The sequence below is a fragment of the Pyxicephalus adspersus genome, chromosome 2, assembly GCF_032062135.1.
Source record: "Pyxicephalus adspersus chromosome 2, UCB_Pads_2.0, whole genome shotgun sequence".
Lineage (NCBI taxonomy): Eukaryota > Metazoa > Chordata > Amphibia > Anura > Pyxicephalidae > Pyxicephalus > Pyxicephalus adspersus.
Window position 1 is genome coordinate 25,430,224 of NC_092859.1, and position 54,870 is coordinate 25,485,093.

The following is a 54,870-nucleotide window of genomic DNA, read 5'->3' on the forward strand; positions in this document are numbered from 1 at the left end:
TGTGTGTGTAGTGTGCGGTGTATATATACAACTGACACCCCGGGGTGTGCTGTGTAGTGTGCAGGTATATATACATCTGACACCCCAGGGTGTGTTGTGTGTGTGTAGTGTGCAGTAAATGTATACATCGGACACCCCAGGATGTGCTATGTATGTGTGTAGTGTGCGGTGTATATATACATCTGGCACATGGGGCACATGGGGCATGGGGAGACTTGTCTAATTCACCTCTAGTGCTGAATGGCTGAGAAAAAGGAAACCCTGATGACGCTTGAGCTGTCCAATCCCGGAACGGAGCAATCAGCGGAGCTCTGCTCTTCTCTCCTGACAGCTCCTCTCTCCTGATTGCTCCCGCAGCCTTAGCGGAGATGTGGTACATGTTCCTGGATGCAGAACACACAGCTCCGCTAGGGCTGCAGGAGCAATCAAGAAAGCGCAACTGATGTGTGCCGGTTATCTGGATTTTCCGGTTATCTGAGTTCCAGATAACCGGGGTTCTACTGTATATAGATTTGTTTATAGTTGGGTCTTTTTTTTTGCAAAGAATGACATATGTATTTGTATTCAGTATTAGAATGTTGGCAGAACTTATGCATCAGTTGCTGATCCTCACAAATCTCTTTTCTCTCTTGCAGGATTCAGCCTTCCCCCTTCCCCCAGTGCCGGCTGACCCCCTGCCCGCTCAGCCCCTGGACTCTGTCACTGGCGGAAGTGTCCTGCAGAGCACTGATACAGAGTAACACTACAGAGGATGGGCATCGCATGTAGCATTGTACAACTTGGCACCTTCCACTTCTCTTACCGCCCTGCCAGGCCTGGCCGCTCTACCACCCCCCTCCCCTTATGTAGCACATAAAAGGTTTTAGAGAGGGGTGGTTGGGGGGGAAAGGGTGCCCAGGCGAGGCGGGTGTTGCGCAGTTCGAAGAGAAACATTGGAGCTTGAGTACGAGGTTATCTGACTTTTAAATTCCACGGGACGAGGCCTGGTATACATTGAAGAGAGGGGGACATTTCTGGTTCCTGGTGCAAAGGATGGAAAAGTTGTATTGGTTGATTGAGTGGGAAAGCTGATCATTCTGCTCCTTTAGGTTAAAAGTAAAAATGATAATTTAGACAAACTGCTCCTAATCACAGCCGATCATGACACTTATAATAGAATGTTTTTTCTTGTTAAAGAGGACCTGTCAGAACTCCTGCTTTTTGTCACAAACTTTTACTCCTTGTTCTGTAGGCTCAATATAACATTGGGATGGATGGCGGCAATGCGCTTGCTAGTCAACAACTGTTCTGACAGGTTCGCTTTGAAAGAAATTGTTCACAGAGCAAGAAACCAGCTATTTTACATCTCATGGACTGCATGCTGGCTTCAGTACAGTATTAGACTAAGCCCGTATGTAGTCCAAGTTTCAAGTGTGGCTGCTTCTATGAGAGGTATGTCACCCATGTATTGCTTGTTGATAAATTCCATTTAAGGCCATGATATATTAAGCTCAACTGGGTCATATCGGCTTCACCCAGTAGGTACCCAACAAAGATCAACTTAACAAATAGATTTTTGCACCCTTCACCTGCAGCTTCAGGTAAGACTTCGGAAGCTGATGTCAGAGTTGTTTCGTTACCCGTGGAGGTTTTGAACTGCACGATTTGTTTCTATAATTAGGTGGAGTTAGGGGGCTGTCATAGAGGATTGCAGAAAAGGCCAGTAAGGGTAAGAAATTACTTTCATAGAAGGGCAGTTTGTTCAGCCAATTCCATGAAGTCTGGCAATGACTTGACCTGTGCACAGCACCACCAGTGGTCATGCAGGTTACTGCACTCTGAATTATAGCAAATTATTAAACAGGATTTATATAGCGCCAACATATTACACAGCGCTGTTCATTAAATAGGGATTGTTAATTCTTCTAAAAATTCCAGGTAGGCGATGAGGTACTCCCCCTATTCTACACATTGTCTTCTGGCCTCTATCCGTGTCGAATAATAGCTCCACAGTATTTTTTACTTTTTTTTTATTTGCCTTCTTTCTATGTGTGTACATATAAATATATCTATTTTTTAATTTGTGATAGGATTGAAATTCGATTCTGGTCTTTTGTACACTGGCACAGCTGTGTGACAGGAGTCTGGTTCTAAGCTTTATGTCCTCATGCAAACAAACTATTTCCGTTATCAGAATATTCGGGGGTCGATCACGTTCCCTATTACCAGTACAATGCACCCCCTGGACAACAACAGGGGGTTTATCATGTTCTATCCGGTTGTCACAACACACGTTCTAGGTCAGTTTTCCTGATGCACAGTCCACCCATCCCATCACACGTTGGGGCGGCTTTTTTATTTACAGGCCTTACGATATGATAGTACTGCACTTCCTGGGTGCCACAGCCGCTGGCCCCAGATATAGTACTCTCTCGTATTCCCCCTTTACCCCCTTTATTTTCTCCCTTTGTGATGCCTGTGCATTGTCTTTGTATGTAGCATATCATGACCAAGTTTGAGGTGTGTGTGTATCTCTGTGTAAAAACACTGAAACATTGTACTAACTTATTTATGTTTAAAAGGAAAAAAAAATTGTTTAACCTAGAAAATATTTTTTTTTGTTTTCCAAAAGCCAAAGTGGCAAATTTTGTGCAACTGTAAATGCTGTTTATATATACATATAATTTCCTTTTTTTCTGACATTTAGCAGGGTTTTTTTTGTACTTTGTACGTTTTTTGTAATAATTTGGCTGTAGGAAAAAAAACAAAAACAGATTGCAGACTGAGCCAGGTGACTTGTAAGAAAAAAAAATACTTTTTATACCTTGGAAAAAAAAATTCTGTTCCAATGTCATGCAATCATTTAAAAATAATAAATCCATGCACAAAAACTGTATTTGTGTCCTTTGTATAAGGGGAAGGTGGGAGGGTGTAATCAGAACCCTATATAGGTGAGGGATTTAGAGGTGGGGGGATGGAAAAGATCCAGAATCTGCCATAGGGTATTAGAATTTCGGGATCAGATTCCTGACAATGATGATTGCTTGATGGTTGTGCAAAGACTGTTTTTGCCACCATTGAAAGTTTGGAATTCTGATCACTATTATTAAACAGTTTTTATATAGCGCCAACATATTACGCAGCGCTGTACATTTAATAGGGGTTGCAAATGACAGACAGATACAGACAGTGACACAGGAGGAGGAGAGGACCCTGCCCAGAAGAGCTTACAGTCTAATATCATGAAACATGGGTTTGAGCTGCACCTCTTGCAGCATTCGAGCGGTATAGCAGTGGGATGTTTAGAGTGACATTTATTTGGGAAGCATCACAAAGCTGAGGTTTTGAGGCCCAAGAGGCTCCATTCTTTAAAGTGACATAAAAGGAAGGGACCCCACAAGGTTTTTTGTAATGCTTCACAAATCAATGCCTGAAAATTTCATTGGGGTGCTTGTGACTTCCTGTCTGTATCTGGAGAGAGATCGGAGCCTTGAAACAAGGAAAGTCTAGTACAGAGCTCTGACAATGCAATGGGCTGATAAAAACTAAGATGAGTAACGGAATGGGCAACCTAAAGGTTAATCTCTGGGCACTGAGACAGTTCAACAAAGGAACGATTGTAAGCTCTTCTGGGCAGGGTCCTCCCCACCTCCTGTGTCACTGTCTGTTATTTGCAACCCCTATTTAATGTACAGCGCTGCGTAATATGTTGGTGCTATTATTATTTTTAATATTAAACAAGATTTATATAGCATTAACATATTGCACAGTGCTGTACATTAAATAGAGGTTGCCAATGACAGACAGTGACACAGGAGGAGGAGAGGACACTGCCCTAAAGTATCACATAATAGGAGGGCGATATGTAGTGGTGGAAAGTAGTGAAGGTTTCAAAAGACAGAAGAAGATGGGTAGGCAAGTTTCAATAAATGGGTTTTGAGTTCTCTTTGAAATGAGCAGAAAAAAGAAGCAAGCCGAATAGGATGAGGAAGACCATTCCAGACAGTCGGGGCAGCTCTAGAGAAGTCTTGTATCCGTGCGTGTGATGAGGTTATGAGTGAGGAAGTCATTAGTAGGTCATTGGAGGAGCGGAGAGAGCGGCTGGGGAAGTATTTTTCTATCAGGTCAGAAAGGTAAGTGGGACAAGAGCTGTGGAGGGATTTGAAGGCAAAGCACAGGAGCTTAAATTTGATTCTAAGGTGAAATGGAAGCCAATGAAGAGAACTACAAAGAGATGCAGCGGAAGAGGAGCGGAGGGAAGGATGGATGAATCTGGCTGCAACATTCATAATAGATTGTAGAGGAGAGAGTCGGGTTTGGTGGTCTCAGGGTGAAAGTGACAGGACCTGGAAATGTTCTGAATATGGGGGGTAAATGAGAGGGCTGGATCAAAGGTGACATCAAGACAACGTGCCTGAAGGGAGGGCCGAATAACAGTGGTAATAACAGATATATATATGTCAGGGGGAGATTTGGAACTTGAGGGGGGGATGATGATGCGTTCTGTTTTATCTGGGTTGTTTCAGAAATCTGTCAGACATCCACATAAATACTGTTTATTATTTTATTCTCTTGTTTACTGTTTGTTTACATTGATAATTATAAAAAGAATTGCTTAAAGCAGCCAGTCCCAAGCAGGGGTTGCAAGGGGTTTCTTCAAGCTGCATCTCACTGACCTGTTTTATGATGCCTGAATATTTTTGGGACCGATAGCACTTGCTGCAGCCAACTGCATGACTCTAATGCTATTTTAGGGGTCTATAAAGGGGCTTTCTAGTCACTGATGTTCTTTTTATTTGAAAAAGGCTTTTTTTCCATTGGCCATTAAGTATTTTTTGCTGGGATTCCACAAGACCTGAAAATAGGGTTTATCGGGCCTGGGTTCAAATAAATTAAAAGCAGAAATAGTTTTTATTTTCCCTATCACATGGACACAGAAAGTGAGAATTCTCTCCATATTATTTCCCCTGGTAGACTGATGTCTAAGATCGCCCATATTTCTGCCTTTATAAATAGACACAAAATTCTGACTCCATCAGAAAAGAAAATGTTTGCACTTTGTGTCACAATGATTCCAGCTGTAAGAATTAAGCTGTGCGGAGTCTGGGCCATGATTATCTGACCCCAAGCAGCTTCATAACTACAGAAATGTGATTTTCTGGGTGAGAATTTCAGTTGTATGTTGTATGTTTAGATTGTAAGCTCTTCGGGGCAGGGTCCTCTCCTCCTCCTGTGTCACTCACTGTCTGTATCTGTCATTTGCAACCCCTATTGTACAGCGCTACATAGTATGTTGGCGCTATAAACTGTTTTTTTATTATTAATATAAATTTGTCATTTTAGGGGATGTTTTTAGTGTATAAATATAAATACCCCCAGCCTGTCCCCGTCGAACGTTCCAGTTTTGTGCAGCACTTTGTGAACCTTGCAGTCAGAATGTAACCTGACCCATTACCCATCATGCCCCGCGCCTGGGATTTGTGGGGTTTTTCATGTTTATTTTTACACTTCCATTACTACAAATGTCTAGAACAACAACCACGCCTAAAATATAAGAGCAGGGAAGTCAGGGACCCGCCCGCCTGGATATCCAGCCAGTACACTGTGTACGGTGAATGTTTGTTATTCGCCAGCTCTTCCTTCGGGTTCCGGTTGTTTTTTTAGCAGAACTTTTTTCAGCACTCGGTGATAGACAGGGCGAGCAGCCAATCAGGACAGGGATAGGGGGTGTGGCTTTATGGCATATACGTAGAGGAGGGGAGGCGGGCGATTTTTTTAAGGTGGAACGAAGTGTGTGGGATTGATCATTACTCATCTATGGAGATGTAATTACAATTGTCAGGAAATAACAATCGTCCTGAGGATGATTCATAGATTTTATGTTAATACTGAATACAAAAAGAATATTTCAGAGCAGAAATAAGGAAGATGACTTGTGCACATTATGGTTTTGATGCTGATCTGGAACCAGTATGCAGCCAGCGAAAGTCTTCATATGACAACTTTTTATAAAGGATATTCTCTTCTCGTTTAGACATCGATATATACATAATGTGTATTTTTAGTGCATGCATGCATTTCAAGTAATGCGTAATCCTTGTAAGATTATATTACCTCTTACAGAGATCCTAATGCTTATTCTCTAGAACAACAGCACCATATTTGTTCAGTCATCATCCAGGGTCATCATCAACCTAATCGGATCAGCCTCCACTGCACCCTCTCACTTTGTGACTTGCTGCAAAGACCTTGGTGCATTGCAATGATGATGTGGGTGAACAAGCTTATTCAGTGAGCACTGTGTTCAAATGAATGGGCTGCCAATACATCACAATGTCTATGAAAAAAGACTGGCATATAATGCTTTAATGTGTGCTGTGCTGCACTGCATTGCAATGAATGAATATTGCAACATACAGCAAAATGTTTCAGCTCTGATCACAGGGGGAGAAGAGACTAGGAAAAGGCTTGTTTGCCTGCAGCAGACTGATAAGGTTATCCCAGCCTAGGCAAAGTCACAGAACTGGAGTTCTAGGTTGGGTTTGCAATTCCAAAACTTGTAGGATGTTGAATTGTTTCTGTGTATTGTGACATGGCTGGAATTATTTGAAGTTACTATTAGTACAGAGCTGCCATTAGTAGAGGGACGGGGTCATTGTGTCCCTTGCCCCAATCAAAAAGAGCAATGCTGGAACTTTTAGACACAGCCCAGGAAGTTTACCTAGTATGTGGTTCAGAAATTTCTGATGGTGGTTCTGTGTCAGTATGTTCAAATCCAAGTAAATAAATATTTAGATTCTCCATCGCTTTCAGTCACCTTGATCAGAAGTGCTATCAGAGAGAGACCTCTGTACCGGGCCCTATTCTGATGGCGGTCCTGATCTTGATGGTCACCTGGACATAGAGGCGGTGAATCTCCAAGGAGGGTGACCCCACTTTCTCTGTTAGGTATCAGCTTGGTGTAATCAGAACTGAATGGCATTTGATTTGCTCTGTGCACGGAATGGTAAAATTGCTTTTTTTTTTTCAATCATTCGTTTGAAATGACAACACATTATATTATATTGGATTGTAATGATCGGGGTTACATTTGCTTTATATGCCCACCCTATCAGATCGGTTATATTGTGTCATTTTGTGTTGTCTCTTACTAATGAAGCTATGAAAGTTTTCTATGAATTTCCATGGAGAATAATTCTCAAGGTGAATCTCAAGCCTTTTCAAACCTCGAAATACATATAAGGTATTTCCGCACTCATGGAGGGAAAATATAAATCACTCACCGGCCACTTTATTAGGTACACCTGTTCGAATGCTGATCCAACCAGCCAATCACATGGCAGCAACTTAATACATTTACGCATGTGGACATTGACGATCTACTGAAATTCTAGCCAAGCTCCAGAATGGGGAAGAAAGGGGATTTGAATGACTTTCAACATGGTACTGTTGTTGGTGCCAGGTGAGCTGGTCTGCCGGGTTTTCTATGCACAACCAGAGTTTATAGAAAATGGTCAGAAAAAGGGAAAATATCTTTGTTGATGCCAGTGGAGAATGGACAGCAAGGCTTGTACAGATAGAAAGACTACAATATCCTAAATAACTATTAGTTGTAACTGAGGGATGCAGGAGAGAATCTCGGAATGTGCAAACTTTGAAGCAGATGGGCTACAGCAGCAGGAAACCACACTGGGTGCCACTCCTGTCAGCTAAGTAAGGGCACCTGAAGATACAATTCACATGAGCTCGCCAAAATTAAAGCAGATTGGAAAACATTGCCTGGCCCTGATTTCCATTGTCACATTGGGTTGGTAGTGCCAGAATTTGTCATCAACAACATGAAAGCATGGGTCCATCCCTCCTTGTATCAGCAGTACAGGATGCTGGTGGTGTAATGTGGTGGATTTTTTGCCTGGCACCCTTGGGGCACCTTAGTACCTAATGCGCATTGTTTAAATGGCACAGCCTACCTTAGTATTGTTGCTGAGCATGTTCATTCCTTTATGACCTCAGTGTACCCATCTTCTGATGATAACTTCCAGCAGGATAACACGGCATGCATAAAGATCAAATCATCTCACACTGGTTTCTTGAACATGACAATGAGTTCACTGCACCTCCACATTCACCAGACCTCAATCTAATGGAGAACCTTGGGATATGGTGGAACGAGAGATTCTCATCATGGATGTTCAGCCAACAAACCATTTATAATACAAAAATATTATAAAAATATTACAGCAATATTTTTAACCATTTAGGAGATTTTCTTTTACTTCCTGTAAAGTCACTTAGATAAAAAGCAAAATAAGGTGTAATATGGACCCATTTGCATTATACCATGATCATTGCTGTGTGCATTCACAAGTATTGAAATATGTGTAAACCTGTACTGCAATATTGAACAGCATGCCTAATTTCTAAAGGGATCCCAACATATAAATATACCTGGCACACCATAATGTAGGCAATAGAAATCATCAGGAAATCATTTACCTTGCACTTGGAAAAGTAAAACCAGTATGATATTTTAGGGATCTGCATTGAGGGCCCATGCACCAAAATAAACACATGTACAGAATAATATGAATGGTCCCCATTTAAAAAGGGTTACAACTCATATCAGGTTTTAATCTGTGTCGTTAATGAGGAAAGATTTGTTCTCACTTCCTGTTTGCTCCTCAGGACAAGAAGTGAGGAGAAATCTACCAATGGCTGTAAATATTCTGCTTACTTTCTGCTTACTTAATTCACTTTCATATTTCAATGCATAAAGACAGAGACCATGTCACTAGTATTTGTTACATTTTTATTAGTAATAAGGGTTCGGGGGTCACACGCAAAACTGTCATCACATGCAGGGTGAGTCAGGCATTACGGACCTATGTTCTGGTGGGGTAACCAGCACGGGACAAAACGTACATTGGGGTGACATCTCCTGAGGTGTGCGTAAGGCAACTGTGTTCAAGATTCTGGTAAAGAAGTGAGATCTCAGGGCACTGCACGTACTTCACCTCTTTATAAGTTGCGTGTTTAATCTCATTACTACAGGAATAATCATATGAGTAGCAGCCGTATCTCTGAACGTTTTTTTGTACACCTGTGTTATGTCTCAGTGGCCCATTAAGTTACTTACACAGCTCTGCAGCGACTTCTTACAGGTAGGCAGGAATGCCAATGGTGCCAAACATGTGCGCTGTGCCTTGTAGTAGAAGCATGGAAGGTGGTCTGTGGAATAGGCGAGAACTGGGTGTGAAGATGCCACTATCATAGAAGCTTTGCATTGCCTTCTTGTGACATCTCCAGCATGTCCCAAAAAACAGTATGGGACTGTAGCTCGCACTGAGACTGTTGCTTCCATAGCTGCAGTTTAGTTCCTTCAGACGGCACTTGGCTGGCCTTGTTCCTCAATATCGACGGCCTGGCATGGGTGAGCTGTGAGATGGGTGAAGTAGCCTATGGGGGGCAGGAGACGCTGGCTGAGAGGAGGGCTGTTGGTCCTCTTCTGGCACCAGTTTAGCACGGAAGACATGCAGGATCTCGTCCAACTTATGGTCCATTTTGGTCACCTACAGCAGGGACACAAACCATGTTAAAACATGTCAGTGAACCACAAAACGCCAAATCCAAGTCCTTTTATTTGATAAAAACAGTAAAACATAATTACGCAAATATATATTCATTGCAAACAAAGGCTACGTGCACACATGCAATATTTATTGCTAGAAAATGAACGATTAACGACCGATCAACGATTACTTTGAATGATTGTATAGTGCCCGATTCTGTACATGCTGTAACGATACATTCATTCAACTACAATCCACCAATAATGTACACGCTAGATAGGATCGTTTGAACAATGCAGGAAGTGACGTGTACCGGAAAAAGTGTACCGCAGAAACATCCACTATCACTGTACGACACAATAGACAGCGAACGCTCGTCGCCCAATCAGATGCGCCGGGACAGTCGTTCGTTTCCAGCAACATTCCTCGTTCATCGTCATCGTTGGCCAGTCCTTGTTCACTTTTTTTGTTAACGATTATCAAATGATCGGACGTTATTCGCTTGTTTCCAACAATAAATATTGCACAAGTGTACGTAGCCAAAGACCTAGCGGGCCTACTTAAAATAAAAACAACAACAATTTTTATGTAACATTCTTGTCTCAGGATACTCATGTTTATCCCAACCATATTGAAAAAAACATAACTATTAGTATCTAAAAAGATATAACACTGATTGGTTATCCTGGGAATATCCAATAGCATTAGGGAGTCAGGAATTTTTTTATACAGCAAATTAGAGCATATTTTAGGAGTTTTATTTTTAACCTTCTTCTGGATCACCAGATGATCAATGGTTCCATGAATGCAGATTTTTTTATCCCTTTCTTTAAATATTGAATAAATGTGACTGCCATAAATCAGTTTTCAACATACCAGTAGCTGTGCAATTTTGTTTTTTCACAATGGCTCTGTAAATCAATCCCAATGAACTACTGCTATTTCAATAAACCAAATGCATTCTATAGCCAAAACCTTGTGGACATCTCGACTTTTAATCCATATGTGTTGGTAATTTTCCAATTTCAAAGCTCTAAGCATTAATATAAAATTTCTTCCCTGGCTTTCAGGCTTCTACAACATTTTGGAGTGTCTGTGGGAATTTGTACCCGTTTGTGAGGTCAGGTACTGATGGATGAGAAGACTTGGCTAACAATCTGTGTTCTAATTAATCGTAAGGGTGTTCAGTAGGGATGAGGTCAGAATAGGAACCACTATTCTGCGGTATTAACATTTACATGGTATGTGTGTGTGTGTGTGTGTGTGTGTGGGGGGGGGGGGGGGGGGGGGGGTGTGCACAAAGGTTAGGCCATATAGTAAGTTTCCATAAATGTTTTGCATAAGGAAAATGTAACACTATTCTCTGTCCCTATTGCTAGAAAAAGCTCAGCTAATACATAAACTCTGTTGTAGTGTCAGTTCATCTTATTAGCATCAGGTGACACAAGGGTAGTTGGGTTACCAACATGCTTCGCCTTTTGGCTTCTTCAGGGGATTTTTATGTGTATGTTTCCTCTCATCATCCACACATGATTTGTGTATTAACTGAGCTTGGTCTAGCTTTCATTTGTTTGCACTTTCTAATTAATTAAATGTTATATTGTTTGCCACAAAACCCCTTTGCTGGTTTCATCCTTCTCACTTGTAGTAGGGATTGAAAGTAATGTTACACTTTCTTTAATTTTCGTTTTCATGGGGTTGGCACCAAACAAGTTGATGAACTCTCTCTTTCTAAAGGAGAAACCTATATAATATATATATTCTGTCCTACATAAACCATTAATTACCTTCTCATATTTGCTCCATTTTAGCCTATGTGCAATAAACTATTAGAACATTTAATTTCATTTGTGCAACAAATAACCAAATGTATTGTTTTCTGATTATGTCAGAAATGTAAAGCTGCCCTTTGTCCTTTCCACACTTTCTGAGTCTTTTAAGGATTTAAAGAAGTCTAATTAGAAATAATTATTAGTTTAATAAGAATGTCAAGGAGTCTAATTAGCAACCAGCATCCTCAAACCAGCTCTACTCTTGGTGCAGAGTGATTAGACCTTGAGCTGGAGATGAGGATGGGATGGGGGAGTTTTTGGGGAGATTAGCAAAGAAAAACTTGGCAGTACTGTCACCACCAAACAACAAAAATATTGTGTGTTGTCAGCATGGACTGAATCAGTTTCTGGCAGATTTACAGATATTTTTCTGTACTTGCAGGCATTCAACAAATGTGCATGTATTGCAGAGTTTTTTTGTCATTACCTGTGATTTCCTCATTTAGGACACAGCCACAGGTTAATTTTAATACAATCCATATAAACAGGTTTATTGTATTTGATGGCTAGTTTGAGGGTTTATAAATGAAAACAAAAGGCGCTATATTACAGGCAACAAAGGCAACCCCAATGTTTTTCACATGTTAAACACAGGCTTTAGAGAGAGAGTATAAATAATCTGGAGTCTTTTTATATATTTGATCCAATTGTGATCATTGCTCATTCACCATGGATATGCCATGCCTCATTTATCAAAGTGTCTCTCATGAAATAATAGTTGTCCAGCGCAGGCTTCTTTTCATTATTTGGAGCGCAGGTTAGAGCTGGTTGCCATAGGAAATGCAGATAACTTAGCAAATTTCAATAATTGTGTGTTACATTCACCTGGCCTGGCTGGCGGACCTGAACACAGGAGGGTAATTCGGGGACACGCTGCTGAGTGACACAGACATAATTAGAGAAGCTCATTATGTAGAATAAACGAAGGGTCTGCATTCTGCTGGCCGTCTGGCTGATTCCAAGATGCCGAGACAATGGCCACACTGAGCCGGTCCAGCTGCCCAGCGATGCCAGAGCCAGGGGTGCTGCCAAGACAGCAGACTGCGTTCCAGCTCACTAGGCCGGTCAGGCTCTGAAAACACCCAAAGTGGGGAAGGGAAGGCGGGAGGGGGCACGGGGCGCTGACCCTGCACTTCCCTCCGTTTGCCAGCCTGGAATTTCAATGGCATTATTTAGGCCTGGGAAAATGTCAGCATTATTGGGGTATGCCAGGAGGAAGAACAAAGACTAAGTAGGGCTTTGCCCAGTGCCTGGCGCAGTAGCCAGTAATCACTCTTTTTTTCATTTATTAATGCTTTAAAAAACTCCATGGAAAGTTAGAAAACAGCTTTCAGATCACTGATATATTCTTTCAAAAGTCACAGGATCGTTCTTCAGGTGTTGTTACTTGAAATTTGTCCACACCATTTAAAAGCCAAGATCGTACTTGCTGCTGGAGTTCTGCCATAAAAGATTTGGGGGGATAAAGGAAAGACGTACTGGAAGGGAGCTCAGAGTAGGTGTCACCAGATAGGGGATCTGGAACAGACATTGTCCCCATTTTCCTAAAGGCAGCATGTGACTTACTCCCCATTCTCTCACAGGCAGGATGTGAATTACTCCCCATTTCCTCATATGACAGAACTGTTGTTGCACCTGCAAGCACAGCAATAAACTGAACCTTTTGATGTGCCATGCATGGAGTTGCTATTTGATTTTTAATTTTGTCTGAAGTTGTGCAGCTATTCCAAAAAATGTTATACGACTATAGGAGGGACATTATATTTCATATATAACCCGCCATTACCTTTTCCTCCAGACGCATGAGCCTTGCCCCAACTGTGTAGTATCCTTTATCCACACCTTTCTCTGCAAAGGAATGCAATATTGTAATCAGTGCTTATCAAGAAAAGAACCTTCCTATTAAAGATCAACTCCAGGGTGAACAGCAAAGTACAAAGAAAACACATGATAATACAGACAAAATACAAAAATAAAAAGTTGAAATTTTCTTTAAACTACTAATTGACCTCCATCCATGTAATTTTGATAAACTGAAGAGGACCCAGTTGTAGTCCAAATCAGGAGGCCAGCATAGGATGACAACCATGGTTTCCCTTGTAGATACAGTGCAGGAGTGAATGTAGCCACCAAGGAACAGGTAGTCTGTTATTTGCAGTATTTATTTGGTTAAAATAATGAATAATGAGAGACAATCCCAAAAATTAAATGAATGCATCCATCACATGGAAGCTGCTAAGCTGCATTCACTTAAGATGAACAAATATCTAATGACAGGTCCACTTTAATAGATATCACCCTCAGAGATACAAAACACGGGGAACTGGACATTTATATAGAAATGTGCACATTACCTGGCAGGAAAAGTCCTGGCTTCCCTAGGGAATGGTCCAATCTGTGGAGAGTAGACATAAGAAAAGGAGACTATAGATCATTAATACTAATACTCTTGTTATATGTAGCTTCAGCATGATTGCACGACAAAGCTGTCATTGTTGATCTCCCCTTGAAAATGTGATTTTCTTGTTTATTTCTCAGGTATTAGAAACCTTTGAGATACTGATCTGCAACAAATATGGAGATCAGATACAACAGTCAGAAGTCAGGGCTTCTGTTCTAAGCAAGTGACCGAAGGTTTGAAAGCTATTGGATTAGTATGACAGCTAATGAGAAGAAATATGGGATATTAATATATATTGTGTTCTGCTCATTACAGCAGCTTTTCACATTTTAAAGACTCCCAGTTTGTGTATTTAATAAAAGAAGCCTACTATAGAGTTAGTGAGTTATTTACACAGCTCACCAAACTCTATAATAATTTAAGTTTCAGTCTCACAAATTCTGATTTAAAACAAGCCACATGTGTTGTACTTTCTATTTAGCTAACTCAAAGTGTCCAGGGGGTCACTTGCCATGTAAATTTGAAAATTAATATTGATAATGATAAAAAATTAAAAAAACTAAAATAGCCAAGACCGTTATAGCTTTTCTTTAAATAAATCATTAGCAATAATAATAATAAATAATATAGCTGATGATTTCCATCTCCATTCTCACTTGTGACACCCCATTTTCCATTGCCCCTACTATCCCTATAAAGGAGCCCTTTAAATACACACTGTATAGATAGGTCTATTACCTCCTTTGCAGCTCCTTGATGCGCACCATCATATTCAGGTGTCCCTGTGAATATTGTTCAATTACATCCCGCACATCGTACGGTTTCCGAGCTTGCTGGGAGGGTGGGGAAATGGAAAGAAAAAGATTAGAAGCACATAATACATTGGATACAGATTTGATTTTACCCCCCATATTTAGTTTGCTTTTTAGAATGTTTTAGATGTTAGCCACCCCCTGGCAAATAACTTTCAGTTCCATCTGGTCAGTGAAATCCATAATTTAATGTTGCAAACACATAAATAACTGGGACCATGTGGAAGAAACAATGAACTTGTGGCTGGTTAGAATAATGTAAAGGCGAGCATGACTATACAGTCCTCTTTAGATTTCCCAACAGCTATACAACAGTATACATATGTAGACAGCTATAGGGGAAGTGTTGGGGATCAGTTAAATACACAGCTAGATGTGAGCTCTGCTACCAGAGTCTTACATGACAATGTATGCAATCGATTGGAAACAGTCAAACATTTAGGAGGCTCTTGTTCAATTCACATACATTTCACCAACTCCTCTTACATTTAGGATGTGAACCCAAATCTCCAATAATTACTAATGTTTATTGAATACCTAACTAAACCCCCCACAGGGCTCCTGTTCGGCAGTATAAATGTGATCTTTACCTTTAGATTTGACACAACATACAGACATTTTTTGTCAAGATAATGCAGACAATGACACATACCTAACTCATTTCTGAAAATAGATTTTATTAAAACAGGTCCACCCAACTCTAGTGGGACCACTATCATATTTACAGCTAGAAGTCCAACCCTCTATCAGCCATAATAACCTGACTTATAGACACATGATGTTTAGTTACTAAAGTGAAATTATTTCCAGTACCTGAAATTTTCTGCGGGCAACAAAATACTGCATTCTCCGCGTGACCTTCACTGCTGTCCTGTGAGCTTCTGTCAACCTGTAGAAGATCAAATGACAGTTCATATTTATTGCTGAACACTAAACACAGAGCAAGAACACTGACACTGCACCCATGTGGCATGTACACTCAGAGGAGTACACCTATACGACATGTACACTCAGAGGAGTACACTCACATTACATGTACACTCAGAGGATTACACTCACATTACATGTACACTCAGAGAATTACACTCACATGGTATGTACACTCAGAGGAGTACACCTATACGACATGTTAACTCAGAGGAGTACAGTTACATTGCATGTACACTCAGACGAGTACACTCACACGGTATGTACAGTCAGAGGATTACAATCACACGAAATGTACACTCAGAGGATTGCACTCACATGGTACGTACATTCAGAGGAGTACAGTCACATTACATGTACACTCAGAGGAGTACAGTCACATTACATGTACACTCAGAGGAGTACAGTCACATTACATGTACACTCAGAGGATTACACTCACATTACTTGTACACTCAGAGGATTACACTCAAACACCACATATACTCACGAGTACACCCACACAGCATTGACACTTACAGAAAGAGTACATACGCACAGCCTGTACACTAAGAGTAGAACACTATAACTGTACACTAAGGGTAGAACACTATAACACAATATGATTTACTGTTTTCTCCACATATAGGTATAACACAGCAAGAGTTGTCATGTTATTCTACAGTGTGCCAATACCAGGTAGCATGGTGCATGCCCTGTAAAATTTAGAGGTAAACCATGGAGTGCCAGAGTGGGGTAAGATAGGGTGAGATGAGGTAGAAGATTTGTAATCACGTGGTCTACAGGTTTACTGGAAATTGCAAGACAGAATTTAAAATGATAGAAGATAGAATATGGTAGAGTAGGGTAAACAAACACAAAAGCACAGTGCTGAACTGCATTTATTTACAATGCTCTGAAGGGTCAAATTGCAGTTAAATACAGAAAAATATGTACTTTTATCACCTATCCAAAGCATGCACAGTTGGGTGGCACACTCACTCTTGAGCATGCAGGGGCACTTGTATAAAAATGGAATACCAAATTCAGTCTTAGTAATATTAAGCCTGCCAGGGTATATATAGCGACTCTGCGTCTTGGATCTAGAGCTTTTATACCAATGTGTATATCTATACTTTTATATTTGGTTTTTCATCCATTTTTATACACATCTACCCTCACACATCCTCACCTGCCCATTGAGCTGTCAGGGAAGACAAAGCATAACCGTTACACAGACCAAGATGGACACAGATAAAAACTCATATAACAGACATCAAAAACTGTAAGAAGTGATACGCATGAAACACAATAACATTCTATAGAGAGAAAAGCATCTCTAGCATGTGTAACAGTTATCACTGGAAAAAGTTCCATGTATGCAAGCAATCTGTGCTCATCTACATGATAGGGGTGACACAGATTAAGCTATGTACACAAGCTAGATGATTGTCACCTGAGACAAATGACTGTGATCTGCTTAGGGAAAAATCATGCATGTGTACAGAGTTCTCCTGATGCCAATCTGCAATTTGCCCTGACTATCCTTTGGAGGAGAGCAGAGCAGGGGGCCACTTGCTTGTCCTCCTTCCTCCCCTCTCCATAGAACAGAACAGCGGGCAGCACGGTGGCTCAGGGGTTAGCACTCCGGCCTTTGCAGCGCTAGGTCCCAGGTTCGATCCCCAGCCAGGACATTATCTGCATGGAGTTTGCAGGTTCTCCCCGTGTCTGTGTGGGTTTCCTCCCACATCAGTTAGGTTATTTGGCTCCCCTCTAGAAGGGGCCTCAGATTGTATAAATGACATATGACTGAGGTAGGGACATTAGATTGTGAGCCCCTTTGAGGGACAGTTAGTGACACAACTATGGACTTTGTACAGCGCTGCATAATATGATGGCGCTATATAAATACTGTATAATAATAATAACAGCGCATACAGTGTGTACAGCAATTGTTAATTCTCTAGTCTCTGGAAACTATCACAAAAGATTGTTTCCAAGTAGAGAAATCTGACCTCTATAAAGGGGTTTGGGTTGTTATGCAAAAGGGGCCTTGGGTGTAGAATTTTTTTCACCTAGTGATCTTGCCGGGTACACATTTTCTGTGCTAGGTGGACAACCTGGGGTGGTTTATGTATCTATATATGAGCTATATAAAAGAGACTGGTGGCTAAGAAGAGAGGGAGCGGGGAAATAAGTATGCTGGGAATTGGAAAAAATGCAGGAAGTGGAGACTACGTGCTAAAGACCTGAATATTAATCTGATCATTTTCAGTACTCTTTCATTTGAAAATGAATGTTTGGTACAAGAAACAGATCAGAATCAGAACAGATCAATCTAGTCAAATTACACTGGATTTTGACAAGACATTTATTTATTTTCAATGGAGATGGAATAGTGTAATGGATGTCTGAAAAATTATATTTTGCTCCTAGTAACTCTAAGCTTTGCCCAAGGAGGAAGTGAAGAGAGGATGGGGGAGTAGTAACTCCTATGTGACATCCCAATGCCACCTATAAATGGTGGACCTCTAATGATAAGTTTGGGTACTCTGTAAATAATCCGATTGCCAGATGGGCAATTGATGCATTAATTGTATAGACTTTATTGAGCAAATCACTTGTCTATTCAATAGAACATCAGAATGGAGCAGAAAGGGAAAATGTGCAGTTACAAGGTGGGCAAGTAAACTTGTTGTTTTGTCTTACATGAACAAAGCACAGGTTCAGGGTCAATCCATTCGATTTTTAGTTTTGTTACATGCTAAAGAGTTAAATCCCCATTTTTTTATATCTTTTAGGGACTATGGTGATAAATAGGTTGACATGCTTACCATAAGCATTATGAGGTTATTATTTTATAATATGGAACTTGAGCATCTTAAGATGAGTGAGATTTAAAAAAGAGGTAGAAAGATCAAATTGCTGGGGTCCCCAAGAAATATAAAAAGCCAGCAGAGACTTAGCCCTCCAGACCTGCAGCTGAAATATCACTTTTGGGTGAAGTGGACTTAGGAAAATACCACCCTACCCTCAGTGGTAAAGGTTCTTACTGTGAGATTTCGGTGGCTGCAGGCAGGGGGCTCTCCTCACTCATGGCATCCATATCATCTGTGTAGCTGTTAGTCCGGGAGATGTCTGGAAGGGATTCATCTGGCCGATTCTTCCCTAGATGAAAAACATTACATATAGTGTCACCAACAATAATAGAGTATTAAAAATTACTTTTACTTTTTATCACCTCTCTGTTGAACATGTGGTAGTTATGTCTAATTTAGGTATGTTTTATATATGTAAATTTTAATCCAAGGAATTGATATGTCTCCCCAATATAGGTCTATCCAACTCTTTGGGCCTGATTTATTAAAGCTGGAGAGAATACACTTTCATCAGTAAAGCTGGGTGAACCAGCACACCCGGAATGGATTTGGTCGAGCATTCAAAACATTTGCTAGCAAATGCCTTTGAAGAAATCTATTCCAGGTTTGCTTGATCACCCAGCTTCACTAATGAAAGTGTATCCTCTCCAGCCTTGGAGAGCCTTAATAAATCAGCCCCATTGAGTGAGTTGTGTGATGGAGTGAATAATAAAGTCATATGACTGGGGGACCAGTAACCCATAGGGGTGGAATAGGTTTCCAATAACTTACAAGGATGCAGCAAGGGGCTGAATGAGTCACAGATAATATTAGATAATGAGTTAAATGAGTGTAAAGCTACGTACACACGTCAGATTTTTATCGCCCGATAATCGGCATCGGCCAATTATCGGGTGAAAATCTGGCGTGTGTACAGTCGGTGTCGCTCCGTCGCTCTCCCCCTCTCCATAGAGCATGAACGGTGCTGTATGTACAGCACCGTTCATGCATCGTGCACCCCCTTGTCGTTGGAAAGGATCGTGAAAGATCCTTTCCAACGACAAAAATTGCAAGTGTGTACGCAGCTTAAGAAAGGCTGGTGGAACTAAAGGTGAGGAAAAAATGATTAAGAGTCATAAAAGTAAGGTAAGGGACTGATGGAGTCATTGTAGTGGAGCATGGACTGGCTGCATTGTAAAAACAGAATAAGGGACTAGCTGAATTATAGATGTGTAGCAGATGGTTGTTGGAATATTAGGTAAAGGATTGACAGAGGAATAGGATGGGATTATAATACTGGTGGAGTCACGGGAAGCAGGGTGAAGACGAGTAATTGTTGTGGAAATGGAGACTAGAAGAATCATACAGATTCAGAAGAGCACTGGCAGATAAACAATAGAGAATGGAGTGGAGTAGGAGAATTATAGAACAATAGGAGTACAAAGAGTCGTAGGTATTGAAGAAGTGAAGTAAGGTACTAAATAACTACAGTAATTGTAAAGGACGGGTAAATTCTTAGGAATGATGTAGTCTATTTAGCCAGACTACATAACAATTTCTTATTGATGGGAAAATTTGGCAGAAAAAGACACCTATGAGGTCCTGCCAGAGTCTGGAGAAAGATCACTTGTACAGGATTGAACATTTATTCTAAACACAATTTTTTCCTTGAGATGAGCCACCAGTAGCTAATCTTCCATTCCCACTCTCTCAGCATATATCCTTTCCACTTAATCCCTGCATTACCTCCCCACTTTTTCTTTCCATATCCTCCCCACTCCAAATACACATAACTAATCAGCATTGCTGTGTACATGTGCTGACATAAGGAGTGAGCATAAGGAGTAATGTGTGTGGTGCTGCTCCTTCCTAATCCAATCAGATGGCTGGGGGGTTTTGTTCCAGAAAAAGTTGTGCTGCAACTAGAAAAGTAGTCTAAATTTTGCAATGTTAACTGGTAGTCCTACTCCTGCAATAAATCTGTCTGCAACTACTTGCAAATCCTTTGGCATGTATTCCAACAATTTATTAAGGTGTGTGCTTAGAGTTCAGGTTTATTATGTGTGAAAATGACACAACACCTAATGTGATAAAAGTACACAAAAAATGATAGCTTAAGCTAGCCTCCAGGCAAACAGCTATATACACAGAATAAATACATGTGAGCTGTTACATCTGCCAAATGATTTGTGTTTCTGGCTATTCAGCCCTGCGATTCGCACAGACTGGCAGAGCAGGAGACCTGATTTTTATGTGCATCCCTTTCATTTTCACTTACGGGCCTGTATATAAAGTAATAATATACAGTTCCATATTATCTGTATCTTTTATATCTACCCGGTGCTCAAGAAAGGAAGGTATATAGTTTTTGGCTGTCATCTTCCTTTGTATAAGCCCGTGCGATCCTAACACTGAAATACCTTGTGCAGTGGAGTTACTGGACATGCAGATTGTGAGAGTGGACCAGGATCGGCAGCGACCTGTCAGAGTAAAAGGACAGGAGAGAAAAAAGGCTGAGATGAAAAGTCTGAGAGTCAGAGAGAGAATTAGGAATATAAAAGGTGTAGAAAATTCCAAAATTCCCTTAGACCAATGGCCTAGTTTCATGCAAGACAATTTTCCCACGAACCCACGGAGATTGACCATCCCTCAGCTGCAGTTTTGCTATGACAAAAAGAATCTGTGTCCTCTCTCCTGTCCCTTTGTTCAGCCAATCTACTTACTTGATTGGCTGGCTGAAATGGCAGGAGAGAGGACACAGATCCTTTCTGTCACAAAGAAGTTTGCAGGCAATGAGGACAGCTGCAGCGGTGTTAAGGAGAGCCCAGGGTACCGCTCTACGGCCTGTGGTCCGGTGGTTGGGGAACCCTACTTTAGATGAACCCTTTTTATGCTTCAAATTAAAGTGCACCTAGACAAAAGGATATACCGCACTGAGATCTCTTGGATGGAAGGAATATGTGAATATCTCAATTTCCCCCCAAATATGTTGTAAAAAAACAACCAAAAATGTTTAAAATACAAACTAAAGTGCACCTCTACCCAAAACATAACAAATATGCTGATTAGATACACTTTCCAATGTTCATTAGACATAATTATGAAAAAGCTTTAAGCTAGGTTGCCCTGTGTAACAGTGAAGCCCAATTTATAATAGGCCCTATAATAGGTCAGCACTGGTATATTATCATTTCCCACATGTCTGCCTACGTATACAACCACTCTGGTTCACCGTTCATGCATATTTGGCATATTTAGATAGTGTGAAAGTAGACAGGTAAATCTGTGATCTGGTGATCACTATAGGCAATTGCACCAACACATTGTGCAGGAATGGTCCACAGTTCCCAGCATTACATAGATAGTCTACAAAAATGATGTTCATTTGATGCTAGAGCAAGTGTATGTTCACAGGGAATTGGCTTAAAAAGGCTAGAGTAGACGAGTAGTACTGAGATGCAATAGGGTTGACATACGGTGAAAACTGTCACCCATGTCAGATGTTTAAAATACACAGTGAACAAGTCAAACCAAAATAATTAGGGTTTATCTAGTTTAAACACCCGAACACATTTCGAGTACGAACAAACTAATAAATTTATTTAGGTTACAGTATCCTGTAGGTGGCGCTGTGTGCTCTGATATTAAACAATTTCCCCAAGGGATTTTAAAATTTACCAAATCGATGTGTAAAAAATTAACATAACATACATGCAAAGGATAAAACACATTTGCAAAAGATTACACTTTTATATACATTTTTCTCAACAAATACAAAAGATATGAATCCACTTTGTGAACACGAAATAAAGCTACAAAGCTATGGATGTGACTCCAAAGGTCCACTCACACTACCAGCAGAAAACTATGGATTGGAGAGACCATTAATAAAACATTGTTATTGAAGGAAGCTACTGCAAAGGGGGTGATTTACTAAAGGAATTTAGGCTGTTCACTTACCAAGTTGAACCATTACTTTGTAAGATATAATTCACTTTTAAGAATACCCAATAACATGCGTGTAAATCTAAAAGCAGGATTTTTGCTTGCTGTGATTGAATGGTTGAATTTACTCATTTACTAAGTTAAGTGAAGTAGCCCTTGCAAGGACATAATTCCCTATACTACGTAAATGGCATATGATGTCCTTTTAGTAAATCAACCTCAAAGTGTAATAGTCCTTTGTATTTCTGCACAGATCTGGAAGGACACCAAGATTCAAGTAACAATACACATGGCTCATGTATTTAGACTATATTTACTTATGCTAAATATCCGCTTTAATGCTGACTTTTTGGTATTTTTAATTGTTTTACCTGCTAAACTATCTTTTTTAATACAGACCTCATTGATGAAAGAGGGAATAAAATGAAAATATCTGCAACAAACACCACCAAGATAGTGCCCCCTACCTGCTGTGCCTTGGAAGTTCAGGATGCTTTTGTCCCCCTCTGCATGATGGTAGGTAATATGAGGCACAGACAAGGCGTTTTCTGGAGCTGACACCCGAGGACCTGAGGGCATTGGAGTCAGGCACAGAGGGGCCAGGGTGGGACTGGTGGGGGTGACAAGGGCCTCGTGAACAGATTTGGTCTTCTTCCTACTTCTTCTGTTCTGGGGGAAGAGCAAGGAATTTCAGTCACCAAACAGTGCATATAGAACTGCTAAAAAGAGAAGGTCAGTATTTTCATAGGCCTCTCCCCCCTCTAAGTGAATAATGACTAAGGAACTAGGCTTGCTGGATTCCCCGGACCTGTCTCCGTGAACCGGGGCTGCCTGCCATCGGCATCGTCTTGTTACTCTGATCTGGAGGGGTCAGGTAGATCTTCCAGGTGGCAGTTGAGTTGTAGGACTTCTCCGCAGCATAGCATCTCCACAGGGTCTGCGCAAGACAAAACCACACAATAACTAAACACTGGAAAAAAAATGTATTGCAGTGACATTGAGCTTTAAAAAAAAGTGTGTGTATCACATACAAATATAATGCAAGACTTGTCAGACTTTTAGGTGAACCTGCTCAGCCTTTTTAAACTTGCATATATAAACATCCTGCAAAGACACCATTGGGTCTCTGATGTTTCCAGTATTAGGAAGAAAACCCTTCTATGTGTGCAACTCTGATACTGAGTATCATACCCATGGTGGACACTTCCTAGTTTCTCCTCATTACCTTGTTCTTTCCTTCTCTGTAACTTGCTATTTATGTCTTCCTCTTTTTTATATTATTCTTAACTTTCCTTCATTCTTTGCTTTGGTCTCTACCACACCCTCTTCTTTCCTCGTAATTTATTATGCAGTATTTATATAGCGCCAACATATTACGCAGAGTTGTACAAAGTCCATAGTCATGTCACTAGCTGTCCCTCAAAGGAGCTCACAATCTAATGTCCCTACCATAGTCATATGTCATTAACACAGTCTAAGGCCAATTTTGGGGGGGAGCTACTTAACCTAACTGAATGTTTTTGGAATGTGGGAGAAAACTGGAGCACCCTAAAGAAACTCACACAAACACTGGGAAAACCTGCAAACTTCATGCAGATAGTTTCCTGGACAAGATTTGAACCTGGGACCTAGCACTGCAAAGGCCAGAGTGCTAACCCCTGAGCCACCATGCTGCCCAACTCCCTATGTTACCTTTGTTCCGGCACAGTATATAATGTACCTGGATTAGCGATGCTGCAGCTGGGATCTGTCTGTTAAAATGTTTCTGCCGCTGTTTCTGCTGAACCTTCAGCGCAAAGCCAGAACCCAGTATACCCTGAGAAAAAAGAGAGTCAGCACCATGGACAAGACCAGAGAGATGTCTTCTCAGGTCATTCACAAATCAAGGGTAGGTTTGTATTATGTATGAGGCCTGGACACAGATTCAGATTCTTCTAACAATATTTGCTATTGTCAGACATCCAATTCCTCCAGAATAAAAACAGCTTCAGAGAAATATACAGTACATTTACTCTAATTACTCACCGCTGGAAGAGCAAAGAAGGAGATGGCAAAGACAGAGAAGCAAGAAGCAATTGTCTTCCCAATCCACGTCTGTGGAACTTTATCTCCATAACCGATCGTAGTCACAGTGACCTGCACAACAGAAAAATGGTCATACAGGCTGACATTCTATTATCTTTTATCCACAAACAGATATTCTATATTATCTGGTAAAAAGATGTCCAACAATTAGTTAACATTGTCCCAGACAGCAAATGTTTTACCTGGAAGAAAAATTGTGAAAATACATGTAAAGCAAAATAAAATAAAATTGGTAAATCACTGCAATACATGCAGTTACCAATGCTTTGGCTCTTTAAAACACAATAAAATCTTAATTTGCCAGAAAGTTAGCACCTAATTTCCTGTTTGATGTGAAAAAACATGCCTCTGCTGCACTGATATCTTAGCAATCTTTGTCAGCACCTTCTAGTTTTACCCTGCTACACTATAGAACATTTCCCCCCTATGGAACTATAGAACATTTTTCCCCCATAAAGAAGAAGTGGTATTTAGTCTTAACACATGAAAGTTTGTCACTGGAAAGAACACCATGGAATATAAAAAATCCACAAAAAAGAAATTATATACACCTCAATGTTTATATTACAGTACAGAAATTCCAACTTTGCACTTGTGCTAAAAGTTTTCAGTAAGTGTCCTGGGACTTCCAGGGAATTTAGCAAACCATCGCAATACATATCTCATCATACTCACCACTCCCCACCAGAGAGCATCAGCATAGCTGGAAAATCCAGTCTTCCCTTCTTCATCCACTGCATCCTTCTCAGCCAGGTAGACAAAGTAGGATGAGAAAATAAGACCCAGGAAGCCAATATACAGAGTGGTGATGAGCTCCTGCGGGGGCACAGAGAAGATACAAAGGGACCACAATAAGCAATGTGCTGACAAATATGCAATATACATGATCCACAAAACCTAAAGCAAATACTTACTTGTGTAAAATATATTAGTCTCAATTACTTCTTCTTTCTGCATTACTTGCAGACATATCCACTATCAAAAAAATCCTCTTAGCAAACCTTTCATTAGACTATGGCCATGGGCTGATGGTTGTCATGTTCCACTATGCCACCCAAAGCAAAGAGGCCACCAAAAATGAATAATGTTCTATATTGTAGGAAGCAGGAGGAGTTATTGTATTTCTGCCCCACATAAATTAGGGAAGTGGGAAATATAAACTTTCCTGCAATGACAATTTGTCCTGTTTGTCTGTTGCTTTGGCAAGTCCAGTCATTATACTTTGCACCCTTCATGTGGCAAAACAACCTCACCTGGCGATGGATAAAAACCACAGATCCCAGAAGCCTCCACGTTCCTCCCTGGCGGTCCACATGCAACATGCGCAGTATCTGAAGGAACCGGATCCCCCTGGGGAGAGAGATTCAGTCATATATGAGTGATGTATAATAGGGACCAACAGAGTCCATTTCATGTTATATATATAGATATCCTAACATTTTCTATACAATATACACTTTGTTCTTGAATAAATGTATACATAACCTGAAGGGTTTTATGAATGGCTGGTGCTTTGCGTTCAGGTATGTACAGATTTCCAAGCCATCAGTGTTATCCAAAACAACTAACCAAAAGATTGTTCTGCAAAGACACACGTTGTTCTATTTGATTCCAAAGCATCCCACAAATTGATTCCAATATACTGGCTTCTAGGTAAATGTTTCCATATGTGTGTCTGTGATGGAGACATTAGATAGGGAGGTCCTCCAGGATTAAGAAGGACAAACCGCATGCTTCTTGTTGGACTTTGGGCTTCACACCAATGTCCATTAGGCTCCAATCATTTGTATGAGCTGGATCCAATGGGAGTAGAATCTCCACCATTTGTAACATCACTGCCCTAATCAGGAAATTCGGGAGTTTCCACTGCATTTGGTGTGGAGATGAACCTGAGGTGTCTTTCATCGGCTACAAAAAACACTACTAAGAGATCCTGAGATTCTGTCTATTACTGTTATCTATACATTTATCGTTACATTTAGTATCATTGCAACATGAATGTACCAATTTATAGTTAGTAATGTAACACATTACAAACTAGTACTGTCCAACACTGCAGACTTATTGTCTAAATACCAAATTTTATTGGAAAAAAAATAACTGTCTCTGGCTTTTTATCATGAAGCATGAACAAACATCAACAGCAATCATCAACCAGTAATGAATGCAATAATGAATGGTAGCTAGAGGATGTGGTCTTGGATACTTTGTCTGGGAAGCCACCATTTGTATTCATGGCAACAAAAGGAAACTTTATTTTCATTCAAAATAACTCTGTGATGGTCATGTGTAAAAAATGTGAGGTCTGAATTTTTATGACCAAGGTCTATTTAAAAGAAATTGTGACCGTAAGACCATGATATATCCTGGACCCCAATAAACTCACCAACCTAATTGCAGACGTGGCGAACACCTGGCCGTTGGAGCCAACGCTGAGCACGATAATGGAGGCTATGACCACGATAAGATCTGGGGATGGAGGAAAGACAGGCAGTGCTGAGTGAACATCATTATATGATTCATAATTCTGTGGTCAGGACTTTGTGTTATAAACATGTCTAGTAGCTTTGATAAAAGTATCTTTAAATCTGAAATCCATGCTGGAAAAATATACCTGAGCTCTATTCGTCCAAAAGATTTTTATTTTTGCCCTGTCTTGTAATCCAGAGAGCCCTGGCAGTCAGTGCAGCATATTGGTGTTTACACTTTTATCTACAGCAATTAAGAACTGGGTTAGCTCAACAACTTTCCTCATCTGAGAAAACCAGGCTGAACACTGAAATTGTGTGCTCTTCTCACCAAGGTAAAATTGACAGGGCAAATCGATTGAACCCTTACTGGCTCCAAATTCTGCCCCTCAAAGTCTTGTGCAGGGGACTATAGAGGGCAATATCAGTATCAGGATACTTTCATCTTCAGTTCTGTAACTTCCTTATGTACATACTGGCTTTCAGCTTTCTGACACCAACTTCCTAATAGAAGACACCACACGTCATTCTACCAAGGAGTGAGAGTTTACCTAAAATTGAAACAACTGAGCCTTTAACTTTTAATATTAAAAGCAGTAGGAAATCTTTTGGTGCAAAGTTTTATATTTCCCCATCGTAAAACTAGGCCGAACTTATACTCTTTGTTTTGAATAATATTTGTACAAGGTATAGGCATCTCTCATCAGCATGCGTTGTGGCAGAGAGTTGTGTTCCCTCATGTCTGTCACCGATACAGAGACCCTACACGTATATCTTATGGCACTCTTTTGTCTCCTATACTGTGTCCATCATCAATGCCTATAGATTACCTCAACAAATTAAAGGATGCCTCTGCTCTAAACAAGATTCTGTAATCTTCTGTAAAACAAGCAGCTATTAAAACCACCTGAAGCAACTGACTACATGGTCAGTCCACCTAAAACTCCTATTTCAGTATCTAATGGATGTAGACAGCTCCTTGCATCTGTTTACACTAGACTTTGATGTTGAGACCTTTTGTGCACCCCTGCACTGTAATTATGACTCTGTACTCCTCCTGTTACCAATATGAGGTCTCCCCCCATACCTGGGCTAAATCCTTGGGTCAGCACACTTGCTTTGCCCATTATGATGGGATCCCACCATACTTGCACTATAAGTCCCACATGTACAGGAAAAAAGTTGAAGCTATAACACTTGTCTCAGTATTCAAGCAAGTGACTCTAATAAGTATTACCGTTGGTTTTCTTTAGAAAGCATCCCCAACCTAAGTTGAAGAGTCTGTTCCCAGCCAACAGCCTGGTGCAAAGAAGGACACTTGTCTCTCTCCCAGATGTCTGACATATTCCCTTGGTGAGTAAGAGCCAAAGCAGGGGGCATAAGCTGTGTTGTTGCAGAGCTAAAGGTCTGATTGTGCCAAGCATGTGTCTGGCCTCTGGAGAAAGACTACTGACACACACAAAGCAATGTTCCTTCCCTGCACCATGCTGTGCAAGCAATTTGTGTATAACTGCACACCTTTTGTTCTGATGCACCTACAACGTATGTAACCTGATGTTTAATTGGGGTTTAATCTGGTTTGTCTTACCCATTGACTTCAATGCATTACACCAGAATGACAAATATTTGCAAATAAAATTTTGGGTAAATAAAAGCTATCAATTTCTGTCATCCCTAACACGTAGCAGTTGGACACAAGCATATTATTATAATTAATAATAAACAGGATTTATATAGCGCCCACATATTATGCAGGGCTGTACATTAAATAGAAGTTTCAAATGACAGACAGATACAGACAGTGATAAAGGAGGAGGGGAAAGGACTCTGACCAGAAGAGCTTACAATCAGGAAGATTGGGGAAGTATCACACAATAGGAGGGGGAGCATAGGGTAATATTATTAATAAATTGTATTTTGCAATTTTATGTGACAATAAACAACTTATAAACACCTAGCAATGCCAAGTGTTAAAGCACTTAGCAATGCTAAACACATAGAAATGTCCTTGGAACTTTTCATTTTTTTTGACAATTCTGCCAAACAATGTTGTTGTGTAGAGTTCAGCAGCCCATTGCAAGAGCTCAGAATGAATTTTTATTGATGCATGGTGGTAAATAAACCAATTAAATCCTTAGACACAGCACAAGAGACAGATGTAGATAAATGTCTTCTTACCAATTATTGAAATGGGTTTTCGAGCAAATCGTATTCGCCCCTTGAAACCTACGTATTTGCTGCGGCAGCCAGCTGACCACAGTCGTACAAGATATTCGGCACCAAAAAACACGACCAGCACAATCTCCTATGAGAAATAAAAAGATGTGAGAAAAGGAAGAATAATTAATGATTATTAGGTCAGTATCACATTACATGACACTGGACCTTGCTTTGTGTGGATGCTGCTTTGTTCTTTGCTCTATCTAACTCATCTCCTGAATTATTCTACACTTCTGTGGGACTCTGCTCGTTCCTTCTTCCTCCTCGTAACTCTTCTCTTTTTTAATACTATGTACTGCTGGGAGAACTCCTAGCTTTTGCTAACTCTCCTCGCCTGAAATAGACTGCACTGCCAAAGGACTCCGCTCCTTTGTCTATCTAACTCTCTAGAAATAATCTGCACTGTTGGATGACTCTGCTTTTACTTTAACTCTCTTCTCCTGAAATTCCCTGTGTTGCTGGATGACCCTGGTGTTTCCTCTAACCAACCTTTCCTAAACTCCTCTGCACTGCTGAAGACTTAATTTGTTTATACCATTTCTTCTACTTACCATCCAGAACAGAGTTCCTGTGGCAAATTCAGAGTAATGTTCTATGGTGGAGAGGACACTGAATATTAAACATATAAGAACAAGGAGAAACCTGTGCACAAAAACAAAGAAAGGAATTAATATTGCATTATTAGATCTCACCAGTAACAGAAGTCTCATCTAATATTATTTTACATTAAGTAAAAATGAATGAGGGGGATACATTTTAAGGAATAAATCAAGACTGGCTTATCAAAAGCAAGAGTCAGAATAGTGCAGGAGTCGGGTGTATCAAACATACAGAGAACAGGAGTCTGGTGTATGTAGTGTACAGAGTTCAGGGGTCAGTTGTATGTAATACATAGAGTGCCATAGTCTAGTGTATGTAGGGTAATGAGTTCAGGGGTCAGAAATGCACACAGCCCAGCACCTTCTATGAATAATTTCACCACCATCAACCTAAACATGGAACACAGAACTTTTTTCATGCACAGACACTGTATAATTACTGCACACAGACTGTCATACATCTCCTGGTGGTTCAAGATATCCTAGTTATGTTATATGTTATTTTACAATCCTTGGAAACTAGCGGTTGTAAAATTTAAAGTAATAATGTTTGCCGAATATTATAACTTCTCTACAATTGCAGAACATCCCCTCAGACTTTGAGATTTGGTGGGGGATACCAGACATCCCCTCCCATGTTGCAGGATAAAAGGGCTGCACATGTGGCTTGAGAACTGTTACCATCAGTTACTACCATCTGCTGAGAGAGGAGGATAACTCTGTGCCAGTGACCCTGATTGTACTTAAACTTCAACCCCAAATCTGAACTTTGGCTCACCTTGAACCCAAATGAACCTCTTAATGTTATAATTAGAAAATAAACAAGGGAACTCTGTTATAGTCCTGTTTGAGAATGTCAGCAATGATAAAGACATTTCTAAAATTCAGGAGCAGAGGGGCAGTTCCTGAGAACAGTGCGTGTTTCCCTTTAAACACATACCATAGTAACCCGCCCAAGGACAACTACCCTGAGACTGATGGCACTCATATTGTTATCCCACGATCTAGGAAACCTCAAATTTGTGGTTTGTGGTCAACAGTTGTAAAATAAACAAAACCACTTTCAAATGACCATTGCAGCCAAATTAAGCAAACTTTCCACAGTGCTTTCTAGGCAGAGGCTGTTGATTCTTGGTCAATAATTCTGTCTCTTGACTTTATTCTGTGGACAGCATTAATTAAAACAAGTGAATAAATCATCACAGGCCAAATAATACTCAGAGGATTCACAGAATGAATTTGGCTTACAGTCAGTTCCATGAGATCAGATAAAAACAGATCTATATTTAACACCCTTGTCGTCTTTTAGGCATCTCATGGTTTATAATCTCTACTGCATTCATAATAATGAGGACCTGTCATTAGACACAGCAGAAGCTGCATATGAGAAATAGTAAACAGGAATCCAGTTTAGCACTAAGTCCGCACAGATGAGACCGGCCATAATGACCATTACATTAATGAATAATGAGACAGCTGGCTGTGGAAACTATTGGCAGATTACCGATGGAAAATCTGTAAAATCATACAAAGATTATCTACTGTGTGGATGTAATTATATCATGTAGAAGGAGAGGGTGGCACAGGTGAGAAGATAGCAGAAGGTACATAGCACAGGTTAGTGGCGCTGCATGCTTCAGGAGGATATAAACACCTTGTACAAATAAAGTAAAATAAGCAGCCTTCATAATATTTATGTTTCATAAAACACCTAGACAGGATGTAAATCTGTCAGCTGATCTGCATGGATGATCAATGGATTCCTGTGTCCACACAGGAGGTCTGGGTACTAAACATCGGGTAAGATTCAGCATATCCTCTACCAGGATATAGTCAGATGTCACTAGTCATTGAGTGAATCTTGTTAAAAATTCTGAGAACCTAAACCTAATGGGCCTGTTTTATTAATGCTCTCCAAGGCTAGAGAGGATATACTTTCATCTGTGAAGCTGGGTGATCCAGCAAACCTGGAATGGATTTCTTAAAAGTGATTTTTATTCATTTTTTTGTAACATCTGAAGTATGACAAAAGTTGGGGGGCTGGAGAAACAGATGAACTGCGCAAGACAATGGGCCTGATTTAATAAAGCTCCCCAAGGCTGGAGAAGATACACTTTCATCAGTGAAGCTGGGTGATCCAGCAAACCTGAATAAGATTTCTTCAAAGTCATTTGCTATTTTCTAGGAAATGATTTGAATCCTGGACCAGATTTATTCCAGGTTTGCTGGATCACCCAGCTTCACTGATGAAAGCATATCCTCTCCAGCCTTGAAGAGCTTTAATAAATCAGGCCTATTGCCACAAGGTACAAAGGTGGGTATGGGACACAAAAAAATGAGGGGCCATTCTTGAGAAGGAACAATGACATAGAACACCTGAGATACTGTGACTTGGGTGAAACAGGGCACATGTATAAAGAGTTTTAGAAAAGAAACAAAAATGAAAAACAGCTAGGGCACAGATACCTTAAGCTACGTACACACTTCCAATTATTATCGTCGGAAAACGAACGACGAACGTTCCTGCACGATATATATGAACGATCATATAGCACCGATCCTGCACATAGAGGTAACGACACGATCGTTCGTAGATATTGTACACACACTAGATACGATCGTTTAAGCGATAGAGGAACTATGTGCACGACAGGAAAGTGAACGGACGTTCGTTCATCACGCATGCTCAGCCCATGGACGATCAACGAACGACCGCACACACGAACGATGTTCAACGATCGTCTCCCAATCCGATCCGCCGGTCCGGTCGTTCGTTTCCAACAATTTTCCTCGTTCGTCGGCGTCGTTGGTTACTTTTTTACGAACGATTTTTTGCCCAATCGATCGTTCGTCGTTCGATTGGAACGATAAAAATTGGAAGTGTGTACGCACCTTTAGAAAGATGGGGCACGGGTTATAGAGATGCAGGTTTGGAGGAAAGACAAGCACATATATTTGTGGGGTATCTGTACCCAGGTGTAATGTATCACAGGTCAGTGATGCCTTGATTAGTGGAAAGGACATTCATTAATAGACAGAGGTGAAGCACAGGTTAGAAGCAGAAGTCTGTGGAAAGCACATGGTCCTCTCCAGCTGGTGCACAGGTACCCCAGTAACCTTTGGTATGAAGTACCAAAGGTTACTGGGGTACAGATTTAAGGAAACGACAAGGTTACATTAGGTGGACACAGGTTATAAGCGTACAGGTAAGTAAGATGGGAATGAGCACCCAATAGCTAGTATACAGGGTACAGACATAAAGATCTGGAGAAAGAACAAGACACAGGATTAGTGGTGTGGATCTGGAGGAAGCATGAGGGCACACATTAAGTTGTAGACCTACCAGTATGCAGGAAAGACAAAGACACGGGGCAAAGGTACCTGGATAAGAACGAGTACAGGGTATAAAGCTACAGACCTGGAGAAAAAACAATGGCACATTTTAGCTAGAATAGTGGTACCTGGGCAAGATGTGCCACAGGTTGTAGTTGTACAGAACTAGAAAAAGTAGATGTATTACAGGGGCACCAGATGGGTCTCAGGCTTATAAGATTACACTTTGCTTAGGTAAAATGGTCCAAAGGTTGTAGGGGTACAAGTCCAGAGGAAGCACAAATTTACACATTACAACAGGCATAGTACTTAGGTAAGGTGGGTCACAGGTTATGAGCCTGGATTAGGGACGCAGGTACTTAGTTAGAATAGGTCACAGGTTATATGAAAGGTCTGGCGTACAGACAAGGGTACAGAGTACAGATACTGGCATAAAATGCTGCATAATATAGGTGTGTAGGTCAGGATGGAGGACAGGAACATAAAGGACAGATACCCAGGTAAAATAAGTCACAGGATAAGGGTACATTGATCTGGAAAAAGGATAAATAGGGTACAGGTTCCTAAGTAAATAAGGGCACAGAATATATGAATACAGGTCTGGAGTATGGACAAGGACATGGAGTATGGACGGGTATTACAGTGAAGAGGTCTTTAAGGAGGACAAGGACTTAGGACACATACATTTAGGTAAATTGGGTCACAGATTACAGGTGAATAGGCCTTGAGGATAGACAAAGAAATAAGGAACAGATATCCAGGTACGATGGGTCATACATTTTAAGGAAAGAGATCTAAAGGATGGATGAGGGGATAAGGACGGGTACCCAAAAAAAAAATAAGGCATAGTCTATATAAACAAAGGCCTGTAGTACAGACAGGGCACAGGTACATTGTCAAGGCACAAATGTAGGGGAGAAAGCTTGTAGAATTGGATTCGCATGGTGACACTGTGTTAAGTACAGCATGGCAGCCCTGTCTGTGTGTAATGTTAGATTGGAACAACTGTAACCTCTGAATAAAAGATGAAGAGATCAAGACACGGCTAATCCGACCAGCGCAGTGTGTCAGGGAGCGCCATATGACACATGAGCATGTGACATGCGTAGCTGACAGCTGCACAACATACTGTGGTCATACAACACTCAACTCTGACTGTAATGTCATATACAACAGTGACAGCTGGGCACAGGATATGTACAGCCTTTGTACAATGGTAGCATTGCTGTATATCTGTACATTTACATTATAGATGGTATACAACAATGAATAACTGAGCTAAGGAAACATCTGACTGCAGTACATTCACATCATGAGCCGGATGGTGTTCCCAGATTATAAGCAGCAAGGAAGAGTTCAGTAATGAGATCTTGGATGTAAAGCTAAAGCCTTGAGCAAGAGGGCTGGGTATTCTCTATACATTATTGGGTTTTCTGTTGCTCAGAATAGGTCCTTAAAACACAGAAATGTGATGATTGCTTGACAACAAAAGTCAAAGAGACGGTGACCATCGTATTATACCATCATAGAGAACATATGTAAGATGGAAGACTAGACCAAAGGGCAGATTTATTAAAGCTCTCCAAGGCTGGAGAGGATACACTTTTATCAGTGATCCCGCAAACCTGGAATGGATTTCCTAAAAGTAATTTGTCATTTGTTAGCAAATGTTTTCAATCCTGGACCAGATCCATTCCAGGTTTACTGGATCACCTAGCTTCACTGATGACAGTCTATCTTCTCCAGCGTTAGAGAGGCCCCAAGAATTTAAATTCTTGGATTGCATTGGTAAAAACAAATCCTAAAGGGCAATTTAACCCAAAACGGATTTGCACTCATTGCTAACAGAAGTACAATGTAATTTTTTGGGCAGAGAACTGTTTTCAAATCATTGCTAGAGAAAGATGCAATAGGTAATGTAGATAATAAAGAAACATAAAAGAGAATTTTTTTTTTTATTTGCTAGAAGATAGGGAGACACAAAAACTTAAGCTGCGTACACACGTACAATAATTATCGTTGGAAACAAAGACTAGCAACCGTTCGTCCGATAATCGTTAACAAAAAAAGTGCACAATGACGCTGATGAACGAGGATTGTCGCTGGAAACGAATGAACGTCCCGGCGGATCTGATTGGGTGACGATCGTTCGCTATCTATTGTATGTACAGTGGTTGAGTGATCTTTTATTATGATCCTACAATCTTATTGCAATCTACAAAGAAAACAGGACCAACATGACTGACCGGTCATTGGATATGGTCAAAATTTAATTCTATTATGAAGTTATGTGGTTCATTTTGCACCAACAGAAGGAAAAAACTTCTTCCTTATACAGTTATATTCTGTGCTTCTAGAAAAGCATCCTGTGTTTTCTTAAAGCAATCTATAGTAGTTGCTGAAACTACTTCCTGAGGGAGCAGATTCCACATTTTCACAGACCTTACAGTGAAGAATCCCTTCCTTATCCGGAGATTACATTTATTTTCCCTTAGTCGCAAAGAGTGCCCTCTTGTCCTTTGTAATGACCTTAAAGTGAATAATTGGGAAGTGGGTTCTCTATATGAACCATTTATATATGTATATATGAGAATAAATTCAGTATATTATACCTCTAACTCCACACTCCATGATCATAATAGAATTCTGTTGCACTTTACATAGAATACCTTCCCTACCAAAAAGACCGACCAAAGGACATAATCATAATTAGTGTTGTTCGTACAGACAAAGCTGAATCCTGGGCTGTGAGCCCTTTGACTGTACACAGCAATGAAAGTACTCACAGCTAATTACAGGTTTGCAAGTCTCATATTTACATTTGTAACTAATGCAAGTGTTGGGCTGTAAATCTGAGCTGAGTTCCTGTAAACCTGTAACTGAACGCAGAGGTTATTGCTTGTCTGATTTGTACATTGAACAAACTAACCACTGTTAGCTTGAATAACAAATTTGTTCAGTTCTATTAGAATCAAACAGAATATGGAAAATTGGGATCACTTTGTAATTGGACTGAATTAGAACGGAAGCACCAATTCTAAACACACCACAGCTCCAAAAAGGCTGAAGGCTGGACACAATAATAAAAGAATTCTATTTCACTCCCTACTTAGAACATGCATCCATGACATGGACAAGCACAGCACATAATAATAAAGCTCTAATAAACAGTATACATACAACTCTATACATACCACACTACACCATACAACTCGATATATACTGCACTACACCATACAACTTTATACCTTTTTTATATATCCAACATGACTGACCATTGGACATGATCATAATACAGTTCTTTTACAATCTATACAAAGAACCCTACGCATGCAGCATGGACAACCAAAGAACATTATTGTACTAAAGTTCTATTATGCTGTATAAATTAAACATCACACCTTCAACATTCCCAGCCACTCAATATGATCATAATACAATTCTAATATACAAAGAATGCTAAACCCCCTAACATGACTGACCCTTCTTCCCTTTGCATGCAGCTGAAACTGTGCTAAAATATTTGTGCCCATAAATCCTAATAATTCCAGGTTGGGTACTGATATTGGATTGGTGTTTTAATTCATCCCAAAGGTGTTCACCCGGGTTGGAATGAGGGCATGTAATGTGGCTCATTATAGTTGGTCATGTTGGGATTTGTGGTTTTTTGGCATCCGAATGGCTCCTGTGTTCTTTTTTATGCCTAATTTTCTTATTTAGTTAGGTTGAGTCACTGGAGATAGGAAAATTGTATCTGAACAGAGCTTTGTGTACAAGACAGGAAGTCCATCCTAACAGCAGAAGTATTTATTATGGTTTTATGAGGAGTGGAATATTTGTGGAGTGTCACTATAGAAAGCTCCTATATAGATGTTTCCTTGATGTCATGGTACTCATATACATTTTTCCTTAGTTCTTATGTGATCTCTGGAATGGATAATTAGGGGATGGGGACACAACAAACACTTCAAGCAAAGAGGGGTCAGAAGCTCTGGAAATTTTCATTGTTGTTTCTGTCTTTGTTAGGGAGATTTTTTTTAACATTTTGCACCCTATACTGGGTACATGGTCAGTTATATGCATTGTGAGCACAGAGCTTGCAATGAACAGTAAAAGAACAAAAAGCAAGCGGAGTTTAGCTCAAGAAGCAAATATAAGTGGCCAAACATGGGCAATAATTTTGTTCTGAAAGAAGGCCATCCATCTTTTATGTGTTTGTCTAATCAAAGCTTTCTATTTCGATTTTAGATAAAATGAGGGTTAAACCACTAAACTGGGTTTTTATCTTTATCTAGGTCTTTGTGAGATTTCCTTTACATATTGTCACAATAACAAATGTTTTACAAATGAGAAGTGAGAAAAAAACTTCCAACAGCAACACATACATTTATACTTATCAAAATGATCTTAATATTTTATTATACAATAGGAAGGCTGGAGTGGGTTGCAGAGCAGAAAACTGAGGTCAGCTTGGATCAGTGACTGGTTAAAGAGAATTATTATTATTAGAAATCTATTAGCTGATATATAAATCCTCAGATATCCATATCACTTCAGTGGAGTCCAGCTTCCAGCTGTAAGACCTGAAGATGAAATTGTCTACCTGATGTCAGTCTAATCAAGATAAAAAATGCTTCTCTTTTTAATTAGCTCAACAAAAGGGCAGTAAGCCAGTTTTTACTTTATAATTACTGCTGCCAACAGGTGTCTAGTAAACAAGTTTAATATGTTTACATTTTCCCTTGTTCTTAGTTCTTTTGTGAGATCCTCCAGGATATAAATGAAATGAAATAAATTGTGCAGGGACATCCTGGACTTCAGTTATGCTTCACTGTGGACTGTATTTACTCTTCAAGACCTGCAGATGTGGAGAGCTCTATATTGTTATTATTATTATTACACAGGATTTATATAGCGCCATCATATTACGCACCGCTGTACAAAGTCCATAGTCATGTCATCTCATATTAGAACATTTGCATGATAAATTCCCAAGGTCTTATAAATGCACTGAATCTAACATTCACTAAACATTCCCTGGAGCGGAATCTTCTATGTCCATGTGATTCCAATGGAAGAGCGAGATTCTCCAGCAGAAAATGTTTGGTGAATGTCAGATTCCCTGCTTAATAAATAGACCCCTTTCCCATTGATGGTGTTTACTTCTAAGCCGACCTATATATATATATATATATATATATATATATATACAATTTTTTTATATCATTTTTGGTAGATAATGTTTGTTTCCTTTTTTTTTCTGGTCTAGATGTAATGACATCATTGCAGACTCCGAGGATATTATGATCTTTGATGTGAACTTGCACAATAGTTGCTTGCTAGAATGATTCCATCCACAGTGCTAGGCTGACTTGCATACGGTAGTAGCTTGCAACAGGAATGCCAGAGGCGGACATAAAGATGTGCAAAGTGTACCACTGTATGAGGACTGCAGACCCACCTTAGCTAACAAGGACCCCCACATGGACCCAAAATCAGTTGTGCACAGGGGCTCACTATTGAATATGTGTGCTACTGGGGCATGCATATGTAGTAGCTCTGAGATGAGCTCTAAAGATGAAATAATTTTGGTTGTAGCTACCATGCAAGTGCCCCGACAATCTTATAATCTAATTAGTAAAAGTTAAAGTGAAGATCAGTATCCTGTCCAAACTGTTGACTATATATTGTTCAATCAGTTTGACATTTTCATCTAGGTGATCAACAATTTTGCATAGTATATGGTTAGTATATGACATCTCCTAGCTATCTGTCATTCTGGATCACTAAACAACTAACTGTTAATGTTTGCTACTGGGGAGGACGCAGTGGGGCATCTCCGGATCATGCTTCCCTATTTCAGAACAGTGCTGTCTGTACAGAACCCATTCATTTCTACTGACGATGTAATGGATCACTCAATCAGATCATTACCAGGAACAAATATTAAGCATCTGTACAAAGTCCTACAGTTGCCACAAAAACAGGAATGGGGGAACTATACCATGGGAACATTTGTTTGGTGACAGCTCTCTAAGAAGGAATTTCCCTAAGCTGAGAATCAAAGACATTTCCTCATAGTCCATGAACTCCTTATTCAGTGTTTACAATATTCCTGCATGTAAGTGGGCAGGTTGCTCCATCTTCAATAGTAAAACGTCTTATGATGTTTTTACTGTCTTTTCCTTCCTGTTGTAGTAAATAACACATCACTTCTCAGATAATAACTCAAACTGTGAGCTGGTATCACAATGCAGACCAGAGGACCAGAGGAGAGATGCCTACAGATCAGATGCCATGTGGACCGGACACAGAAGCTGATAATATCCCCAGCCCACACACCACATACCAGGATAAATCTGCAGATTATCTCAGCCACTCACTGCAACATCTGCCCAGCTTATCCACACTCAGCGATTACCGCTTGAGCCCGCTGTCCTCGAAAGAGAGGCCGATCCCAAAACTTGGCAAGAGACCATCAGAAAATCCTGGATCTATTGCCTGGATGACAGAAGGGACGGCAGGATAGTGGGCACCAACAATGTATACAGAGGGCCAGAGAAGAAACCCATCCGACCTAAAGTAAACTGGTTACAAAATCCTCATTTTGTCAAAGAAAAACAACAAACAGTTTTCAGTTGTAACATTCACTGCCTTTAGGCCAGATTCACACATAGATGTTGTGTGTGTTTTTATAGAATTGAATTAGAAATGGACTATACTCACAGCTCAGCCATGCTACAAAAATCCCTAAGCAATAGATGTAAACCAATCACCTAAATCATCTAGTTAGTAGTATTTTAAAAGTTATCAATTATTTAAATTCAGTTTTTTTATATAATCCCCGGCGATCCTGACATGAAGGATCTTGTTCAGCCATGGTGACAATACCTTGTCTGTCCCCCAATTGTGCTTCTGTTTTGTCACCCTGTTTCTGATGGAAACTACAAAACACTAATAAACACACATTATGCAAACATTGTCTATTATTGTCCTCATTAGGAAATTCACCCTAGAAAATGCAATGCAGCCATCACTGAAGTCACCATGTGGCTGCATAGAGACTGCAAGAAATCAGCTGTACGTGGATGAAAACAAGAATTTTATGAACAAAAGACTTGTCATGTTGTGTTGCTGTACACCATGCACAATACTAAAACCATTTCAGATATGTCCTCTACCTCAATGGGTAAAAGTAAGGATTGACCGCTATCCAGATAAAGCAAACACTTGCCTATGGTATGTACCAGTAACATATAGTAATGTGTAATGGTGATCAGTCCAACAGAACTACTAATTGTGTGACCATGTGAAAGTAATAAGCGAAGCATTTGTGCTTCTCCTTGATTCCTCACTGCAAGTCAAGAGAAAAGTGAAGAGAGTGACCACATATGAATATCCAAGACCCCAGACTACATGTTACACAGTACATGTTGTACATGTTAAAAATTGGTTAACACGGGTACAAAGTACCACAACCAAATTGTTGGGCCATGATGGAGGTTCTACAGTAAGTACTGGGTTTGGAATACATTTCCCTGGAATGTTTGTTCCTTAAAATATCCCTTGTTTTCAAAGTTGACACCTTATAGATAATTTGGCTTTGTATACTTTAGAACAGTACCCTTCAATTGAAACATTATCATTATGGGATGACAATATACGTTTAATCATATAGGGAGGTGTGATGATCCAATGTCCACAAACTTGGCCACATATTGCAAAATGACAATGAACTGGACACTTAACCTTCCTCCTCAGATCTACGGCAACACTTGGCAGATCTGGACTTGCTCAGGGCAGCAAAAGACCAATCGTATGTGGGCACCAAACCCAGCCAAAAAGAGCAGAACAGAACAGTCACCATGCAACCAGGAAAGAAAGGTGTACAATTGGGGTAATTTGCTACAAAATACCAAAAATTGCAAGTACTATAAATGTATTCAGGTTTCCGAAAGTGACAATTTTATAGGAACTCTATTAATATCACTTTATCCTTTCAGGTTTGAATTTACATTTATTTCAATGCATGAATATTTGTGTTCCACTGAAGGAATATTGTCCGCAATAAGCTTAGAAGGGCAGTGAAATTACCCTATTAATGACGTTGTTGGCATCTGCAGTCATGTGTAACCACACGTGCTGCCAATGCATGAGTGGCTTTCCTTCTTTCTGTTCTATATTGTGCCCTGTCTCCCTTTTTATAGGTAGCTATAGGTGTACCCTAAAGAAACACATTTTCAACTAATGTTTCAAAAACCTGCACATAGAGTAAGTTAATAATGTGCATCTGAGTTGAGATTGGTATTGCCAAATTTGATGGTAAATGACATTGTAAAGTAAACTTTCAGTGATAAATTGGAAGTGCTTTGCATTCTTAGTAATGTTGTATTGGTATTGTATTGTATTGGTATTGTATTGGTTGTCATTAAGGAAGATAAAAACTCGATCACTTAATCTTGATAATGTCATTTCAAAAGTTGTTTTCAATCCTAAATCTGCAGGTTTAATTATAATAATTACAAGTGATCCTGCCATCAGGGTGCTTGCTCAGGCACTCCCCACTCTCCCAGTTGTGCTCCCGTGTTGTCACCCTGTCATATGTACACCTGGAGGAGGATACCAATGGGCATGTCGACACGCATAGCCCAGGCATTTGCTGTTATCACTATTCGGAAGCTGGCCCAGAGTAAAGATGTGCAGCAAATGCTGGAGCAAGTGCAAGAGGCTGGTGAAGATCAGCAACACTGATGAGGCAGAGAAAATGTAAAAATGGTATTTTATGAAAACAAAAACAATTGATAATTAGTGCCCAGGGCCAACCAAATGTCATCCATATAGGATTAACATCTAATTTATAAGACTGACAGCAGAAAACCCAAACACCCTAAAATGAAAACTGCGTGCCTGCCTACCCCGAGGACAAGAGTGCATGGGTGGCTTTTTTTTCCCCGAAGATCGCGCACAATGCCCCAGCTTGGCAATTCCGCCAGTAGAGACCTGAATTATGCATTCTCAATCTGACAAAATGGAAATGGAGGAGATAGTAAAAGTGTTATCAGTGAAATGGAGACCAGAGGAGGACAGGAGCCTGGCTAAAGAGATAAGACGGACACCAGAGAGTGCTCAGGTGACCAGCGAGGGCAACGCTGAATTCGCCATTGCTACAAAGTTGTAGACAAAGGTAGATGAGGGGGGGGGGGGGGTTGGGAGAACGTACTCACACACTGAAATGGTACATGAAGCAACGCCAACCGCTGGGTCTTTCCAGAAAGTTGTAGATATCACCCTGCATGCTGGTTCGAGTCAGGTAGTGGCGGTAGAAGCACTTTGGGGAATAGTCTGTGTGGCCTTCTTTTGCGCCCCCAGCGGGGCCGCTCACCTGAAGTGTGGGGTCTTGGGCAGAGCAAGGGGTCCCAGAGCCATTGTTTAAGGGGGGGTCCGGGTTGAGGGACACAGAGGAGTAATGCATAGGGTCCGTGGCAGGGGGGGCCGTGTAGAAGCTGTAGAGGGGGAGCCCCCTGCACTCCCCCGAACTGCACGACATGGCGCAGACTGCTGCTGATCAATATTTCACATCCTCAGCTGCTGGTGTTGGATTGCAAGCTCCCGCGGGACCTGATCCCTCTTATCAGTGTCTTGCTCAGAGTCACCGCAGACAGGATCACAGATGTGTCACTCGGTGTCACCTGCCGTCACCCGCTGTCACTCATAGCGCTGAAACAAGGAGAACAACACAAGGTCAGCGAACCTGGCAGGCTTAGAACACAGCATGAAACAGGCACAACTAACAACAAAAAACATGCAGGACAAAATCCTAAAATCTTTAAAGGCTTCATAAGCCATTGCAGAGTGGCAAACTGAGTTACATAATATGTGTAACTCTTAAATGTCACCCACAGTGATCTGCCACTAAAGCAATGCAGCTGTCAAAGAATTTTTAGTACCAGAGTGCTCTGCGGGAAATTGTGGTCCCTTAACTGCTGAATGAGCCAAGTTTTCCTAAGGGGCCAATCATGCACTATAAAAGTTTTGCAATTTCATTACCCTTTGCAAGGGTACCACACAGTCTCAGTCACCCCCCTATGCCCAGGTAGCCATTGGGGTTACTGCCTGTACATCTCAACCCTGTAAAAAATTATTTCCTACCAATCCTTCATGTTTTAAAAATATGTTAAATGTTGTGATAAAGAGAGTGAAATCTTTTGCAACACTTTAAATGTAATGACAATTTTTCATTAACAAGCAGGAGCTCCTCCTGTGCATCTGGTGTCAATAAGTGCAATTGTGATGGAGCTGTACTGCAAATGCAAATACATTTTACAGCGCACTGAGATGCACCTGCAAACAGTTTTTGATAATTTAGCTCTCTTAGGCAAATAGTACATTTTTACATCTTTTTGCAAGCCGTAACTCTTTTGTTTTTAACTAACAAAAATTCTGAGTTTGTATTACAACACAATATAACATCCCTCTCTCTGCAGAACACAGCATCATACAATAAATTGAAAAAAAACCTGACCTGATAACTGCAAGTACTTTGCAGTTGTCTTTTATACCCTCTGCAGGCTGGTATATAGCGAGGTGCCACTGTTGTGTCCTGCAGACTGTTGCGCTGTTAGTGACCTCTGCAGACTTCTGCATAGCCTTTGCCTTCTTGCAGATTTTTGCACCAAAGGCAGACTATTGCACTGCTGCAGACACTAGCACACAACACTTCTTCACCAACTTTAATTTTAATTCATTAGCAGCTTCATTAGCAGTTGAGAAGTTTGTGCCAGGACAAACACATTACCTGCAGGACCTGGTCCTCCTTGCAGTGACATTCAGGGATGGTCAGCCTTCAGTGGTCTCCTCTGTGCTGTGTCATTAACCCCTTACTGGCTTGATATACATGACTCTTGTCAGCCATCCATGCCTGGTTCAGCCTGTGGGTGTGTGGGCTCTCTATCTCTCTGCTGGAGGCTCAGGCAGTGACCCCTCCTCCTGGCTCATCAGTGCCCCCTCCCCATCCACCCTGCAGAGAATGGTAATGCCATCCTGCCTACTCAACCACAGCACTACCCCTGTGCCATTCCCAACACACTCACCTAGGACAGGACAACAAAACATAGATGACAATATTTAAAATTAAATCTTAAATCTCTTGTAATAAATTACACAAGAACAGAATCTGTACACTGTAAACCCCCTGAGCTACTTTTTTATTTTATTTTTTATTTTTAGAATTTGTTGCTTACATTGCATTAAAAAGTTTTCTTATTTTCTTCTGCACTGCACCCAGCATTCCACCCAATGTAAAAACACTGCGCACCCAATACAATGCATAGCCCTTATCTCATCCCTATTGATTCCAATAGAAACATGTGTTTCTTTGTTTTAGAAACAAAGTGTTGTGCACTTTATTTTGACATTTTAGCTCTTAGGACAATCCAGTGTGGTACTTTACAAAAACGTAAAAGAAAACTATTAATTTACACTGTTCAAACATCAGTATTGCACTGTTTAGCTACTGGTCAGTTGTACAAAGTTAAGAAATTCAGCCTATTTTAAAAACTATAAATGTTGTGGTTGCAACGTTCACACTTTCACTGTCAATTCTGATCTATTACTGCTTGATAAACAAAAACAAACAAAAAACACGTTACAGTTGCTTCTTAAAATAAATAGCATTGGAGTGCTACTGCTGTATTTAAGCCAAGCAAAAAATAAAAATATATAAAAATTTATTGCCAATCAAAAAATAATATTTTCACTTGGATGCTGTTGCTGATACTGCCTGTAATAATTGTACTGCTTCCTAACACAATGGGCCTGATTAATTAACTCTCTAAGGCTAGGTACACACGCGCCATAGTTCTCATCTGATAATCGGCTCAGGAACGATATCGGACAACAGTCTTGCGTGTGTACAGTGCTCGTCGTCCATCGTCCAATCGATTGTCCTTGTGGATCCACGGATGATGGACGACGAACGATCCAAATGGAAGTGAGGGGGGTGCAGCTCTGTCTCCCCCCCCCCTCCATAGAACAGAACGGTGCTGTATGTACAACACTTGTTCATGCAGCGTGCAGTCGTTAGTCCTTTGAAAGGATCGTGAAAGATCCAATGACAATTGTCAATGTCAATTATTGCACATATGTACATAGCCTAAGACTGAGAGGATATACTTTCATCAGTGGAGCTCGGTAAACCAGCAAACCTGGAATGCATTTTTAAAAAGTAATTTGCTATTTGTTAGAAAATGTTTTAATCCTGGAGCAGATCCATTCCAGGTTTGCTGGATCACCCAGCTTCACTGAGGAAAGTGTATCCTCCAAGCATCTTCCAAATATGTCACTTGATGACATTTATTCCTTTTTTTTCCATTATAACACATTCTCCATGGCAGTGCCCAGCTACCCATGCCCTTTTTCTTTGCTTTGCAAATGACCAGAGTTTAGCAGCAGGATTGACCTTCTCTAGATATCAAAGGTGTTTGCTGCTAAGTTCCGCAGAAAGAACCCACCAATGTGTAAACACATACACATTCTCTAATGTGCACCGTACAAGGACTTCAAGAGGATCAATTCTAGCGACTTACATTACTTGTATTTAAAACAAAACGTATTCAATAATTTATAAATGAATTAAGAGTTGCATTAATTTGTGTCTTTATATCTGCTTAAAGATGAACTATTGTTAAAAATTAACATTGACCAGGCAAACATACCTGTCTGATCACTATTTTTTAAATATACTCACCTGTCCTCATTACTGGTGGGTGCCACAATCTTGTTCCTGTGTTTTGGGGGTCAGGTCTTTAGACATCTTGTTTGGTCAGGCTGGGATGCTCCCATGCATGCACATGGGATTTCATTCAGTGATGGCGGATGCTGGGGTAACCAGTTTATCTCTGCATCATACGCTGAGTTGACATGCACAGCTAAGCAGTTTTTAAATGAATATGAAAAGCAGAACTAAAGTTTAAACTTTAACCTTGGAGTAAACCTGCGGTAGACAAATTTTGCAAGTGCTGAATTTCTTCTGACAATGCCAGGTTACTTGCTGTTATGTGTTATGTGTGCCCTATTTTTGACTCTCTTCCAGCTTCCCTACATCTGAGTCACCCCAAGAATGCAGTCGGTGAGGTCCAAACTCCTGAGCTGCATACTTAATTTTGCATCATTGAGCACTGGAGTTGTCTGCATGCTGCAAAAAAAAAAATACAAGTTTAGCCATTCAGATTTCTGGATCTTCTAATCACCAGTTTTGTGTCTATGGGCACCTATGCTTTTCTCTGACAGATGTTTCCTCTGCAGCCTGGGTGACAATGGATGGAGCATCCTGGATTAGTGACTAGTCACAGGCAGATTAGGGGGAGGTGACCCTCTGAGTAGTCTTCACATCAACACAAACACTAGTGACTGCTATGCAACCTTTAATGCTTGTTGTAGCTGCAATATTCCATTTTGTAGATCCTGGGATCCCTTGTCAGTTAATTATCCAGAATCTGCATTTTTTATTGGGATTTATTGGGATCAGACAGGCAAAATGTTTATATATACTTTCCTGTTTTTAATAATTACATAAATAAATATGTTTACAATAATAAATAACAAATAATGTTTAATGTTGATATATAAAAAATATTTTGACTGCTGCTGTTTTGTGAAACATTTATATTTCCAGTTCATGAGAGCCTGTTCCCACTACAAATCCCAAAATCATCCCAAAATACAACACTAGGTACACACGTCAGATGATTAACATATGAATATCGCCTCAGGGCTAGTATCGGACGGGAATCTGGCGTGTGTACAGTGCCCATCTGATGTGTTCATGGATCTGTCCCAGTGGATCCAATGAACGACTGCAATGCCAGTGAAGGGGAGAGAGCGCAGCGGGTGCCATTCGCTCCTTCTTCTCCCTCCCTTCTCCACATGTATGTACTACGCTCATTCATGCATCTTAGGACTTTTGTTGTTAGAAGGGATTGTGTAAGATCCTTTCCAACAACAAAAATCTACGTAGCCTACGATTTTTTCATGACTTGTGGGTTGAGGTGTTGCCATGCATTTCTTTGCATTCTTCTAAAGCTATTTCACATTTTCCCCCTCAGAAAATCTGAAGCATACAAAAGTTGTCAAGATTTCCCTAGGTATGTGGTTGTTGGGGATCCTTTGGAGAGAGAGAATATTTGAAGCAGACTAATAGTATAAAGTTGTATAGTATGGCAAATATGGAGTTTTGCATTTACATTTGCATTTGGGTCTGTGGCCCACCTCTTTATGGCACAATTTGTTTTCTAGTGGCACCAGGTGTTATGAACTTACAAGCATAAAGACTCTTTTTTTGCATCCCTTTATTACCTTTCCCTATAGATTATACTGGTAGTGTGTAGTGGACAGAAATGCAATGTGTTTTGAACGCATTAGTGGGAACTGCAGACAGAGCTGTTGTGAATTTGGAAGCGAGTGTTTTGCAAAAACTGTTCCACAATGCATGTGATGGAACCAGGTCTTAAGGGTAGTTTGAAAGATCCTCCATAATCACCTTCTCACATAAGGCTAGGGAAGCTGGGAAATAAACTGGAGAATTTGGGGTGCTGGAGGATTTCCATTTATGTTCTTGGAAAGGGGAAGAGCCTACAACACTTATTATAAGCAGAAAATAACAGCTCACACAGCTTTTTAAACCTCCTCATTAGTCTGCACCCCAAACTGCAACATCATGGAATAAAACTTTAGCTGAGTGGATACAAAAAACAAATTTAGGTGGATATAAAACCAAGATATTTTGTGCAGGTAGGAGGAGGTGACAGGTTTTAAATATAAACCTTTATTAAGTTTACATTTCTGAATCTAGAACTAGGTGCGCAGTCCTCAATGGTTGCAGGCCCTGATAAAGGAGACAAGCCCAAGTCTCTGAAACAAGCTGGATTTGTATACACTTTTCATCTACTTTTACATTGTTTCTGGACTACAACATCCCAGAGTGGTGCTTCAACTCTGGGTTCATTCATTCCAGTCACTCACAGCCCAGGGTGATCTTTGTAATTGTGCACAAGTTTCCAACCTCATGCCCAGACATTGCACATCAACACCACTGATGATAAGTACATTTCCAGAGATCCAATATCCATACCCACTTTTAAGATTTTTTTTCTTGTCTGTGTGTCTGCTAGGGACATTTGTCCTGTCCACTATAGACTAGAAATGGAAAATAGAAAACTTTTGCAGTTGTCACTGGACTGGATGGTTGTTAGCCATCATTACAATAGGTATTTTAAAAATAACGCAGAGCGAAGTTGATCCCTGGCCGCACGAGGGGTCAGTGGAAGATTCTCATAGCGAGTCGTTCTGTAACCATTAAACCGTCTGCGCATAAAGAGCTTCCCGCGGGAATCTGAACCGCCACGCTGGGTATAATTAGTAGTAAGCCCTGGGGACTGTTTACAGATGCATTCGCTAGTGTCATTGTGCCGATGAAAGGCAAGGGACGGTGTGAGGCTGCTGTGTGACCGGGCAGATCAGGTGTCTGTTCCCAGGGCACGGATATTATATGAAATTCCTGTGTCACCTGACCCTCACCCAATTACTTTAAGTGTGCTATCATTGTCTTACGTGTGGGCACAGCACAGGAGGGGGGCCCGTGACACGTTGGAAAAAGGGTGGGGGGTATAGTCATCGCGTGCCACAACAGGCAAGCAAGCGCAAAGTCCAGGGAACCTCGGGCATGGCGTGATATTAGGGTGTGAATGTGTGCCATGGGTGCCAAACAGGACTTCAAAATCCTTTACTTTTTTATAGATACAAGTATGCAGTTTACGTTGTTGTGTAGATTTGCTAACCTGTGCAACTGTCTTCAAACTGATAAAATAGACCATTCCTCTTTTCTGTTGAGTGATAGTGAATTGGGGATTCTATTGTGCACTTAGTGACTCGAACTTTAGCTATGTTCAGGCTGGTGGTAAAGTTGTGGTATGTTTAGGCCTTTCTCATGGCAGTGAACAGTTCACTGTTCACAGTATCACTCACTGCCACCCGCTGCTGGTGAGTGGTTGGCAAGGTTCCTTTCTGTTGTGCATAGCCAATTCTAAATGAATATATCAGCTGCCATGTTTTTTGGTTACATTTGTTGCTCGCAAAACATTTTAATCGACAATGTGAACTTACTGTCACTTTATTGGTCAGTTCAGCATGCTAAGTAATGAGAGATCACAGCAAATGGAAACTATGCTTGCCATGTACTTTAAAAGCAGGCTCTCTGGCAATGTGTAAATAGCCAACCTTTTTCCTGTAATCTGCTTAAATGTTCTCATACATTTGTGTAAATTGTATATGTGGTAAGTTTAAGGTAAACGCAGTGATGAATCAATTACTGATCCCTAATCAGCCCCTCCTGCTGCCTCTCACCTTGTGACTTTCTACAATGTTGCAGTATGATCACCAGGAGGGCTGGAAGATTTAGGAAATGCTTTCTCCTGCCTGCAGCAGACTGGTGACAGCGGAGGCTAAGATTGGATGCCATATGGAGATTCCATATATATTTATTAAATAAAACAGCAGAGATCTCTTTTTAAAATTAGAAACTGAATACATTGTTTCTTATTGTTGACTAGATGGAGGATTGTTCATTTTATGCTTTGTGCACATAAATCTATGCACCCTTTCATAATTACGATTTTATTGAAGCCTAGATAGCATATTTCTAAAAAGTGGGGCTTTATAATGATCTGCCAGCTGAAAGCTATAATCAGCAATGGAGCAAAGGGTCTGCAAAAGTGTGGTAACCCTGGCACAGCATGGGAGGTTACGGGGGATACTTTTAGTACCTAATAACCTTTTTGCCAGGTAAAAGTGATTCCTCCTGGACAATTGTTCCTCTTATGAAGACAAGTCAATCTGGAGTGACATAGGGTGAACTCTATAGATGAGGAATTTTTTGCAGTAAGTGGCAATCAATATTTTTTTTCAGTGCTGCTAATTTTTAAGTTCATATCACTTATTTTCAGAACCTGATTATCATATGTGAGGCCCAAAACAATTTCACCTTCATCCAACAGAAGCAGCACTATAAATTTTGACCAGTTGGTGGCGCTGGAAGAGCCCTTTTATGTTCAGAAAACTTTTAATGTGCTGCCTGCTGATCATTCGCTGCTTTCCCAAAGTCAAAATTTGTTCACATTCAAAAAAAATGCTAACATTTCTGTCTGGAAATGCTATTTGGTTGATTGTCATGATGGTCATCTGGTTCTGACTTCAGAGTCACTTGGAACAGGTACACATAGGTTACTAATTTTGATTTTTGGATAGAGGAGGCAGGTGTTGTCATATTTGTTCTATTGGTAAAAATAACCATTAATTCCTGTCCAAAGACACTACAAGGAGTGGATGAAAATTAGGGAAATCTCTCCCATAAAGGGCAACCCTTTTGGACAGTAGTCACCAGAAAAAGCATCCCCTCGAGAGGCTTTCCTTTCTATTCCTGCTATAGTGACAACTCAAAGTTTTATATTTTTTTGATCCTGCCATCGGGTTAAGCTTGTTCAGGCATTTCTGGTTTTATGGGGAGAATTGTCTTCTATTTGAGCTCCTGTGTTGTCATCCTGTCACCTGTGCCACTGATGGTGACTACAACTGGCCACGTTGGTACACATTATATAGGAATTATCTACAGTTGTCACTATCAGGAAGCTTGCATATAACAAATGTGCAGCTGATGCTGGAAGTAGTGCATGTAATGCAGTCTCATTTGCATGTGATGGCAATTAGCAGGGTCTGAGTGGATGAGGGGCTGATTTGTGTAACAATATGCACACTGATAATCTCTTGCTATATGCATTGGGTGCACACACAGACCGGGGTCGGTAATTGCCGGTTTGTGTATATCAGGGGTGCCCAACAAGTGGATCGCGATCTACGGGTGGATCCCAAAGGCAACGCGAATAGATCATGGAGCCCTGCCTTTCAAAATAAAGTCTACCGCGCACAGCAGTAAATAAATCCACGTTTTTATTGTTGGTAGATCATTTTGACTTGGTCATTTTAAAAGTAGCTTGCAAGCAAAAAAAGTGTGGGCACCTCTGGTGTATATGATAGGACACAAACAAATCCCAGATCTATCCATGGTGGATCAGTCTTGTTAGCGGACAATGGATTATCCCGTATAGTCCTGTACCAGGACATCTCATTCATCTCATGAATAAAAAATGGCTACCGTACATGAAGTTTAGAAGGATAATAAATGAGCCCTAGGTGCTCCTGCTTTGCAGGTCTGGGGTATATAGGATTCTTTGTAGAGTTTACTTGTCCTCCCTAGTTCCACCCCAAAAGATGTAGTGGGGTAACTGGCAATCTGATGGTCTATGGCAGGGCAGATCACTCGTAAGGAGACCTAGGTAGAACCTTGGACCATTGTGCTGAGACTAATTTGATAAATTGTGTAGAAATGGAAGTGCAGCCAGTGCAATGTGAGTTGAGGGGTCAGGGGTGGCGGAGTGACCCCCTATTCAGTTTCTCATAAAGCTCAACTCCAGAAGAAAAATTTTCCTTTGCAGAGTTGCTGCCACACAGGGGGTGAATCCTTATTTAGGGGGGATGTAAGAAAGGAATGTGACTGTATTCCCTCTGCCTCTTCTCTAAGCTGCTCCCAGACAAGGACATCATTCCCCAAAACACAGGACCAGCAGTTCTGTATTGTAAGCCAGGATGGTGACTTGGAGCGTCGGATCCAACAGGAGTGTGCCGGCTGCTAGAGAAATAAGGAATGGGTAAGTATATCTTCTTATGTTACTATAGACTTAGCAAGCATTTACTCCATCCAGGGGTAGCCACACTGCAAGGGAAGTGAAAATTCAGCTTTAACATGTTAAACACAATATTTAGCTTAAATGTCTAGCAAAAACTTTTTTCTCCTAGTAGGGAAAGTTTATAACTCTGCCAGGTTATTTTTACCATCATTTACTAACGGGGAAACATCCTTTCATTTCCTGTCCCACAGACACAACAAGGAGTTTGAGGAAATCACCCAAGGTGAAAAAAACTTTCTCTTACATAGTTGTTCCCAGGTGTTCCTATTGGATGATTTCCCCTCTTTTAGTCCCTGGCAGGTTATGTAGTATTGGGGAAACATCCTTTCACTTCCTGTGACAGATAAGCAACAGGAAGTTATAAGAAACCTTTGAAAGTGAAAAGGAATTCCCTGTAAAGTTACAGGTACATACACATGCCAGATGATTGTCACCCGAGACGAACGGTTTTGCTTGTTTTTGGTGAAAATCTGACATACATACAGTGATCTTGTGTCAGTGTTCATCAACTTGCCTTGGTGGAATGATGAACAACCAATCAGGACTGATTATAGAGCTGTCCTATGGAGCAAAGCACAGCAGTGTGTTATTCGCTTGTCTTCCCCCTTCCCTCTATTGAGTGTACAGAGCTTGTTTGTTCACCTCTGGCTGGAAATGATCATGAAGAATGACAGATTATCTGACGGGGCTTTAGACAGGTGTCCCCAGAACAGGTGTGCCATTGGAAAATGCCTTCCAGTCTCAGAGACCATGCTTGGGTTGTCAGTATAAATGCAGAGGTGAATCTCCCTTATAGGAACCCAGACAGCAATAAAAACTTGATGGAAACAACCAAATAAAAGATGGTGTAGGAAGCTGAAGGGTGGGGCTGAGGAGTTGGGCCAGCACAGGCAGCAATCGGCACTCTCATGTGTCTATGATGAAAGAAACTCATTGATAAAAAAAAAAAAAAAAAACACTCAGCTAGCATTTTAAAAAACTGAATTTCTGCACTTTTTTTTAAGTTGGGTCCAAGGACTCTTTACTGGACCAGCAAGCAGTCATTGTGCAGAATCCATATATATGTCTAGAAATAGTTTTTCATATTTACATGGAGCTAATACAAACCAACCACGTATACCAGAACGTGGCACCGTCACAACTATCTGGAAATCGATAATGTTCATGGAGGCGGCTGCTGTAAGTATCCAGCCGAGACGGTATGTGACCGCAGGGCTGAAATATATCCCACAAATAATTTATTCCTGCGGTGTCTCTATATCTGTATGAAAGTGGAGAGGTGAAGATATGGGCCCCTTATCTGTGATCTGTCCCCAGGAGCACAGCCTGTGGATCTGGTGCCCGTGGTGTGATACCTCATATCATTGCACATAACTGTCCAATTCCTCTAAATGATTCTCTAATCTGATGGGATCCCTTCCCGCCAGCCGGGACAAAGGAGATTCTATTTTCCACCTTGATGTTTGTTTCATGGTTCCGTGCTGGGACGAAGGACTTCCCATGCGTATGTGTAAGTGTTACATCATCCAGATTCAGTCAATGAGCATAGCTGAAAACTACGAAGAAGACTGGGTGGAGATAAAAGCACCAATGAGTGAGTGGAGCACAGACAGTCCAGTGCTGGGTGATTTCTTTTTGTAAGTCTACCATATTGTGAAAATATTATATTACATTCTTCCATATTTGTGTTGTCTCTGAAAAGGAACAAAACCCTGCTATACTCACCTGTCCCAGATCTGACACGGGTACTGTCATCTTCTTCTTTCCTTCATCTTTGGTCACCTTGATTGTCTAGGCCGGGGCGATGTAACTCCTGTGCAGGCGTGTGGGAATTCATTCAGCCCTGGCATGCCCAGCTCAGTGAATTGTGGCAGAGAGATGGCAGTCAGACAGGTAAGAATGATAATTGTAGAAGGGACAATTAGCTCTGCCTGATCACTATTTTTAGAGTGAAACTTTATTTCCACTTTAAGGAAAAGCTTATTAGACGGGTCAATACCGGGGTACAGCAAATGAGGGAAACTGAAAATCAAATCTTAAGGTTCTTGGTACAGACGTGTAAAAACAGGAAAAACGAATTCAATAAGAATTGGAATAAATACCGGGATTGATCATTATTACTACAACGGTTCCATTACAACCCTGAACTCTGCTCTGATGCTCTAGAAATAAAAGGATATTTTGGTTTTACAGTATATGTTTTTGCTGGATGTGAGCTGCTTATCTTCTTTTCCATTTTCTGTTTTTTTTATATTTTAATCTATAATAAAATTTTTGTCATATTTTGGAATTCAAAAAGGTTTTGCTGTTCCTAATTATCTCTAAGGGCTACAGAACCCAGCCTATTTGTATATTATATAGATATGGGAAGGTGTTTGTAGCCCTGTCTTGCAAACATTTTGTGCTGGAGAATCAATCCATCTCATTGAAACACACGGACCTGGAAGATCCTCCACCAGAGTAAGTTTATGTGAGAGCCAGATTCAATGTTTTATAAATAGACCCTTAGATGCCCTGGTGAGTATCATCACGCTCAGCCAATAGTGGGCCGTTTGCTGGGGCCCCTCCACTGAAATGACTTGGGGCCCCCGGGGCCTCCTGTTGGCTGAGAGGGGGTTCGGGGGCCCTGGTGTGGCAGCACACTTTGGATTTCCCTATGTTGTCCCCTGGTTACACTGACAAAGCGATCAACAGGATGTGAGGAGAAATCTTACAATAAGGAGTCTCCAGGACAGGAAGACACCAAAAATCTCACCTGAGCTTTAACCTTTCTATGGTCTATCCAAAACTATCCAAATAATGAATCTAAAATCTTGCCGGGGATTGGTGGGATTGTTGTGAAATGTAATCCCGTAATATCCTTCTCATGGAGGACACATCTCACACAAATGTAAAATAGTTTCTGCTCAATTTCCCTGCACCGATCACTGTGCGTGATAAGGAGAAATGTCCATGCGTCATCTCTATCCTCTACCCGCCGTCTGGCCTTTTCTTCTTAATATTTATCCCTCAGACTATAGTACAGAACAATTGTTTTCATTATTAGGCCTGCCAAATATTTACTGATCC

At 40.6% G+C, this 54,870-nt stretch overlaps 1 protein-coding gene across 2 annotated transcripts; it reads right to left on the minus strand.

Annotated features, from left to right (window-relative positions):
- Nucleotides 1-8,776: 8,776 nt before the first annotated feature.
- On the minus strand, nucleotides 8,777-43,929 carry LOC140323209 (potassium voltage-gated channel subfamily KQT member 1-like). Of its 2 annotated transcripts, XM_072400102.1 has the most exons (18): nucleotides 43,803-43,929; nucleotides 42,232-42,724; nucleotides 29,627-29,717; nucleotides 29,034-29,160; nucleotides 26,778-26,856; nucleotides 25,641-25,737; nucleotides 25,063-25,203; nucleotides 24,328-24,438; nucleotides 24,023-24,118; nucleotides 23,111-23,239; nucleotides 22,770-22,971; nucleotides 20,778-20,837; nucleotides 18,553-18,667; nucleotides 15,407-15,482; nucleotides 14,520-14,614; nucleotides 13,735-13,775; nucleotides 13,167-13,228; nucleotides 8,777-9,548 (listed from the first exon to the last, which is right to left on the minus strand). In XM_072400102.1, exons 2-18 carry the CDS (start codon nucleotides 42,552-42,554, stop codon nucleotides 9,387-9,389), a joined length of 2,007 nt encoding a protein of 668 aa, XP_072256203.1. In that variant the 5' UTR covers nucleotides 42,555-42,724; nucleotides 43,803-43,929; the 3' UTR covers nucleotides 8,777-9,386. The 2 variants fall into 2 exon arrangements, with proteins under 2 accessions (XP_072256203.1, XP_072256204.1); XM_072400103.1 differs by lacking the exon at nucleotides 20,778-20,837.
- Between the last annotated feature and the right edge of the window lie 10,941 nt (nucleotides 43,930-54,870).

What these genes read in the sequence shown, in the direction of transcription:
- LOC140323209 (XM_072400102.1), bottom strand. Translation starts at nt 42,554, where the DNA reads ATGTCGTGCAGTTCGGGGGAGTGCAGGGGGCTCCCCCTCTACAGCTTC. An exon ending in CCTTCTTTGCTCTTCCAGCG is followed by an intron (nt 24,119 to 24,327) that starts GTGAGTAATTAG and finishes CTTTTTTCTCAG; the next exon opens with GGTATACTGGGTTCTGGCTT. An exon ending in GCCAGGACTTTTCCTGCCAG is followed by an intron (nt 13,229 to 13,734) that starts GTAATGTGCACA and finishes ATTCCTTTGCAG; the next exon opens with AGAAAGGTGTGGATAAAGGA.